Below are 67,492 nucleotides of genomic sequence, written 5' to 3'. Positions count from 1 at the left end.
TTTTACCAACAGATAGCTTACTTAGCAAGAGAAATCTTTTTTTTTTTTTTTTAACAAGAAATGAGAATTAGTTGTGCGACTCATTCTACGTTCATTTAAAACGATTTATACCATCTACTATTGTTTTCCATGAAAGAAATGGGTTTCTTATACTAGTTAACTACATATTACACATTTGATGATATTTTCCCTGCCTAAAACATCTAATAGGTTGAAGTTTATATTAGATGGTGTTACCCCCCCCCCCCCCCCCCATATCCGTTTTTCCCTTTCACACATTTCATGTTAATTTTCATCATTTGATCATTTTTAATTTATTCGATCAAATGGACAGAAATCGAGAGGAGTGTGTGGAAGGTAAAATTTGGTGTGTAAATAGTACCACCTATTAAAGGATGAGCTCTATTTTGGCCAAATGTTTGAGTGCAAATTGGTTTAGAAAAATATTATTGGAAGCGATTTGGATGTCCTAGTTTACGTACGATTGAAACTGAGAATTGATCCTATAATTACTCACTTATTTTTAAACTAGGAGACAATGTTAGGTTCCTACAACGGTTCTAATAAGAGAATCAAGGGGATTGTTTGTCAATATATATGTAGAAATAGCGAACCCTACTCTCACAGATAAAAAACACTCATTATTGGACCAAAGACCTATTGTTTGGTTAAGCATTCTGTATTTGATAGAGAGGATAAGCTTCCTATTGAAATCGGTCCCGACTTCATCTTTTTAAATTTCCTTCAGGTCAGATTTTGTTCTCTCATGTGGTATCAGAGCCTAAACTGGAAACTTCGGATCATACAAGTATTGTATTGATGATGACTTTAATGTTATGAATGTAAATGATATTCCAGTTTTGGTTAGACCAATTTTAATTAATTATGGTTATGGTTAAGGTATTGCATAGTTTCGAATTGAAACTTTATGGTGTGCAGTGCAGTTACGACTGTGCTGGCATGTTCCTAATTATCTAACACCATGTATGTTCGAATATTTGGGTTTCACTTACATGTTATTTGTTGCTAGTTGATACTTTTAGTATGAACTGTCATTCAAAAGAATGGCCATGAGTAGAACTTATTGTTGTTTATGATCCGTTTTATTATAGTTGTGAAAATTATAGAGTTTTAAGATACTTGGCTCGTGGATTGGGTTTTGTGACTTTACCTGATTTTTGTTACTATCGCACTAATATGACTGTTAGAACTTTAAAGAAATTAAATTTATTTTATGTCGAAATTTTCTTCCCCTTCTGGTATATTTATGATTTCAATTATGATTCATGCTTCCGATATTTAGATTGGAATCGTAAATTGAGAGGGATGATGTGTCCATTTGATTATCTCTTAGGATTTGTTGATGTATTTGAAATCTAGGTTTTTTTTTATTTAAAAAAAAAGCCAAATTTTAGTGATTTTCTATTTACTTGAACTCATTATAATTCATGTAGTTTTAGCATAATACATATTTGATTCATGCGCATTCAATCTTTTTGTAAAACTAACTTCTGCATGAAGATGAATTTTGAGTTCTGGAGAAGAAGTAATGGTCATGATTATCTCGTTTTAATCAAGATATATTATCGCGATATCCGACCATTATCAAAAGTTTGGTTGATCTTGTTCGATGGATAAGAGCCAATTAGAACCAAATTGAATGCAAAAATATTGTGATTGCTTTTGAAATTTTGGTCATTACAGGAATTGGTGACTTTAATTTATGTGAGATGAGTTGTTCTGAAAGGATTGAAACTATCTTTTAATACATAAACAGTTTGAACAATGGAGTATGATTTGATCAATTAGTTCAATCTTAGATTATGCAAGAACTATAAAAATAAATTCATCATGAACAATTGGTTCATGTCTTTGATTTCATTATCAGTTTGGTGATAGCTTCAACTTATGCTCAAGTAAAGGTGGGCAAACGGATACTAAACCTGCGGGGCAGGTTGGGTCCATGCGGTTCGGGGCGAGTTTGAAAATTTTAAAACACAAATGGGGCAGGACGGGTCCAAAAGGCCCAAGAAATAGGGCCCCACTGGACCCGTTTCTCCCAAGCCCACTCAGTTTCCCATTCCAATCCTCTCTCCAAAGTCCATCTCGACGACATTACCGTCTTCTCCTCCTCAACGACATTACCCATCTCGATTCTCTCCTCCTCGTCGGCACCACCCATCATTCTCCTCTTCTATCTTCTCCTCCTAAACGACATCACCCATCCTTTTCTCCTCCTTGATGATATCCCAAAGCACCGCCATCTCGATGGCATAAACCATCTCAATTCTCTCCTCCTCGTCGGCACGACCCATCTCGATTCTTAGACGACCGTCGTGATCATCATCACCCCATCACCGCCGTTGCCTGCTATAATTTTGGTAATTTTGAATTAGGCGTTTGTTATTTATGTGAATTTTTGGTTTAGGGATTTAGGGTTTTTGAATCAGGAATGGTCTAGATTCTGTTCTGGGTTCTAAATTTTTGGTTAGGGAATACAAGATTGTAGCTATCACAATGAAGGTTGTGGGGATGAAATTGTATTCATTTGATATATGTGTGTTTGTTCTTTAATTTTGGTTTCACTGTTTGGTGCAATAGGAAATATCCCTTTCATTTATTTTTCATATCGTTTTCATTCCACTGTTGGCTGTTTTGAATAATCCACTGACATATTTTTCGATTTGATGGAAACATTCCACCATGAGGATGATCCACTGGTGGCTGCAATCTCGTGGGTGCTTTTTGGATGATGATCCAGTCTTCTTTTCATCCACTTATGGGGCTATGATCAACTTGAATTCTGGTGGTTGTTGGAGGCTCGATATGTAGCGCTCTGGCGACGGTGGCGGATGCAGGCAATTAGGGTTTGTTTTGGGTTGCGCTCAAAACTTTGTTTTGGGCTTCTTTGCCGTTTGCTTTTGGGGTCCATTTTTGTTGTCTATAATTGGGCCTCAAGTTGTGTAATTATTGTTGTGTTGTTATTGAAGTTTCTTTGACCAAAAAAAAAAAAAGAGTTGTACCCGTGAACCTGTCCTGAACCGGCCCCTTTCAAACGGGTCGGGTTAGGTTCGGTTCTAAAACTCAAAATGCTTCTACCCGGTTCTCCCCCAACCGTTACATTTTAAAACGGGTAGGGCCAGTTCCTCCAAATTTAGGCCCAGCCTAGCTCGTGCCCATCCCTGTCATACCTCGATCCCGACATACATCCAGGATCGACACGTGACGTCACCAAATACTCGTAACTCTAACATACCTCGCCTTTGGGAAATGGCAAAACATAACTTAAGATCCAATTGGGCAATAATTCTTCGTAGACTTTATGGCTGCATCTAACATTCTCGTTAGACTACCTACGTACCCTAAATAGGGATCAAGTCATTCGTAGTTCATTCAAACATAATCCTCAACTTTTATCACAGTACTTTTAAGTGGAAAATCATAGCACTCACCAATCAATTATTAGAACTTGACATGCTTGAAATTACTAGGTTAAGGGTTACATATCAATCCCACATGACCATTAATATTTCCACTTCATCCATCATATAAACCATCATGTTTCTCCACATAAAATCACAATACATAGCATGTAACCAATTAAAGAATCAACAAAGCACAATATTATTTTCTAGCCACATCGATCAATTAAAATAATCATACTAATAACAATCATATCCATCGTCATTCCACGATCCCGTCAATTAATCAATTCATGAATCAAAGATGCAAGATCTTAGCATTTAATTACGTTAATCAATGAATGCAGTAACATATCATTTCACGAATTTAACCAAGGAACTCTATATAATTCCCTACTTGGATTATGAGTAATAACATGGTAATTCTAATTTGTATTCACAAGATCTATTGTGGGTAATTCTCATTCACTCGAATCTAGGATACTAAGAAAACCTTATGGAAATGAACAAGAGCAAGGATTCCGAACCACTCAACGGAATCCAACAACATTGGGTCCCGGACCACTTAACGGAACCAAAATACCAAATGGTTTCTTGTAATCTACCTAGACCTGTCATATGTAAAATCAATGCCTACATCAAGGGAATGGTGCACTGGTAAATCAGAACTCGGTTAAGCTATGAAGCTCGGGTGAGTGACAATAATACAAATATGTGATATTCAATAAAAACAGACCATCGATCACAATCTATAAACATCGAGTATAGAATCATGCTTTATGAAATCATAATCAAGTCATTGAAAAGTCCGAAGGAGTTACCCAGACATCCAATGACTTTTCCCATTCAAACCACCAAGATTCCCAAAAATCATCGTTCATATGTGCATTAAAAACTAGGGCTAGAGGGACGTAGTTCGGCCGAAACCTACATAAGTAACCAAATAGGAAGTGGCCCCCTATCACGGATTAACCAAGCAGAACCACCCCTGCAGTAACCAAGTAGGTAGTGACCCCCTATCACGGATGAACCAAGCAGAGTCACTCTTACGCATCTGTTAGGCAGTGATCACCTATTGCGGATTAACCAAGCATGATCACCCCTAAGTGTGTGTGTATGGCATACCAAAAATATAAGGATCACCTATTGCAAATTAACCAAGCACGATCCATAGAAAATATGGTCCCCTATCGTGGATTAACCAAGCAGGACCAAGAAAACTAAGTAGGTAGTGACCCCCTATCGCGGATTAACCAAGTAGAGTCACACCTACAGAACTATTAGGTAGTGATCACCTATCGCAAATTAACCAAGCATGATCACTCTTAAGTATATATAGCCATAAGGATCACCCATCGCGGATTAACCAAGCGCGATCCATAAATAATATGGTCCCCCATCACGGATTAACCGAGCAGGACCATCCATGTACCACTGCTACATGGTGCGGACTCGGTGTCACCTAACCCCGTGACACTAGGGTAGTGGTCCCCTACTAGCCCTCGCATTTCTCAACACTTCAAATGTATATTTATAAAACAATTCATAAACATTTCAATATGCACTTCAAATCACCTTTTCACAAATATTACCAATCCATGAATCAATTCACATTTAATAAAATAGATTGATGGCCAATTATAAAAGAATCACATTTTCATAGAAAACACATTTATAAAACCAAGTCACATTTTCATACTAGTAACCATACATATTATTTCTCATCTATGCAATCAACATTGTAAGGTTCTATGCCTATGCTTCCTAACCTTCTTTCTCTATCCTTTAATAAACCAACTTAAAGTTAATGGTTTTCAACTTAAAACACTACCTCTTCACTTCTGCCACTACCCCTTTTTGACATTTATATGCGGCAAATATATATATATATATATATATTAAGAGAAATTGGTTCGTTTACCATTGATTTGAATATAAATACTAGTAAACAGTCTAAACTCTCAAACCCCAACCAAACACACTCAAATAAGCACAAAATTAACAAGGATGTTATTTCAACTAGAATTTCCTTCTAGTTCTAGATGCTTGGTAACGAAAGAAGTATTTCATATAACGGAACTCTGAATCCAGAAGGTAATACCATTTGCTTGTTAGTTGATATAACAAAACGGTAGTTTGGTTTAACTCAATTTAATAACCTTATAAATAATAGAACTTAATAAAGATCCGCATTAACATTTGGTTGTTTACTAACAATTAAGTTTCAACATCCACATACAACAATTCATAGAACAAACAAAGCGTAAGTTCTCTTGGGTATTAAATCAAACACCTTGCAAGCATACATGAATTTATTTACTCAACCAAAAATATCCACATGTCAGCACCCACAGTTTCACACTCTTCAGCACCCAAAAATATCAACAACCACAATCATACAGATCAACATAATTCTAAATTTATAAAAAAAAACCTCACCACTTGCCAGCACCCTTTGTTGTTGTTGTTGCAATTGGATGACCACCGTTGCAAATTGAAGTGAGATTCTCCCTTTGCTGCTTTGCCTCAGAGCAAGAGTGAGAGTGTGGACTTCCCCCTCAATATTTTACAATTCTAGGGATTTAAGTTTTGAGAATCCTTTTCGTTCTTCCCACTTGGAGTTGATGAGATCATCTGGAAGTAGAAAACATAGAGAGTTCCAGAGAGTTCCTCCGAAGGAGAGTCGGGATTTTTTAGTAAAGAGTTTTAACGAAAAACCCATGGTACTATTCACTTTAACGACAAATCACATTTTTACACTAAAAAGTCAATCCTGATACTATTCACTTTACCCTTTATTTTGTCCTTATCATTAAAACTCAAAATTTTAAAGTCATTTTCATTAATTTTCTTTTTTTTTATTTTCTTCCCACTCCTCCCTGATTGGTTGCTGCCTTCCTCACCTTATTTTCTGATTGGTCCACAAATACACATGCCTAATTGACCTCCTGCCATTTGTCTAATTAGTCCACAATCACTAATCTGATTCATCTCCTTTCCCACAAGTGGGAGTTTAAATAACTTAAAATCTAAAGTTTAGAAAAACATTTTCAAATGTCCGTAACTATACCGTTATAATCAGAATTCACAAACAGTTTTTGCCTATGCGCTCATGGTTTCAAGATTTATTCGAAAACATTAATTGTGACCTCGAAAGGTCTACAGATTTTAAATTAATTAATTTTCAAACTTCAAACTTCGTAATTAGTTTAATTAAAATCTAAATTCAAATAAATTAATATAAATTCCCGAAAAATAACATAAAATTTCAATAATAACAATACGTAGATTATAACAGTGAAATCTATGAACGGGATTTTACAACCCCTATGCTCAAGTGGGAGAATGATATATTCGAATGTTAGCATAAAGTTTAAATGTTAGATTTATTAAGAGGACTATAACTTCAGTTTTTTCGTTTGTTAAAGGTCAGATTTATTTCTTAAATATAAGCATATTTAACACAGAGAGATTATATTCACACATCTCAAATTACTTCGAAAAATAATTAAAAAATTAAAAAAATGTGGGAGAAATAATTTGAAGTATGTTAATATAATCTCTCTTGATACATACTAAAACCCAAAACAAACTGTTTTACTGTTCATAACAACATTGTGCTTTCCATTTTGCCCCTATCAAGTTTGGGGTTTAATCTGCAACTTGATGTGTTTGGAAAGGCTCAGGACGCTTTGTACGCGTGTATGGAGAAAGAATCGAACAAAAAGCAGACCTAAATCGCGTTGAAGATCTGTGGTATCCAGTAGAATGCCAAGCTTCGAGGGAGGAGTTTGTCAAGTACTACCGTACTTCTTGGGTAAAATCTGAAATCCCTAATTCTCAAATTTCAATTTTTATTCACATTGATTTTGACTTTATACAAGGGTTTGACTTGCTTTCCAAGATCAGACGTTAGGATCCACTTTCAAGCAAGATTCGTTTTTGTTTTTTTAATTTTATTTAAAGTTTACTGTTCTCATATTTAGTTTTTTTTTTTTTTTTTTTTTCCATTCCCAGTTTAGAAAACAATCAAAGGTATATATATTTTGCATCATTATAATTATTCTACTTGGTTAGCTTATAAAAAGATATGACTAATTGCTTTTTTTTTTTTTTTTTTTATTGTGTAATAAATTATCAGCTTTTGATTTGATCTCGTAAGTTTTTACTTATTTGTACGCGAAGTATTTTAGTCACTAAATTGTTGGTTTTTGTAGAGACAATGCGTTGTTCACCAAATTGTTGGTTTCGTAGATCGAATTTTTGTAATGACAAAGTTGCTCCTCAATATCTTCCCATACAAAATCTAGTAGTGTGCATTTCATGCCTTCAAATGATGTCAATCAACGAAAATAAGAAATGATCGTTGTTTTCTTTGTAGATCTTCTGTTAATGCATTGTTGACAACTATTAGGATTCTTCGGTTGAAAAGATAAAATGCATTGGATGATAACTTTCATCATGGTTTAGTCCAGATACAGTTTAAGATTTCTACTTATACGACTAATTTAAACTAGATTCACATGTTATAGTATTCGGTAAGTTTAACCTCACTTTCGAATTCCTCAAGTCCTTGAGTAGATGTTTTCGAAAGTCTTTAATGCTATTTCCTTCTCTCTCCACAAGTTACCCTAAGAAAACCAACCACACAATTTATATGTGTATGTGTGTGTGTGTGTGTGTGTGTGTGTGTGTTACATATCAGTTATATACATTACCAATGTCGGTAGCTTGGAAACCCCATTGGATAGCCGCAACCTCCTAAACCCTCGTCCAACACATCGTGAAGGAGAAGACAATGAAGAGGGTTCAAAAAAGAAACAAAGTTGTCGACTCTATCTCTTTCTCGGTCTCGGTGGAGTCGGTTGAAAAATATAGAACAGTAAAAAATGGTGTGAAAGATGTGGTTCAGGCACAAGAGACCTAAACTTATCCTTTTAGAAGTTGTTGAGGGATGTTTTGTCCGATAACAAGATCCAACTCTACGCCACGTATATGAGCGTCCTACCACTTCACTTTGCATCCTGCATTTTAGTTGCTTCTCGTTGCAGTTTCTACCGTGCACTTTGGTGTTGGGCCTTTCTAGTTGTTGCCCAAAAACAGTACACCATCCCGACCTAAGGAGAAAACACCAAATGGTCACCTAAGAAGGCATAAATATGGCTGGAAATGATTTCTGCACTTCCTCGTTACACTCCCTTTTGTTTCGATATTCTGAGGGGAATATATTTTTTTTTTTGGGTCAAATCAAAGAAAATTATGAGATGAAAACAAGTGAAAGAATGCAAAAAGAGAAAATGAGAATGTAAAAAATCATTCCTTAATTTAACACGCATATCAAAATACTATAGTTTTTCCAATACTCACTTGTTACTAATCTCAAACCCCATTGCTTACATGTAAAGTATGTTTTGCGTGCAGATCAATGTTGCATAAGCTTTCCGTTCAGTCTTAAGGGACCTTTAGTAGCATATTTCTTAGTTTAATCCTAGTTTCTGCATTCCTTTATAATTCAAGGTCTTCAATTCCCTCGAAGGCCAATTAACACCAGCAACCACAACTACTGTATCTTAGGTACAATTAAACAACCATAATTCCCTTTTTCTTTTCTTTTTTAATTCATCTGCTGCCTTTTAAATACATAATCACACCATCCATGTTGATATGAACAACCCATGATGTGTTTTTTTCTGTTGAATGTAAATTTTTATTTTTTTGTTTAGTTTCTTTATTTTTTTTTTTTTTAGTCGGTTATTGTTTGTTTATGCCTAAGTGTTTGGTGAATTTGTATTGCTATTGAATATTTCAGTGTCGGGTATGAGATAAAAATGTAAGCTTTCACATAAGTAAAATACATTTTGCTTCCAGCTTGGTGCGATCATATGGGTGTTTTTTTATGATCATCACTTCCAGAAGATAGATTTAGGTAATGCATGTTCAATTTGGAGAATGGCCACTTACATAAAGTTTATGTTTCCATTGAAGTGATTTTGTTAGATGTTATACCAAGCAATCTTTTTATTTTATAGCCTACCTCTTTGTTGAGATGTATAGCTTACCTCTTTTTATGTAATTAGTTTCATATCTACCTAAAACTACATAGGAAGTGCACATGGATTTGATGACTTACATATTTTGTTAGAAAAATCAGAGGCCTCAAAAATCTATGATGAATTGGGTTTTTTATTTATTTATTTATTTATTTTTTATTTGTACTAAGGGAGAGTATTTAATATGTCTTAGAAGGCCGAACACCTTTACTTTAACTTTCAAATCATCAAATATTCTTTTGTAGAGAACTATGTTCAACCTGAATAGAACATTTTTTTTTATTTTTTTGAACAAACAATATTATGGGTTAAGCCTCACAATGGGTTAGCAATAATTTGATTCAAAATCATCTTTGGTAATAATCAAACTTAAGATCTCTCACTTACAAGTAAAGAAGAATGATATTAGACCGTAGTATTAAATGACAGAAGATCTTAATATTGATTGTAGTTTCATTCTTTTGTTTCATTTTCTTTTTATTTATTAGTATTTAACTCTTATCCTAATTCTTTTCTTTGACCCTTTTAATCTCTTTTATTTTTCGATTTTGATAATTACCCAAATGAAATTTGTGATTAAATTTTGTAACATTTGTTTATAAAATTGAAGATAAAGACTACATGTGACATCCCACATCGCCCAAGGGAGTGATCCTTAAATGTATATTCACATCTCTACCTAGCACGAGGCCTTTTGGGAGCTCACTGGCTTCGGGTTCCGTAGGAACTCCGAAGTTAAGCGAGAAGGGGGCTAGAGCAATCCCATGATGGGTGACCCACTGGGAAGTTGCTCGTGAGTTCCCAAAAACAAAACCGTGAGGGAATGGTAAGCCCAAAGCGGACAATATCGTGCTACGGTGGTGGAGCGGGCCCGGGAAGTGATCCGCCCCGGGCCAGGATGTGACAATTTGGTATCAGAGCCTAACCCTGATCGCGAGTGTGCCGACGAGGACGTCGGGCCCCTAAGGGGGGTGGATTGTGACATCCCACATCGCCCAGGGGAGTGATCCTTAAATGTATATTCTCATCTCTACCTAGCACGAGGCCTTTTGGGAGCTCACTGGCTTCGGGTTCCGTAGGAACTCCGAAGTTAAGCGAGAAGGGGGCTAGAGCAATCCCATGATGGGTGACCCACTGTGAAGTTGCTCGTGAGTTCCCAAAAACAAAAACCGTGAGGGAATGGTAAGCCCAAAGCGGACAATATCGTGCTACGGTGGTGGAGCGGGCCCGGGAAGTGGTCCCACCCGGGCCGGGATGTGACAAATTGGTATCAGAGCCTATCCCTGGCCAGAAATGTGCCGACGAGGATGTCGGGCCCCTAAGGGGGGTGGATTGTGACATCCCACATCGCCCAAGGGAGTGATCCTTAAATGTATATTCACATCTCTACCTAGCACGAGGCCTTTTGGGAGCTCACTGGCTTCGGGTTCCGTAGGAACTCCGAAGTTAAGCGAGAAGGGGGCTAGAGCAATCCCATGATGGGTGACCCACTGGGAAGTTGCTCGTGAGTTCCCAAAAACAAAACCGTGAGGGAATGGTAAGCCCAAAGCGGACAATATCGTGCTACGGTGGTGGAGCGGGCCCGGGAAGTGATCCGCCCCGGGCCGGGATGTGACAATTTGGTATCAGAGCCTAACCCTGGTCGCTAGTGTGCCGACGAGGACGTCGGGCCCCTAAGGGGGGTGGATTGTGACATCCCACATCGCCCAGGGGAGTGATCCTTAAATGTATATTCTCATCTCTACCTAGCACGAGGCCTTTTGGAAGCTCACTGGCTTCGGGTTCCGTAGGAACTCCGAAGTTAAGCGAGAAGGGGGCTAGAGCAATCCCATGATGGGTGACCTACTGGGAAGTTGCTCGTGAGTTCCCAAAAACAAAAACCGGGAGGGAATGGTAAGCCCAAAGCGGACAATATCGTGCTACGGTAGTGGAGTCGGGCCCGGGAAGTGGTCCCACCCGGGCCGGGATGTGACACTACACGTGTTGAAGATAAATAGCATCTATTTATTTAGAATATTTACAGAATATTTACAGAGCAAAGTTGAAGATAAAGACTACATGTGTTGGGTCATTGGAAGTGAGAATATGGAAGAAGAACAAGTTACAGAAATCATGCCATGGCTTCAATGGTGTAATTCTTTCAACAACAAAAATAATAATAAAGTGGGTTTTAACTTAGTATTTTTTATCCTTATTATATTCCATTTCAATCCCGTATACCAAGTTGTCTGCATTGCACAGTTACTTTTCATGAAAGAAATTTGTGCCATTGTTATCATTCTTTTGTTTCTCCAGTAGTTTTATTCGCGCAGCACAAGCTAACAACACAAGGGATACAAACAAAACCGCAGAAGAATAATGTTTAAGAATCCACTAGAGTTTGGGAGAAAACCGAAAAGTTTATTTAACTAATTCTTGAATGTGTATTACAATAGAAGCCAAAAGGCTTAAATAGATTTAAAACTCAACCTTCAAAAAGTTCAGCAAAAGAGACCTGCAGTTGCCGCACTATTACTTAATGATCAAATTGACGGTTTGACTTTGAATGTATGAAATTACGGCTCAAATACAAGTTTTTGTATGAGATTGAAATATTTTAAAAATGTTATATAAGGTTGCAATTACACCAAAACCTGAAAGATAAAATGTAATTTACGCGATAGAAATGAGAAGGGTTTGGGAGGCCGGTTTGATTTGAATTCACAGTTGAGATGGTTGTGCCATTTTTGTTCTCTATTTTTAAATATGGACGATTTAAAAATATTATAAATTTATATGGGTGTCCGAAAAAACATGTAAATTTAATTGAGGTGTCCAAAAATAAAAATTGGGTGTACAAAAAACCACTTTCTGTAATCAATTTGTGGCCCAACTTATTGACTCGATCCATATAGTACACCCAACATAACATGCGCTTGATCACTTTGAATTTTGGCTATGGAGCTCATCAAGTAAACGGTAAACATCTCATACAAACATTCAGTCCTCAACATAAACATCTCATACTTACATTATCAGTTCTCACCACACTAGAATAAGTAATTTACAAAGTAGTTTTTTCCTTTCGGCTCAAGTTTGAGGTATCCTGCACCCTGAATGGTACGATTAATCTCCAAAGGGCCCGAAAAGACAAAAGGAATTCAGTGCACTGCGACAACAGTCAAATAGTACACGTCCTTTCAAACCGGGGAATCATCCGTGTTTTTACCAGCATCATCCTTCAAACCCAAGACCGAGAGCATACTGCATACCTGACCTAAAATTCTACCGCATTTCCAATTGATCACTTGCCGTAGTTAATTTATAAAAGAAAACTAATGAAAAAGGCTTGAAAACTTTGAGTTTTAACGATAAGGACAAAATAAAGGGTAAAGTTAATAGTATCATAATTGACTTTTTTAGTGTGAAAATGTGGTTTTTCGTTAAAATGAACTGTACCGTAAATTTTTCGTTAAAACTCCCAATTTATAAACAAGTTAACTAGTATCACATATGCTAAAAAAAGCATGTTCCCCCCCCCCAAAATCAAAACGTTTCTGCCCACACGTTAACAAAAGATAAGTTTAAAAGTGTTTTTGGTTCCCATAACGCTTTTTAAAGAAGCTTAGGTGCTCCTTGCGAAAGCACTTCCAACTCTTTTACAAAAAGCACTTGGATTTTTAACAAAAGTTTCAATGTTTTTCTAATAAAAGTGCTTCTAGAAAAAGTGTTTAGGAGCATAAGTGTTTCTTACAGAAGCACAAAATCAGTCCTAGACGAGCCATCATTCATCTCATAAGCAATCTACAACCAGCAATGACAATTCGAGATTCTCACAGTAACGACATTTCATTACAAGTGACCATAAAAATACATGAAGATCATACACTTGATAAGCAGCAAGCAACAACGCTAAATTTTTCGTTACTCCTTTCGCTAAGGTTGATGCTTACTTCATAATCCGACAATACTTCCAGCAATAATCCGACTCTAAATCCTAATCAACCATTTTACCAATAACCGCTACTCTCTCCTAACACCATGATTTCACAAACTGACTCAACTACTATGTCACAAACCCCACAAGAAACAGATCATACACTCAAATCTACCATTTTTTAATACAAATTTGCCAACATGGGTTGGTTTTTTTACCTTTCCTAGCTGCTACAATCACTGTTGTTGTTGTTGTTGCTGCTACGATGGTTACTAGCATTCCCGACCCCCATTAACCCCACTTTTTCTTCCACTTCCGCTCTTTAGCTGAGAAATCTCCACCTGTGTCTTCATGAAAAACTGCAGCCTCTGCAACTCCAACTCCTTGGCAAACTTCATCCTCTGCTTTTCCATCTCCACCACCTGCTGCAGCTTCGCTGTCTCCGCGTGCTCATAAGCCTCCCCAAACTTCAATATCGCCCGAGTCAATTCCCTCATCGAGCTTCCCCACCCTCCGCCTCCTCCTTCTTTCTCTCTACCCACCGCACAAGGCTTTAATCCACCCCCTACCCCCTTCCCCACACTCGCATTGGCATTGGCAGTCCTCCTCCTCTTCCGCTCGAAAACCTCATTATCAATCGAAAAAGGCGACAGCTCCCGCGACTCATCTGAGTCCCATTCCACCAAATCCTTTTGTCTAATCTTTCCCTCCCGTTTCGCCCTATGCCCCAGACACTGGCTATGTCGAACCCCGACGGGCATTTTCTGGCTATGTCCCGAAAACTCACCACTACCACTACCACCACCACCAGACCCAGGACCCACCTTAGCACCACCAGAGGGACCAATCAAATGATCGAGCCTCTCATAAAAGGGCCACTTGCTGGGTCCTCCTCCAGCCCCAATCTTCGACTTTTCGAGCTTATACTTCTTCTTCACAGTATCAATCCTATTCTTACACTGTATGTCAGTCTTGGGAATCTTACCGTAGTCCTCCCTGCTACTCACGACGTCTGCCACCTCCTTCCAGTGCTTCTGCTTCAAATTCCCCCTGCTCAGCTCCAAGTACCTCTCCCCCCACGCCTCGATCAGCACCGCCGTCGCCTCCTCGCTCCAGCAATCTTCCCTTCCTCCGCCGCTGCTCCGCCCTTGCTGCTTACCCGACGACGGGAGAGCTAGGGTTAGGGTTTTGTTCTGAGACGGCGTCGGTGCCGGAATCTGCGCCGGCGGCACCGCCACCGTCACCGTAATCCGACCGTTCTGCCTCTGCGACGTCGGAGATCGGCTTCCTCCAGACGCCGGTGACAGGATCTCGTCGTCCTCTTCCATCGATGCAACTGCTATCCCGCGCCGATCTAGATCCAAGACTCGGTGGCAAACTGCGTAGAGGTGCGTCGAATATCACCGATCTGGGAGCTGGGACCGGTTCAGAGGGATTGAGAGTAAGGATTATGGTGGGTGCTACCGTGCGCCGGAGGTCGTACGATATGAGATATCGGCGATGTGAATTTTAGGATTTTGGGGGTTGGAATGCATTTAGTGCGCGAGACGGAAAAAAGGAGAGAGAGAAAGAGAGAGAAGGTGTTTTGGGTTGACCGGCTTTCCGCGTTTACGGAAAACGTTAATTGGGTGTTTTTTTGTTGGGTTGCATTTACTCGGTTGACGGAAAAAACTGAGGGTGGGGGAGAGAGAGGCGTTGGGTGTTTGACGGCGTCCGTCGAGGGGTACAGAAGGTGGGGACACGTGGCGAGGATGGGGGACGGGGCAGTGGGGATGTCGGGATTTGATTGGGTGAGAGGTAGAGTTCCCGTCACCGGCGTCACGGGAGAGCCAGCTTGATAGGTAGCGTGGGGAACTTGGGACCATTTATCCATACACTGCAATTACCGCCTGCGGTCATTCCCTACCTACCTGACCTCTATCTGGCTCGGATTCCCTGATCTGAATTCCGGTGTTCCGGAATTCCTAATAGAATATTCTTTTGATAAAAGTTAGGGTTATTAGTACATGAACTTGAACATACACAAGATCAATATTTGTTTGCTTTTTTCGCAGAATGAGAATCTTTTCCGAATCATTTTTGTGAGAATCTCGAAGATCCTTCAATTGTCATGTGTTTAATTTCTCTCAAGTCATTAATCTTATCTATTTGATTTAGGGAATTGTTATTAGTACTCCAAAAATCTCATTATACACTCCAAACTTTCTATATTAGGAAAGAAAAATGCACTTGTGAGAAGTGTAGAATGAGATTTTTGGAGTGACAATAATAATTCCCTTGATTTAATGATACGATTATATTTGATTAATGTCGTCACGCTATACAAATATAAGAGTTGTACCACATGCATTGAGAGCTATATATGCGTAAACTCGGATTACTCAAACACTGTGAAACAGTAGAGTCAGGATTTTCAAATAAAGCGGTCATAATATTAATATAAAAAGTTTTATTAGGCGATTTCGTCAAGCACCTAGTTAGCACATGTCAAGTCCGGTCAACATATGCCAACATATGTCGACAACTACTATTATATGTCGAGGTTTGGTGCAGGATATGGTGGAGTAATATTGAAGACTGCTAATGCTTGTCAACTAAGGTATTTCATCTAACACATGGTGCATACAATAAAGTCGCACACAAAAAGAGAGAAAAAGAAGACAAATATGGTAGAAAAAAAATAGAAGAACTAGGAGAATGAGAAATACATAAAAAAAATAATAAATACACATAAGATTTTTTACGTTACTAGTGTAAAGAACAACTAATGACCTGGTTAGAATATCATACTCAAATTTCTCTGTGAGAATGTCTGACTATTCACTTGGTTAGAATATCATACTCAAATTTCTTTACTCTCGTCATGCAACTGAGAATCTAAAGTCATATGGCATGTCTTCTCTTAACATTAACTCGTTTTCGCGTTAGTGAAAACAATTCAAATTTCATTAGCATCAAGAGTTGATACGAAGGAATCAAAGGTATCATTTGTCCAAACAATCCACACCAATTACAACCAAAAGATTAGATGACAAGAAAAAGAAAGAGGACAAAAAGTATCAATTTGTTGAGGGTAATAAAGTAATTTTAGTTGAGTAGATTAATTGTCAAGCGAGCAAAGCAAAAGGCTGGGCATTCTGGTTGGTTGGGAATTGGAATTGCATTCTTCATAATTTAGTCAGTCACCGCTTAATCGGACGGTAAACCGACACTTGCTAGTGACCGCGGGTGACGCCATGATAAGGGAACGGGCTCATGTAGGTCATAGGTAAGGCTCATTGGGAGCTTGGACGTTGTGAGGCTATCACAGGGTTGCACGGTCAAAGCAGGCTCTCCGAATCCCTTTTTCTTAATCCACTAAATTCGAAGATTCGAACAACTGAAATTTGATTCAACGGTTCCAGACAGAAGTCCACTTTAGAAGTCATAATAACTTTAGCTATTTGATCAAATTTTAATGGTTCGGATCCCCGAATTTGATGGATTATGAGGAAGGGATCCATTTCCCTTGTTTATGGGTTTTTGAAGAACACATAAACCCAGTTCACAGAAGGTGATAATGATAACTTGATTTTGTGGTTTGTTTGATAAGTTTATCGCTTTTCAATTTTGCATGTGGTTTAATATCCTAGTGTATGGGATGTTCAATTTTCACTTATGTTCCCCATGTTTTGAAACTCCACTATCCCCTAAATTATTGTAAGGGTAATGCTAGGGAGACTAAAATATTAACCCAAATTTACAAACCAAATGATATGTCACTCATAACAAATAAGCACCTTAATCAATTCAATTATCAATAACCATATCATTTGATTTAAAATTTTGATTTCTCTAACATTATTCTTATTATAAAGTTTTGAACCCTCCAAAGCTAGAATCAAGTCTTTGTAGAGCATGGAGACCCCAGTGCCAAAAGAGCAAAAACCACCATCACTCATTTTCATCCAGCATCGGAAGAAAAATAACAACTTAGGGTTTATATGCCTTGCCTTGAATGAAAAATTACTAAAAGTGTACTGCACATCAACGGTTGGAGCACCGAAGTCCACCAAACTACCACATTCATCCCCCTGAATTAGACGTACAATAGTCAGGTAGCTAAAATAATAATCCCACTGGAATGAACCAGGGTCAAATTTGGATCAAATGGATAATTGTGCCACTAAACATTTATGAATTCAAAGTCAGATTATTGACAGATTTCGAGTACAATTCATATCTTTGGTACATCCTTCTAGTCCATATAATTCCATATCAACTTGGAAGCAGTAAGAGTTATGGGTGATCCTAACAGCTTTATGTGCCACAAAAATAAATGGGTTTAGGTTGATTCGGGCGGGCAAATGATCAACCCAACCTAACCCAATCAATGAACGGGTTGAAATCAGGTTGGGTTCGGGCGGGTTATAACTATAAAAAAAAGCCCACTTGTTCGGGCTTAAAGTTGAGTTGGGTTCGAGCGGGTTCAGGTTGGCCTAACCAAAGTTGCACCCCTAATTTACACTAAAAATGATGGGTAGGCTTAGTCTCATAATAGACTAGTAATAATGTGGTTCAAATTCACATTTGGCGAGAATCGAACCTAAGACCTCTCACTTATAAGTAAAGAGGAATACCCTTAGCCGTAGTACTGAGTGGCATTTACACATCTATTTTTACCTTTCACATATATTTATTGGAGAATTAAAAAAGGATAAATTACATTTTACCCCCTCAGGTTTCGGTGCAATTGTAACCTCATACGATATTTTTAAAACATTTCAATTTTATACATTTACTATTATTTTATTTCAATTTCATACAATTTGTTACAAAGTCTGTTAAATTAACCGTTAAGTGATAATATGACAAATATAGAGTCTTCATTTGTGCTGGCGTGGCTGCCACATTTATGTCACGTGACTAAACACTTAATTAAAAATTTGGAATATTAAAATAAATAATTAAAGAAAAGTAAAATAAATAAAGAAATAAACAAACAAACAAACAAACACAAATCCCCTTCGTCTTCCCCACTTGAGCCTACCCCCTTCTCCCATCCCTCATCACCCACCCCTTTTCCCACATTAATTCTCAAACCCAAAATTTGCAAAAAATTACTCACACAATGAAGACTTTCTTCAATTTGCGCATGGGTTAGCAGCGGGTTCAGATAAAGGTGGAACTGAGTTCAGATTTGAGTTCTTAGAGTTGCAGGTCGTGTGACAGCCCGTCACGAATTAATTGTACCATAGGTGTGAAATGACGATAATGTCCTTGGTAGGTATTTGCCATTTTGGTGTGTTGTTTTGTTGTTTTTTGTGGTTGACTTTACAGAACACACATATACACCCATACTATACACTCCCGTGACTCTTTCTCTCTTATTTCTCTCGGATTTTCTTCCATTTCCTTTGCAAGTGTACGGACGAACTTCAAAACCAACCTTTTGCGCACTGATCAATGTCTAGAAGGTAAGATTCGAACTCCTTGCAAGCTCCTAAGTTCATCCATACCACTTTTAGAACTTGAAACCCTCGAAAACCCTAGAACCCGAGAACCCGATTTTCATGCACTGTTCCTTGCGAAGGTTTCAGTGGATTTTAAGATCTTAGGGAGCTTTAGAATACTCTCACGAAGCTCGGGGAATAAGTTTGAAGGATTTTGGATGTTGGGATAGCAAGTTCTAAGGTTGGCTGGATTTTGCGGAGTTTCTCCGGCGTGATTCCGTGAATTTCAGGGCTTGAAAGTGGTAAGGTTTTGTTCTACTTGTTGTAAGCTTCATTTTGGTACCAATTTCATAGAATTTGGTTAAGAAATGAAGAAGATATGAAGTTTTGAAAATTTTCCAGTTTCCGGCAAAAATTCGTGTTGCAGACAGCGGCGGTTGATAAGACTCACCAGAGAAGATAAGGAATATTCTGTCAACTTTGACGGAATATCAGGTATATTTAATGGTATATTCTATTTTTGGACGGAATATTCCCTAACACCGTTAGGGTTACCACACGTGTGTCAGGAATGTGCCCGCACATGGCCGGTGCGTGGCAGCGCATGGGAGGTCGAAAATTTTAAAAAAAAAAATGGGGTTATTCGTGAGGTTGAGTAGATCACGTTGATATATCCAAACACCCCATTTGAGCATTGTATGAGAAGTTATTACCTAGTTTTGGTTATGTGCTTTAAATTGACGTTTTTATAGTTGTTTCGCATATACGTGAGACCCATCCCGAGAACGAGTGCAGGCACTCGAGGCAAGGGGGTTACTACCCTTCCACATACCAGTGAGTGGGCTTTTGGTTTTCTGTATATACCTATATACTTGTGGTTTGTCCCAGAAAATGATATGGAATGTTTATATGTTTTAAATGCCATGCATAGCGTTTGCCTATTTATTTATGCATTAGTAGTTGCATATATGTATGTTTAGTGCTGCGGACGCACAGGTAAATGCCAGGTAAGTTTATCGTTTATGATTGTGAATTAGTGGTTATATGAGATGCATAGAGAGCTCATAACCTGCACCCCCGGTGTTAGTGCTTCTACCCAGAGTAGGGCACAGTCCTTCACGTGATGTTCACCTCCCGCACCACACGCTCATCTTGGATGCAAGTTAGGTGCACAGTCCTGTCATACAGACCACTATAGGTGGTTCCGACTCGTAGGTGACCCGCGATTATTCGCCCAGTCTTCACGTGATCATAGCACTTGAGCGTATTTATTTACACCCAGTCCTATCGTACAGACCACTTTATGTGGTTCCGACTCGTGTGCATGTATAGTTAGTGAGTTGGGGATTTGAGCTCTAGATTCAGCCGTACAGGTCACGTCAGGTGACTCCGGCTGACATCTTACTTGCATTGATTGACATTACCTGGGTTACTTACAGTTTATGTGGAGGCATTTGACATGGCATATTTCTGAACATGTTTTCGATACATGTGTATATTCTATTTTTTGGGAAATTATACAGGTTTTACGGCGAGGGGTTAGAACTTTTGATAACGAAATGATTTTGAAAAGCTTTGTTTTTGCCCACTCACACATTTTGTTTTGCGGCCCTCCAGGTTCTAGTTAGAAGCAGCTTTGGTGGTCACGAGGACTTGACGGTGGTTCTGACAGAACATCACAAATGTAGGAACACCTTTGGGTGTTATGTAATTAGTATTCGTTTTTCTGGACTGCACTTAGGCTTTCTGTGCTCTGATTATGTTTATTCCACTTAGTCTCACACTAGTGAGTTACTTTAACTAGTTTATCTAGTAGTTTGGTTTTTATTTATTCGTACTTTTATTATTTATCTTTTGCTTCCGCATTGTGCACATGGCTACATCACCCTCACATGACGGCCATCACATCTTGATTTCGGTTGGGGTGTGTCAGGTCGGGCGGGTCCAAATCAAGTAATGACGACATCAAGGTTCTATCGTGATGTCGGTGCGAGACTTCTGCGCTCTATCTCCATCAAATTTTGAAGGCAGCCAAGAGTTCTATGCACAATGGTGCTCTCGTCGGAGTCCTGATTTGTTTGACCGGTACACATTCATTCGTTGGGGTATCGTCGGGGTCCCGGTTCTTGTCGACAAGGGTGTCCAAGAGGAATTTGAATTCTGGGTTAGATAGAGGTGAAGAATTAATGGGGGAAGGGGGTGGGCTCGGGTGGGGAACACAAAGGTAAATTTGGAATTTTGGGTTAGATGGAGGTGTAGAATTCATGGGGGAAAGGGTGGGTGAGGGGGGATGGGAGAAGGGGGTGGGTGAGGGTGGGGAAGAAGAAGGGGATTTTTGGGTTTTTATTTTTATTTTTATTTTTTTAATAATTTTCTTTAATTAATTTTTTTAATATTCTAAATTTTTTATTAAGTGTTTAGCCACCTAACACAAATATGGCAGTCACGTCAGCACAAATGAGAACTATATATTTGCTATGTCATCACTTAACAGTTAATTTAACAAACTTTGTAACGGTTATAAGAAATTGAAATAAAATAATAATAAATGTATGAAATTAAAATGTTTCAAAAATATTGTATGAGGTTGTAATTTCATTGAAATTTGAGGGGATAAAATGTAATTTATCAATTAAAAAAGTTTGGCTTTAAATCATCCGTCAAGGGCAGGCTGGAATTGAGGTTTTTCTGTTTAGCGCGCTGGGCTTGTTTTCTAGCATGTTGGGCTTATGTGATGTGCCCTGTAGGGAGTAATTTTGGTCCTTATTATTAATAAATTGTTTATTTTATTAGTATTTTTTATTCTTTGAACAAACAATAATTTATGCACTAAAAGGGTGAGACACTGCGCTAAGTTTTATAATGAACTAGTAATTATGTGGTTTAAATTCGGCGAAAATCGAACCTAAGAGCTCTCACTTGTTTATTAGGTATTTTTTATTAACTTTTTTTTTTAATCTTAAGGGCTTTTCATTAAAACCCTCTAAAAAATCAAAGCTAAAAATTTCGATTGCATGAATATATGCTTTTAATTACTTGAGCTGCAAATTATCTTTTACTTTTAAGTGCTTTTAATCTAACTTTAATATGATAGCATGGACTTTAATTATGTTTGCCTGAGTAGAGTGACCACCGATGTTGGCTTTAAAACTCGAAAGTCGACAGCAATAAGGTAGCTCACAATTAGCGTGATTTGCTATTGAGTTAGAAACTCCTAGACTTTGATTCCTGAAGCAAAATGGCTTACCTACGATGGGATAAATTCTTTGGTCCCGTAAACCGCATGGATTGTCCGGCCAAAACACACTAGGTGGAAGTAAACGTGGAGAGGGTCTTTGGAACGACACCTGGATTTGGTATGGTGTAAGGGAAGTGTTTTATGTCTAGGTTCAGACGGATACGTGGTCTGGTTGTCGGATCTCATAATTTCTCCCAAATGTGGGGGTTGGTGGCGCCGGAATGCAGGGGCCGGAATGTACCAATTCCCATATTGTCTCACACATGACGAGATATAGAATATGACTTTACATAGCGTGCAAGAAAGAAAGATGACTTACTGAGCTTGAGCCTTGATGACTATATCCTCTTTTGTCTGAGGACTTCAATGTAACCCAGTCTTCTTGACGGGGGTGAAGCGATTTTCGTACTAACATTTTTCTCCCCATGCTTTTCGTTTAGGATTGAATAACTCAAATAGAATTCAAGAACAAAAACGAGGTAAGTAGTGCAAAAAAAATAAAATAAAACGGAAATGTGAAAGTCAATACCCATAAGATATTCAACCAAATTCCTGGCACAACCAAATTTCATCAAGTTGCTTCTTTAATTAGTTTCTGAAGCGTAAAACTAGCAATGTAGGACGTGCTACAAGAATGGCATAGCTCCATTTGCTTCCTCAGCAAAAATTGTCCTACTGTCTCCTTCCTATCAAAAGAATTCTATTCTATGTGGCCTTGGCATGCCTATCAACAGCAAAGTTGCGCGTTGCACTCGGCAGTTCAAGGCATATTCCGTCAAGTTCTGGTTTTGCAACCATTTGACAACCCAGACGAGACCTGCAAACGAATATCAACTTATATAGAATTCAGAATTCATATTTCAGCTACTACTTTGACATAATATTCCCTGCAGATTAATTCCAAGGTATAGGGGACTTACGTCTCTGTGAGCCCGAAAGCAAGATCCAGCATGTCATTTTCCTCATCAGTTGGATCTTCGAGTTTATTGTAGTATTCCATATCCTAACCAAGAGTTCCAGAAGTTAGCTCATATGAAAATTTTAGTGTGAGGAATGGAAGTTTTCAAGGCAACTTTCACCGGATACTAACGAAACAGAAATCGGTTCATTTTGCATGTCTCCTTGTATCCAGTGAATATTGCCTTCCTATTATGATTCTTCGCCTGCTAACATCAGGTTTCAAAGTACATACTCTCACAATCACATGACATGTCGAACAAGCACACGATCCTTCACATGCTCCTAAGATCACATTAAAACCAACTTGTTAGAGATAGACAAAAGAGATAGCCGCACTGTTCCATAGTTGATCAACTCGGTTCAATCCAGCCAAGCCTTGGTTTTAATCACATAAGTTCAATTTCCAAGTTCATCTTATCCATTCAATTCTAACAAGCACTTTAATAGTCTCATAATAAAACAATCTTGAAGGGCAAGCTCACTCATCAACACCACTAAAACAAAATTGCAAGGAGTTACCGGGGTCTATATTCTACATAGAGCTCAGAAAAGTTTTTAATAAAAGTTAGGATCCTACTAAAACAAGAGGAAACAAAGTGGAATGCACAAAACATCAAATGACATGCTAGAGAACCTTCAAGTTCTATGTCATTTTCATGAGCAGCTTCTAGCATGGACATTCCAACAGGAACCTTAATAGGCTTCTCCATCTCCCTTGTCAACAAATGTGACAGAAATTCTGTAGATTTAAACAGAAGGTTAAAGAAATCTACAAAAAGATGCAAGCGTTCCAATAACACAGATATTTAGTTGCAGGATAGGATGAGAGCTCATCTTTAATGAAATAAGCCAAATACGGGAATTCTCTCCAAATTGTTTGCTGATGATTGAACCAATATGTAAAGAGTTGTTGCTACAAGTTCAATTTTTATGTGAAAAAAAAAGCAACTTACTCTTCTACTTTTTTATCCCCCTCCTCATGAGCGGTTGTCGTAGAGAAAGTTTGATGCTTCTGAAAAAATAGAGTGAGATTTTGACGGGTTAGTCCAAAAATTGAAAATGAAACAAAGGCCCATTGAAGAAAGTTCATTAGGAAGCTAACCGGAGTACGGAAAATATCACTGTAAAGTCCACCGAAGTTTCCTGTCTTTGGTGAAGGCTTCAATGGACCTGGCAAATTCATATCAGTTAGTTCTGAATTGTTTTTAAAGATACCAACTTAAACTACAATTTAAAATCACAAGAGAACCTCCGCTACCTTACTGGAATCATAAGAGAACCTCCGCTTAAGCAGTAAACTAATTATACAGTTGTAACTTAGTTGATTTAAAAAGACACCAATAAACTAAAACTATATGTTATCATGTATAAAACTTGAAACATTGAACAACCCATCATTCATCCCAACGATCCAACATAGCAGACATCAGTCTCCTGTCACACATATCTAGCTACATGTCAAACAAGATCATTCCTTGTGCAGCATTACCTTAGCATTTACCACAACGATTTCACTCCCACCACCTTAGGGCATTACATATTATATATTAAGTGCAGTTTGGATATTTGGTAATAAACAACAGTTCAATAAAAGTTTCAATGTCAATGTAATTAACACGATATTAAGCTGAGAAATGAGCATGGAAGAAGTTAATGTTGAATTTTAATAAGGGGCTGAGACTATTGGAAAAGCAGAATAAAGATAGACCAAAAATGAAAAAAATTCACAGAACAAAAACCTTTTGTTACATGGTTGATCATCTGAGTTCTGACCGCGGATAGTCTAGAAACAAGCATGGTCGGCAGGAATCTCCCAGAAGCACCTGGGAAACATGAACAAATGAAGTATTACAACATGAACCACAACGAATAAAAACCGAAACAGTTTCGTACGTCTTTCATACAAAGTAACTCTGAAAAGTAGAGAACTTGGTTTGGTTTATGTCATTGGAAGAAAAAAAGAATTTAGTACGAATTTGGAGGAAATTCGGTATCAAGATTGAGAAGGAGACTTAAGCGGCATTAACACAAACAGATGGTTAGCGCCCGAAAGGAGAATGTGAAACCATATATATACACACACACACACACATATACGAAACGTAAATTTTAAAAAGTCTCGAGACAGAATCAACCATAATCTGCATGAATCATTCAAACACAAAGCTTATTCATTTTTGGAAAGAAACGGAAGCATGGTGCATGGACGACGGACCTCCGTGATCTTTTTGTCAGCGGCAGAAGTCGAGCGTCTGTGGGGCACAAGAAAGTCACCAAAGCAGATGTATGTCGTTATCGAACCCAAGACACCTCGCTATTAGCTGAGATTTTACAATTTTGGTCTTTCGAGATTTTTATTTTTATTGCAAATTATATTTTATGCTACTTTAAATAAAAGAAAACTAATGAAAACGATTTGAAAATTTTGAGTTTTAACGACAAGAAAAAAAAAAAATGGTAAAGTGAATAGTATCATGATTGACTTTTTAATGTAAAAATATGGTTTTTCGTTAAAGTGAACAGTACCGAGATCTTTTCGTTAAAGTTCTCTTAAATAAATAGCAGGGATAATGCTTTGTAGTGGTGTTTTTTTTTTTGTTTTTTTTCTTTTCTTTTTCCTGAAAAGGGGGAACAATTGATGGTAAGCAACATTTATCCATTCATTTCTGGTCCAAAGAGGCTATGAGAAATTTCACCCTGTGGCCACAGTAAAGCAGACTCATCAGCTCGGAGCATTGAACCCAAGACCTCCCATATTTTTTTTGTTTATTGGAGAGTTGTAATCCGTACATTTACCACTAAGCCACTTAAATTAGAGGTGGACACAGTTTAGACCTCAAACCGCTACTAAACTAGTACATCACTATTTGATTTGACCTTTTTTTTTTTTTTTTTTTTTTGAACTGAAACTGGGATTAACCAGGGCACAACGGCCAGCAAGAACAACGAAAGCCGACAAAGGCTGACAAAGAGAAAGAACAAGTAGCGACAACACGGGATTACAAACAGACGCAGCCACAAATGGCAGAAGCGTCATCTCACAAAACAAGACAAAAGCTACACAGCCGGGAGGCAAGGAAGACCATCCTTGTTCAGAATTCTCACAAGAGAAGATGGGGGTCTTTTGACCCAAGCCAAGTCATGCATCTCCGGTTGAAGTTTGAAGCAACGAAGTCCGCCCCAACATTTGCTGATCTTGAAGCCCAAGACCAGGAGCAGGATTGGAAAGTTTTCCCCACCACATGAATTATACTAAGGATTGGGAAGATTTCCTAAGCACAGCTCATCGAACAATCTTTCAAACATGTGATGACATTCTTCAAATTCGACTCAATCACCACCTGAGCAAGATTCAACTATTTTGCCAAGCAGCACCCGTACAAAATTGCCAAGGATTCAGCAATAGTCACATCAGAAGCCAAAACCATCGCCCTTTTTATTGCTATACACCTGGAACCAAAGTCCCGCACAACCAAACCCACCCAAGCCACAGACGAACCAATCTTCCAGCTCACATCTACATTGATCTTTGTCACAGGATTGGGAGAAGGAGACCACGGGGTCATCCTATCAGGTATGGAAGGGCTCGGAAGGCTGCCTTTTCCATCCACCAATGTAGTAGCAGAAAATGCTTCCCACGCACAAGTCAAAGCATGTATGGTTTGAGAAAGGGTGTGATCCCTACATTTAAACACAACATCATATTTAGCCTTCCAAATAAACCAACAAGAGAAGGCCACCAATGATAGAAACCGGGTTTTACACTCCTTCAAACCCAAGTTTAGCTTGAAGAGGGAAAACAGCCATAAATCCAAGATTGTAACAGATTCTTGGTCTATACGAAGACTGAGAGGCCCACCAAACCAAATCAGCTAAACCCATGGGCAGAGAAGAAGAAGATGTTTGACGGTAGTGAGAGGAAACAACACATCTCCTTCTAAACAAATGAGCTTTTGTTGCAATAGCCCCCTTTAAACATCTCTAAACAAAATTCTTAATTTTGGGGGAAACCTTTAAACTCCACAGTCCACTCCACACCACATTCTCAACAGTACGAGAGGAGGATGGATGACCAAACCGCCCCTTTAGGGATGGCCTATAAACCCATGTGTACCCAGATTTTACTGAATATATGCCATTTTTTGCTGCGAGCCAAATAAGCCGATTCGGGGCTTATGAGTCCTTTACTTGAAGCATGGCAATGACATTCCCCTTAACCGCAGAGACGATATCTATGATGTCATCTAACCTCCACAACCTTGAAACCAGATTAATAATCTTGGCCACCACCTGCGATCTATCCACCTCCGCCTCCCCTATAGGGTTTGGATATCAATTCATCACACCCGAGACCCAATTATCATCCCAAATCCTAATTGAGTTTCCACTCATAACCTGCCATCTAGTCCCCCGGATAATAAGGTCCCTTCCTTCCAGCAAGCTTGACTATGCCCATGACGCCCGCCCCCCTCTGCTTAGAATTAAGGACTGAGTCATGAGGGAAATAATAGTCCTTCAACACTCTTGCCCATAAAGAATTCAGTTCAAGGATTAGACGCCAACACTGCTTGGCGAGAAGTCCAGTGTTAAAGTCCATCAGGTTTTGAAAGCGCATCCCACCATCACCTTTGGCACAACCCATTTCTTCCCAATTCACCCAATGAATGCCCCTCTCTTTATTTCTATTCCCCCACCAAAACTTCGCAAGGATAATGTCAATCTCTCTACAAGGATGAGTTGGTAGCCGGAAAACATTCATCGAATATGTTGGAATCGCCCGAGCAACTGCCTTGATAAGCACTTTGCGGCCAGCCTGAGAAAGAAATTGTTGCTCCACCCCATTACTTTTGCTAAAACCCTCTCCTTTATGTATGCAAGAGCATCGCGCTTTGACCGACCCTAGATCGTAGAAATGCCCAAATATACCCCTGGATCATCAACCTGTGGCATATCAAGAATATCACACAAAGCATGAGTAAGTATCGCAGGAGTATTTGCATTAAAATAAACAGTAGACTTTTGCAAGCTGACTTGATACCTAGAGGCATGTCAGTAAGCCCTTAGCAGGTTCGAAATATTCCGATAGTTGTTTGGAGTAGCATTTAGGAACACAAGTGTGTCATCGGCAAATAACAAATGGGTAAGCTTAGGCCCGTTCATACTCATTTGAATGCCATCTAGGAACCCAAGATCAGCAGCCCTCTTAATCATCCGAGAAATCACCTTAGGTTATAAACTTAACTATGAGTGTAACATAATCAAACGAATTCATAGTTATCGAACCATGCTCATCCTTTTAGTTAAGACTTCTACTCTTCTTATACCAAGTCAATAAGGCTTCGTTTGGAATATAGGATGAATTGGAGTGGATAACTGTAAATTAAAGGTATCGTGAGAGGAGAAATGAAATAATTATGTCCAATTAGGATTACTCAGGAATAAAACTTATCTATTTCAATCCTCTCCAAAATGATAGGATTACAAGGGATGAGTTTTCTTCATGCCTAGTCCTCTTCTAATTCCCTCCAAATGAAATATCGTTCACTTCTACACTTCAATAAGTTATTCATTCTAATCCAACATCCCAAACCAGCCTAAACTATCAAATTATGTTCGTCTCTTGCCCAAAACATAAACCCAATTAGTTTAGAATCAAAAGTTGATGCAAAGGCAGATTGAATATGAATTATAACATGGGTAGAGCTATATACACATCCCTTTTTACCTTCTACATATTCATCTCAATTTTTGATCGTTGGATCGAATGAATTGAAGAAGATCAAATGATAGAAATTAACAAAAGGTGTGTGGGAGGTAAAAATAGGTGTGTGGATAGCACAACCCTTGTAACAAAGTTTAGCTTAAGCTTATATGCTGTCTTTGACGAAGGGCTCTACTGAGTCCACCTAAAGCCAGCTTTACAAGCACAAGAGACACAGTTTATGGTATTATCCGCCAATTACATGGTCATTACCATATGATTTATTGTAATTATCGACAAAACCCCTAGACATTTTTCATGTATCTCTGCATTATATATGAAGCAAATTACAAAACCTATATGCCTATACGCATTGTAAGAACAAGCTGTTATCGTTATTATTCTTCTTGTTTTACATAATTATTCAAGCTTCCAACTCTTGATCATGGCTTCTTTTGGTTCAATTTCGCCAATCTCTGTTGCCACTCTACCTTACACCGCCAAGGGCAGAAGCACAACTTGCCAACTCAATGGATTCTCTAGAATTGTAAGTGCCACGAATTTTGCAAGAATCATAGATTATTGGGTACAGGCTGTCGTATGTCACACTATGTGGGAAACTCACATGCATGGATCTGTTCATTGTGAGCAGTTGCGACAAGCCGTGCATTCCACAGTTTATGAGTGAGAATAGATAATAGAGAGACCGGATTTTTCACTAATTGTATGATTTGATTATTTTCAATGCAGGAAGGGCCAGTGGCTAAGGGGCTAAGACTTGTACCAAAGATCGCGATCACTAAGGCAGCAGGAAGATCATTTGCACTCCCTAGTTGCACTAAGACTACAATCTCATGCGCCATTGTAAATATATTTACATATATTTCTGCAAATATCTATTTTAACTTGGCTATCTATAGTAATTTTACACTTGCTTTCTCTTGCATCTTATTTTTTCTCCTTTTCTTTTTTTTTTTTGTAATTTCTCATGTGATAACTTCCATTAACACATGAATCAGAGTTATTAGTTATAAGCTCTACCGAATGCCATCAGAAATGTATGTAGTTACTTGAAACATTTTTTGCGGTACACTTTATCCGTGCTTATTCTATGTATGTTCTTTTTATCATATCTCTAATCGGTGCTTAACTAGAATAAGCACTTATCTAGTTTGATTACCTTGTGCAGGCTCAACCAGAGACCCTGCTGACTGTGCAAAGCACAATTGCCAAGCAACTTTCCATTGATGAAAGCACTGTGCTTCCCGAAACAAAATTTGTCGATTTGGGGGCGGATTCTCTCGACACAGTATGATGCTCGATCTTCATGCTTTCTCTAATTACTCTATAGTTTTCTTTTTCTTTTTCTTTAGCTTTAATTGGTGATGAGTGATGTTTTGGCAGTTTTGCATAATATATCATAACATGTTAAATCGATTAGCTATGAGTTGTAAAAAAGTACTAATAATTGTAGTGTTCTTCATATAATTTCCACACAAAATATAAGTAATTTGTTTCAGTCCGCTATATCGTAACATTCAAAAAAAATTGTACCACTTAATTATTAATTATGACTTTTATCATGTAACTTATCGTTAATCCTATATATATAATGAGTGAAAATGAGGCCCTTGGGTTTAGGATTAGCCAAGTGGTGAGATTGTGAGAGAAAATGATCGAAATTGAGTTAATTAAGAATAATATAATTTATTGATTCGAACGCTTCTAATGTAACCAAGTCTTATGCTCATTAAGTCATATAACTAATTCAGAGATAATTAGGTATTGACTTAAGTTGGAACCCTCTCTAATTGATGGTATAGTGAATAGATTAATCACCCATTAATTTGACGTCAAAGACCAAATATTCATATGCTTGATTAATGTCACCGATCTGTTCAATATTTTACTTTTTGTTCAATTATTTATTTCACTCTCTGAACATAAATATCTGATCAATGGAAAGAAAATGAAACAGGTTGAAATCCTGATGGCTTTGGAGGAGAAGTTCGGTGTGTCCGTTGGAGAAGGAGGAGCTGAGAACATCGCAACCGTTCAAGACGCTGCTGATCTGATTGAGAAAGTGAAATCTGGTTCAACCTAGGGACCTCCAGAGTTGATATAAAGAAAAACCAATACCTTGTTTCTCAGTCAAGTTTTGTTTCTTTTTTCCCCCTTCATTTTCCATTTAGATTAAGTTAAACTCGAATGGGGTATAGGGTTCGAACAGCAACACTCTTGAATATTCAAGATGTCAATTTTCATAACTATTGTGTGTAATCCACATAAGAAGTTTTTACTCAAAGCCAGAATATTTAATCCTGAATGTTTGAATATTATGTTTGGTTTACAATATTATACAATAAACACAGCAGGAAAAACATTGCACTTTGAAAATAGCTAATTATTAATCCCACACTTCTATATGCATGATGCGTTCCCACACTTTTATATGTATGTTGCGTTAAATTGTATGGGTTCATTTGATAACCATTTGTTCTTTATTTTTTTTGCTGGAAATATGAGGAAACTAACTACCATGCTAACAAACAATGATGAAAATCAAAATTTAAGAGTAAACCTTAAGTTAATTATTAAGCTCCAAATTTAGGAGTTTCATGAAGGGGAGGATTCAATACACAAATCCATATGTACAAAGATCAGATAAAAATACAACATAAAACTTGAAGATCACATGAAAACATGAAAATATATAGGTGAAATAGCAAACCCTACTTCAACTCCTCCATAATCTCCAAGGAGCATCGGTTCCTCTGCTGTTCCTCGTCAGTTGAACCATCTTATTATATGTAGTTCGTACTTAGATAATTACATCTATACACTTGTATATGCATCAAGTTCCCATAAAGGTAAGGTTCTCTATGTACAATGGTGTGGAGCCGCCGGCCGATACTTTAGCAAAATCTTCTTCACTTCCTCTCTCAACGATCCAAAGCAGTAATTACCATCCTGTAATGCACATAAATAAGAAATAATAAGGGGGGGGTTAAAGTATAACTAGTATTTGTTAAACAATCTTCTCCTCGGATATTAATGCATCGATTATCTACAAAAGAACCTTGGTATTTTGTGAGACCTATATAAGGAAGACTGTCAAGTCTGCACGTTATATTATCAGACTCAATCTACATGTATTTTGAATGCATGGTGAGGTTTGACAATCTGACAATATAACATATCAGATTATTTAACTACCCTATGCATATCTAGTCCAAGGGTAAGAGTACCAAATTCTTTTCCTAGATGGTCCCAAATTCCTAATCTTGTCTTCAATTGGCATTGACTTGATCAGCTCTTAATCTAGTGAGAATTATCTAAACCAAATGATATATGCATGCTTCTTCAAGTTGACTCTGATATCTACTGGGGGTTAGCTAGAGAAGCAAGGATATATATATGCATGCTTCTTTTGATTCACTATCATTCTAAACATAGCTACCACTTACCAATCGTAACCAGTCGGACTTCTAGGTTCGGCGCGTGTCAAAGCATCAGCAGACGATTTCCTCCTTGTTAATTTCTTGAAATTCCTTGCACCTGGTGTTCCAGCTGCACATAAAATCAAAAGAATACATAGACATAAACAAAATTAAACATATAAATATCTCAAAAAAAAGAGAGTTATACATTTAAGAATATGATATCTATATCCAAGCAAGTTGGTCGCAACAGGAGTGTAGTATATTTACACTCGTTGTATCCAACAATTTTTCCATGCTAGACAAATATATCGATATTTCCACAAATTTGCATATCGATATCTACCGATACGATATTTTAAACATTAGAATTACTAGTAGCACACCAACTAATTCTGTTATGTCTTTTAAGGCATATCAAATTTATCACGGTGTCAATTCATGTTATTTGTAGTTAATTTAGAGACTATAAAATAGATAACTTACGGGTTCTTGGAGTTCCTGGTGTGGTTGGGGACTCTGAGGGGGAGCCGGAATCAGGTGAAAGGTTTCCAAGGGTGGACGAACTAGTCCTAAGAATAGTAATGCTCCGAGTGACCGGAACCTCATTCGCAGCCATTGGCGAAGAGGAAGGGATAGACATGGAGTTGTACTTTCGGAGCTTACCAAGGCCGGATTCAGGTGCCGGTCCGGCGAGTGTTTCATCCCAAAGCTTGTGAAGAAAACCCATGATGACTTATTTTTTTATTTATTCTAAAACTAATTGTCTCTCTGTAACAACCGACGAAGCTGGCCGTGTGATGTACCAATGAACGTTGTTAGTGTAGGTTCGTGACCCAAGCTATACGACTGTTACAAAGAGATTGGGAAAACAAAGCAAATGAGAGAGAAGATGTGAAAATTAATACGTAGAAAGGAAGGTCTTTCTATGAACACAAGGTGTTTCAGGGTTCTTATAAGAAGACAAAGGCTTTGAGACTTGAGAGAGAGAGAGAGAGAGAGAGAAAGAGAGAGAGAGAGAGTCGGAGTTGAGGTGGTGATGGCTTAAGCTAAATTCAGTAAAAGAGCAACCGGCTAGAATTGAGGTGGTGGTGGCTTAAGCTAAATTCAGTAAAAGCAACCGGCTAAAATGGCCTCATTACTTTGGAGCCATCCAATTTGCTTCTGTTTTTTTTAGAACTTATTTGAGTAACTACTATATTGTTTGGGGTTAAGGGGGCAATACATGTAAGGATATCCAGTAATTTTGAGCGATGCTATTTTCACCTCATCTCACTCTCACAGTCTCACTCACCTGTTTTTTCTCGTTCTTTCAATGTCTTTATTGTAAGGATAATTTCCTTACTCACTAACTCACTACTTAACTCTTATCTATTTTTAATTATATTTACATATATTTGTTAATTTTGTCTTACAATAGCCAAACAGGATTCACTTCGATCTAGACTTACACCGCTCCATCCAATACTTGTTCTTCCATTTACAATAAGAGGTATTTGTTGATTTATCCCGTGAACTTGTATGCAGCTATCAATTTTTCTCTTGAACTTTAATTTTAGTCGATTACCCCCTTGAACTTTTTCAATTAGCAAATTTCTCCCTTGAACTTGAAGTTTAGCCGATTACCTCCTTGAACTTTTATAAATAGTTAATTCCCAATGGCGTTAGATTTTAACAAACTTTCATTCAATTTTTGATCCTTTATACCCTTATACAGTTGTCATGTGTTGTTTTCATGATTAAAATGGATGGAAAATTGAATGAAAATCTAACACCAGAAAGGAAATTGGCTATTTATAAAAGTTCAAGGGGGTAATCGGGTAAAATTATAATTCAAGGGGAAATTAGCTAATTATAAAAGTTCAAATGAGTAATCGGCTAAAATTAATGTTCAGAGGGAAATTGGGAGTTCCACACAAGTTCAGATAGTAAATAAACAAATATGCCTTGTAATAATGTATCTTAATCATACAAACGTATAATATATGCCTTTTATTTGCTTTATTATTATCTAAAGATTTACAAAAAATATAAAAATAAAACATTCAATAAAAATAATTTAATCATATTCATATGAATCAAACAAATGAACAGATTTTTTATTTTTTTTATTTTTATTTTTTATAATAAAAGTAGCATTCTCAAAACAATGAAAAGTAAGCTTAAAAAAAATGAAGACAATATAGTTAACCCACGTAGAATGAGAAAGATGACAAACTCATGCAGCGAGCCAAATTCTGGGAAGCCAAGCAGAATCAAGCCACGGATAGAAAAGATTGGAGATCGTAAACTGGAAACAGGATGACTAGGTCAAGTGGTTCGACAAGTGTCCCATCCTTTTTAAAGATAGCTTTTACACGTCACTGGATAAGCTTGAAGACGATCCAGATCCACCAAACACTGAAATGTTAAGGTGTTTTGTGGGTCCACCCTGTGTCACGTTACAAGGATGGTACATCGCCCTCCCTGAGCTCCTGCAAGCTTGAAGACAACAATCTAGGTCACGTTAAACCCTAAATCAAATTTTCCAGAAAGAGACCCTGAATTCTGTCTACGATTGGATTAGACTCAACAACTCATTAGATTCAAAATATATTAAGTAACAAAAGATAATTATATTATCTCCATTACACTCAAGTTTAAAACTCCTTCAGCATAATTTAAAATTAATTTAGTGTATGGTACCCCGCCTACATAAAAAAGAAGAGTGTATAATTTAATGGAAGGGTCATGTTTAATAATTGTGTTTATTGTCTTTTAGGTAAGAAATTAAGAATAATGTTTCTTTTTAACTTGTAGAACTGAGGACATATTAGACTCGTATTGAAACATTTTGAAGTAAAAAAGACTACAATGGTGGAAATGAGTTATGTTATTGCATCTCAGCATGAGTTTGAGCCTCATCGGCTTTCTAATCTAACATTTAACCACTAAGCTATTGTCTTTTCCCCAAAAAAAAAAAAAAAAAAAAAAGGTTTAAACCGCTGAAAAACAAGCCAATTACAACTCTAGCTAAATATCAAACGGTTAAAGGTTAAGAACTCATAATATGCATCTGCCTCCAAATCTTCGACCAACCAACTCTAATAGGACAGTGCTCCAATGTAAAACCCACTTGATAATCCAATATTGCAGAGTCTTTGTACACCACCTCAACCAACAGCTTCTGAATTTTTACATGGTAAGGTTCTCGATTGCACTGATGAAATGACCTTTAAATGAAACAACCCAGTATTTTTGTTTTCTTTTTAAACAACTACAATTAATCTTTGATATGTCAGTAAATTTTGGCCGTTGATACATTTCCTACATCCATCAACATTCAGGAATTGCCCACGCATTTACGGGTGACTCATCTTAGAACACTCTAATTATTCGTTTTATCTATTATATATAAAGCCGGAAGGCTCTTTTGGTGTCACGGCTTCGACAAAAATATTATGACCAAATTGCCCCTTAGCCAAAAAAATTCAAAAGCAACTTAATATAATGTATCAAATCATGCAAGGGTAATTTGGTAATTTGGTCATCATAAAATATAATATAAATATAAATGGGAAGAGAGAAAAGAATAAAAAAAATGAAAGGAAACAGAGAAAAGAATAAACAAATGACAAAGTTGATGGTACCCACGTGATAGGGAAGAAAAATATAATAAAAAATAAGAAAAATCATGAATGTTGTGTTCAAAACATCTTACGAAGTGCGTAGCGTCGGTGATAAAAAAGAAAATAATGAAATAAAAAAATATTGAAGCAATTCACACATATAAATACATTTAAAATGTCTAAGTCGCACGTAGTGCGCTGTGATTCAAAAAATGTCTTTTGCACGTGGTTGTTTATTAAATATTATTTCTCAATTTTTAACACTTAAGAGGTGCGTAATGCTAGTTATGAAAAAGTCTCTCGCGCTCGCATAATAATATGATTCAATTAGTTGTCAAATGATCTTTTTTTTTTTTTGAACAAACGGTGTTATCTACACTAAAAGAAGAGAGTGGGCTTAACCTCACAATGGGCTAGCAATCAGTTATTTATTAAATATTATTTTTTCTAATCTTAATGTAAATTCAGTAAAATGTAGATGGAAATTGAAATACCGTTTTTATTAATATGGATTCAGCTGTTTTGATTAGTTAAAAGACAGCTTTTATTCAATGTATTTATTATTCATTTCCATCTACATTAATAAATACATTTAAAACATTTAAATCGCGCGTAGCATGCCGTAATGCAAAAAATATTTTGTGTATGCCCGTGAGTGCGTGCATAGAGGCTAGTTGGTCTAAAGTCAATTGATGATTCGAATACTTAATCACCCAGATAAGGCTCTTCCAGTAAATAAACTAATTAAAACGTCTTGTTCCTTTCTTCTGGGAGAGAAAAATGGACCTGTCTTGTGATTCCACCATAGGTAATATCATTGAAAAAATGGTCCCAGTGACTTCGATCCCTCTTAACTTTTTTCATAGCCTTCAATCAGAAAATTAGATGCTGGCCCCTACACAAAGACTCGAAGACAATTAGATCATTGTTTTCAATAATTCAGTAGGGTTTGGTTGGGCAGTGCTATCAATCTATGATTGTGAAAGGAAACACATCATAATGTTTTTAAAATTGGACAAATTGAGTACAATAATTTATCAGTACTAACATCAACTTTCACTTATTTTTTCTTATTGGAAACGCAAGCCAATTAAGATATTATCTCCTAGTCTTCTCGTCCCTTATGATACGTTAAGATGTTAATATTCAACCACATTCGATCGACATCATCTAAGATATCCTAGTTCTGATCATAGCCATCTTCTCTTTTGAGTACTTATCATGATCAATATTCTCATGACATGAACATTAATGAATTATGAGTCTTCCATGCACATCAACGATTATAAATCAACACATGCGACTATAGTTGTATCTCATATCAAAATACATACCACAAAAGCATTTTGATTCAACATTCATAATAGTGGTGACTACAAAAAGAGGAAACATAGTTTTTTTTTTATTTTTTACCCCAAATCCCTTCTCCCTTGACTTTCTTGTATTGAAGATCTTTTCTCTCATCTAATACTCTCCACTAGCGCTGGTATGCTTTGAACTGAATACCGTAATCAAACTTAACATATTTATTATACAATTTAAATTTTGAAGTTACATAAAAATTTGGCACTCAAATTCAAACCCTCAAACTCACATAAAATTTACATCATAATTTGGCAATCAAAGTCACTTAAATAAAAATAAATAAGAACTCGAAAAAAAAAAAGTCACTTAAACATGAGCCAGAATTGAGAGAGCCCAAAAAATTAGGCCTAACAATCAATGCCCAATCCAATTTTCTGTTTACCAAACCAAATTGAAACCCATCTAACTTTAGGTTTATCGAATTTTGGTTTACCTCTGCACGATCAAAAAATGTTTTTACCAATAAGATTTGTTTGGCAAGCATCCCAATGTGGCTGATCTGAAAACCCATCACAACGTTGGATTAGGCACCCATTGGAGGCCTGCTGTAAAAGCCCATCATAATGTTTTTTGATTGCAGGCACAATGAATTCCTTTGTAAAGCCCAAGAAAACAGTTGAGAATGCACCAAAACTAACCTTTACAAATATTAAGAACCCTAATATGTTCATACTCACTTCATTCACTCCCTAAATGTTCTCATTTATTTTTCGTTCTCTAATTTATTATATATTGGGCGCTTATTTATTCATAAACGCTCAAATAAAATACAGAAGTAGGGAAAGGAGATCGCATGAGCAAATTCTATACCTAAACCCATCGAAAAATGTGGTAGAAAATTTCTAGAAACCTCGCGGACACCGATGAATGTGAATTTTTTTTAGAGATTATGTGTAGCAAAAATAGTGAGCAGGGAAATATCATTCACTTGCCCTTATGTGAATATGCCGGTGAATGTTAAATTTGATCGAAGCTCCACAATCAGAGGATACCATTCTTGCTAGCTAGTTGCTTATTTGCTATAAGGGTACATAATATGCTACTGTAGAGAGAGTGGGGTTTAGTCTACATTATATAACGGGATAATCATAATTATGTATGTGTTTGGGCCTAAATTCACATTTTCGGCCGAGTTGAAGTCATCCCAGAAAGGGGGCCATGAGATTCGGCCCAATGACGTGGTGCTAAGGGAGTAGCCGAGTCCCGGATAAGCTAGGATTGTTAAGTATTGAGATGTTTTCTGATGAGGACCAGAATTTTCCAAGAATTGAAGATTGTGGCGGATGGGATAATGAATTAATTGAACACATAAGGGGGCTAGGTTTAGAATCCTAGTAAGGAAAAGGCTGAGAAAGATGGTGATAGACTTTTGGCTAAGAACATTTGAGTATATTAAGAGAATATGCAAAGGAATTGGAATATTATTAGAATTTTACAACTGTAAATACCTGATCATCACGAAATATACCCCATATAAAATATGGGGTTTTGGTAACATAAAAAGGACCTTCAACTCAACACACAAACGTCCTGTGAAAATCTTGTTCTACGCCAACCCCTTTCATTTTTTGAGAACTCACTCACTCTCCTAACTTCATCAACACATCTTCAGTTTGGATTAACAGCTCTGTGTTGACAATTGGCGACATCTTCAATTTAGATTAACAGCACTGGAGTTAGGCGACCGATAAGCATCTTCAAAGAGTAACAACATTGCTTCAAATTCGGCTAGTTATCTATCCAAGCCTCTACAAGTGAGGAGCCCTTGGTTTTCTCATTGAAAGATGTCATCTCATTAGCCTTCTCGGTAAAGTAAGGTGTTACTAGGTTATTTCTAGTTCGGCTCATTGAAAGCTAAACCTTATTTGAACTTCACTAGCAACCTTGTCATCATGTTCTAGTACCCAGAAGCCTAGACGTGTTCCTTCCTCGGTCATGATCAGTTGGATATACAGAAGTCAGCAGCGTGTTCAACACCATCACCACATTCATTGAGTTCGGTGGCGAGTTGGCGCGCCCGCATTCACCAGAAGGGTGTAGTTAGCTCTTATTTACTCAGCTTGCACGTCACGTAGACTTGGTAGTTTTTAAGGTCAACAGTATGTAACTCAACACAAATAGTAGACCTCATGGTCATCTATAAGAGCCGAACATGAGTAACCTCTCACTTATTAGTTACACAAGTTTCTTTGATTTAGACACGCAAATCAACCCTTGTTGATACGCCCTCTGATACATGTGAGTCCCATATGTACAACATTTATTAAATAGCATTTAGCAAATCAATTTTGTTCTTCTAAGTACAATGTCCATAAGAATTGGGAACTTTAACGAAAAGCTTCCGATACTGTTCATTTTAACGAAAAACCACATTTTTACACTAAAAAGTCAATTATGATACTATTCACTTTACCCTTTATTTTGTCCTTATTGTTAAAACTCAAAGTTTTCAAGCTCTTTTCATTAGTTTTCCTATAATTCTAATCTTGTTAAGGTGTGTTTGTTTTCCTTCACTAGCCCTCATTGGACTGGACTAGCCCTCATAGTCTAGTCCAGTTCTATGTTTGTTACTTCACAAGATTAGTTTTAGTGGGAGTAAGCCGGGCTTGCCTCGACTAAGAATCGTGCTAGACAGGCTTAGCGAGAGACGTCGCGAACCATGAGACTAGCTAATCCCTTCGATCACTCTCTGCTCGCGTCCTTTACTCTCCTCTCTGCTCGCATTCTCCCTCTCTCCTCGTCCCTAACCCTGAATCATGAACAAAGACCTCGATTCGAGATGGGAACCTGAATCAGAATCAAAATCGGACTTTTGATGTGATTTGCCACACTTTTTAGTCCCCAAAGGGTTTAGTTTGCGATCTCCCTTGAGTTTTGATCGAGGAGTTTGTAATGGGTAGGTAGATTTGGGGTTTTACAATCAGCTCATGTATATTAGGGATTTGTTCTAATTCATTGCTATGAAATGTAGGGTTTTAGGGTTTTGCAGTTGCAGGAGGAGAAGATGAAAGGTAACATCTTGCGTATCCTTCTCACTGTGTTTATGTTATTCTGTCCTTTCTTTCAAACTACTCTAGTTTATATACCATTTGCAACTAGCTCATGTAACTTTCTGTACTTTTTATTCCAAGATATTAACTTTGTTGCATTTAATCATATGGTAGACTGAATTTTGGCTTGATAGTTTCGAATTCCTATGATTTTAATTTTGTTCTTTCTTTCAAATTCACTGGTTTATACCATTTAGAAATAGCTTTTGTAGTGCTCTTTTCTTTCCCGTCTTCAAACTGTTGCATCGAATCGTGGTGGAATGAATTTCAGCTTGACGGTATTGAATTTCTATGATTTTTCATCCTCTGGAACTATGAATAGTTAATGAGCTGTAGAGTTTTACTACCTTAATTGTAGTCCAATGTTACGAATGGCGATCACAATTCTAGGGGTGCTACTCTGTTCCAATCACCAGGAGAACCGTTGCGATATGTACGATGGTGGAAGAATTGGTTATGGAAGAGAACATTGCAAAATGTTGCTGGGCAAATGGGGAGTTGTGGATGTAAATGATTGTTGCAGTTGCGCTATGTATTTGGTGGATTCCGGGATGGTAGATGGCAAACACTTATGCATTACTACGAACTCTTAGGTGGTAAGCTTGAGCATTATGCCTTCTAGGAGGCCTGTGATCCTTGCAGACAAGACCTATGCCACCAAGACTGATGCACTGGAAGCTGTTATGCATGCACCTGTCCATTTTCAAGGATTTCTGACCTTTGTGTGAAATCGGTATCAATTGCTCGTATTGGCTGTAATGTATGTTGATGAGGATTTTGAGTCTATAACCAATGTTCAATAAATCTTACACAAGGCTCGTTCATCTTCTAAATTGCAAATTTGGATCTATTTGCCTATCAATTTGAGTCGTTGAAAGTTTTTTTGTAATATTGGTTTAATTCTTGTTAATCGTACAATATTAGTTCGTGGTTGAAGGAAATTAAAATTGAACAATAATTTGCAAACACCATGCTGTGGACAGTACTATTTTCATTATCCTGCTTCTTAGTCTGACACTGCACCACGCTTCACTAAATCAGTCCAGCTTAGTCTAGTCTAAGCTAGTCCAGGTTAGTTTTTGAAGCTAGTCCAGTCCGAAATAATTCGGTGTAACAAACGCACCCTTAGTTTCCTAATTCCTGCTCAAGGATCCAACGTTGACCATAGTACTTTCCAAAGAACAAGTATAATATGAAAATGATTTCCGCACACATTTTTTCTTTCCTACACACTTTTATTTATTTATTTAGCATAAATTGAGCAGAAGGAGAATCAATGGACGATAATATCGCAAACGCAAATGCAGCTAACATGAGTGAAGGAGCAAATCTATTTAGACATTCTCCAAAGTTATGAATTCTAACATACAAAATGTGCCACTTGATTTATAAACAAATGAAAAAAGTAGTTGTTGGCCTCGAAAACAACTAATACTATAATTATGGTCAAGCAAATTGCGATTATGGAGGTAATTAAATAAAATTAAAGATCGATCATCTTCTAGGCAAACGAAGATTTTGATATATTATTCTATATGTGCCAACTAGTTGCCACCCATGCATATACGAGAATACCTGGACTCTTCTGTCCCGGAACATCGTTTTGACGTATTTTTTCTTCACATTCCTTCTACTTTTTGCATACCAACTTCCCCATTCAACACGCTTTGCCCAACTTGTGCATTAACATTTGCCTAGTGCCATGGAAATTTGTTGAAAATGATACACCATTTGTCGATGGACGACCCACAATAACGATCTGCATTATCATTTTGGCAACTTGCATGGGACTTTGAGGTCCTACGAATATTTTTAAAGAACTTCAACGAAAAGATTCTGATACTATTTACTTTAATAAAAAATTACATTTTTAGACTAAAAAGTCAATTATGATATTCTTCACGTTACTCTTTATTTTATTCTTGTCATTAAAATTCAAAACTTTCAAATCATTTTTATTAGTTTTCTATATTTTTAATACGCTTGCCCTTTTTAACATTTTAAGCATTTCTATTTAATTTTAACAGTTACTTTTATTTGATTTATTCATTTTGACAACGACTGACTAACGCAAATATAATAATGTGCGAGAACTGGCAGATAAGTCTAAAGGTGAACGGGACTAGCGGGCCAATTCGCCGTTCTTTCACCATCCGAAAGCGAAAGGCATAACGGCAGTAGATGTATGCGTGTTTTCCTAGGCATGGAAGAGGGGTCACTAGCAACACACGTGGGGTCTTCACCCACGTGCCCTGTAGGGCTCCACTCTCTATACCTTGCCCATGATTAACAACCAAACTACAACTTTGCCACCTTCATTTTCATTCCTGCCTTCTTTTTTAAGACGGACAAATCACAGTTATGGTCGGTAATCACAATGTAACATATAAATTATTTTAAGTGAAACAAAAGGAAACCTTCTGCACAAGTCAAACTTACTTGTCCATATGAGAAAAACTACGTCCTAAAACTACGTCCTACATGTAACGAGTCAAGTATTTTTCCGATTTGAAATAATAAAGAAAGGGGAACTACTGAAATCCCAACATCAATGGGTAACTGAGATTACAATTGAAGACTTTGAAACAATGCCATTACCACTAACAGTATGGCATGGCAGGAATTGCAACAATGAAAGCTTAAACCCTAAATCCATTCCACCCTCTGCTAAACCTACACAAAGCTGCCTAGAAGTAACGAGTAAATTCCTCATGGTGGTGGTGTTACACTTCTGCACTCTCCAGGGTGATTTAAAATTTTGCCAATTAAGTTCCCAAATAAGTCCATAAGTAAAAGGATCAACAACTTCATCTAGCTGATATACCAGAGTAGTCGTTTGAAGAAACATCATTACCAGACGTAACCTTTTGTTTCCTGCCCTGCCTTCGATTACCGATGGCTTCTGCGCGAATCACTTCTCTTGCTGCCGTCCCCTCCCCGATGTCTTGAAGGCTTTCCACCTGTCTTCATAGCACCAATCACAAATACATTACAACAAGTGACAAAAAGAAGGGGAAAAAAGGCACCATCGTCTATAGGTCACAAATACATTACAACAAGTGACAAATACATTACAAGAAGTAATCCTCCACACTGGATTTCATTAGCATATCAAAAGAACCATCGTCTATAGGTCTCATATTAAAAGCACGATAAGATAAAATCAGGTTACTTAGCATAAAGAGGAGGGTACTGACCCCTAAACAAAAGCTCTGAAAATGAGTGTCGAAGCCAGAAGGATCGTCCAAGGTCGCCTTCTCATAGTTCATTTCGGAGCAATTCCGCTTAGTACTGGAACTTGATCTTTCACAATAGGACACATACGAAGACGTAGAACAGGAACTAGGAGGGTGAGAGACTGACCCATAACTCCCAGTATCCCCTTCAAACATTTCATCAAAAAGATTTTGCAATTCTTCAAAGGTCTCCTGCCCATTTTCCTGTCAATTACGCATTCTTCATATGTCAGTAGGTACTCGGAAACAATATCATTATCGGCATCATCAAAGGATTAGTCAAGATGAAATTTCTCTAGAAACTTCCAATCATATAGAAACTAAAAAAGACTGGAAGTTCCTAAAGTTTCTCACTGCATTACCAGATAGATTTATGATTAGTCACAATGTTCAGCTCACAAATTTTATTAAACGTGGTAAAAGATGAAGAACAAAATATGATATTTTAGACAAAACACGCTCTCAATCATTCAGCATAGCTGATACGACTAGCGCATACCCCTTCAAAAATGTTAGATCCCATGTTTTTGGGTGTCCTTAATATTTTGGAAAATACGAATTAATATAACCTTTTCAAATCTTGAAAAAAAAAAAATCATTTCTCACTGAACGAGCACTAAACAGGCTATAGAACACATTTTAGTGCCCCTAAATTGTCTGTTTAGTCTCTTTTTAGTGTAAAAAGTTGAACTTACGTATACTTCCTTAATGTTTTTGCGATTATTACTGGCCGATGCCCTTTGCCGGAAATGAAATGAATACAGCTAACAGAGATCTCATACAAATCAACAGCTTATACTTGACCACACACGGGTTGGTAACTACAACTAACAAACCTCTAATTACAAATATTTTTTAGTCACTCATGAAAATATAGGCATTTGAACACAGAACAAGTCTAGTGCACTTCTGTCACATGCCAGGTGACACCTGATGAATTTCTTCTCATAACTATAAATTTATCACTAAGTGGTGGGCCAGTGGCACCTCAATGCCTTCCCTTCGTCTTGGGCTTCCCTAGATCGCAATTAAACAAATAAAATTGCATCATGGGATTGGTGGGTCCACAATGACTAAATTTTTATATTTGAGCGGTATTTTAATCTGTACTAAAAGAAGATAGATTCGAACTAGAGCACAGAAGGGTGAGCGACTAGGCTACACCCTCCCGCGGTCAAGGCCCTAACTAATGGGCCCTTCAGGAATAGACTTCACCAGGATGTTACTGCAATTGTAGTTGGACCTATCCATTTAAACAGGACTAAATGGCCCTTCAACACGCTTTTCTAGAATGTCTTGGCAAAAGTGAGGGCTCAAGGGAAAGCAAAAGTAAACCAAAAACGTAGGTTTTCCCAAAAAGCGAAAAGCTTTTTATTTTTTTTGCATCCCATTTTTTCCCTAATCTATTTCAACGTGTTTAAAACATATATATATATATATATTAAACACAGGGAAGTCGAAAATTAAAAAGGAAGAAAGATGAATTTGTACATACATTAGGCTTCGTTTGGCGCATCATCACTGCCATCTCGTCCAAAAACTCACCCATCCCCTGCACCAATAACAAATTTTAAATCGGTCATCTGGTGGGCGGCTACATTTGACGGATTTCATAAAAGTTATACATAAACATTGGCGAATGTCATCGGATTGGAACAGTTTATAAACTACCAAATTTGATACAACTGAATATACAGGGATGAATGTAAAACTTGATAATAACCGCAGGGACTAAGCAAGTGCTTTTATAGGGATACGATTTCCGCTCACCCCAATTAAATGCATTGAGTGTAACGGGGAGTGCGGAAATCATCACCTCTAAATAGAGTCCTACTGTGATTGGTTAAATGGTCAAAAGTGAGCAGTAAAAGTGCAGATAAAGCTGTAAATTCAATAGTATAGGGTCCGCTAATTGAAATGAACAAGTGTTTTAACAGTTAAATTTTTAATTTTGTATTTTTAAACAAAGATCTAAGGGTTAAAATATTTTGAGTGCCGAACCTAAACAAATCCCAAGAAAAAAAAAACTTACATTGTTTTCGTCATCATCACTGCCATAGGCCCCAACATCGTACAGAAACCTCTTATTCGCGTCAGATAAAACTGTTCAACAAAAAACAGACCACACGCTTCCCTCGTGACCAATTCACTAAAAAAATAATTAATAATTAATAATTAAATGAGAATCGGAGGTTGAAATTACCAGAATAGGCTTCTTGGATGTCCTGGAATTTCTTCTTGGCTTCTTCCACGAACTTAGAATTTCCGGAGGCCGAACACCGATCCGGGTGCCATCTCTACAGGCAGCAAGCATAGAAAAAAATCAACAAAAATATTCAATAAATTAAAAAAAAATACACAATTCCCCGAATTTCCCAAGAATCCCAGAAAAGTTTCAAACTTTTTCGATCTTTCTAACCTGTTTTGATCATGCAGTGAAAACCCATTTCCGGGATTTGCATTCTGAAAACCCAATTTCCCAGAAGTTTTGAAGGAACCCAATGATGTTCAACCCCAGCAAATAGTAGAAAGGTCCCATTTTTCAACGATTTGCCAAAGACCCAGAAATTCAATTCAGGAAAAGATTACTAATTTACCTCTAAATTTCAATTCTAAAAGGACCCAAATGAAAGAATTGTCAAAAAAGGGGTTTAAATTCAATTGTGCAAAAATGGTGATGAAATTTAGTTTTAAAAAAAAAATATTCTAACCAGTGCAAGTTTCTTATAGGCATTTCTGAGCTCCGAGTCTGTGCATTCCTTTTCCAACCCCAAAACTGCATAGAAGTCACTGCCTTTCTCTTCCCCATCCGCCATTTCTCCTCCCTCCTTCCACCTCCTTCAATTCAAACCAAATCCAAAAAATACCCAACAAAAAAAACCTTAATTTCCTCGTACGTTTCTTGTCGACAAATTATAGGACCCAAAATCCCAGAACAAAACACAAAACACAAAACACAAAGATTTTATGTCGTACGAAAACTACATCTTTGTCATACGGAACATGGAACTTCTAATCGAAGGGGGAAGGAGGAAGGAAAAGGAAAACATGAGCAGCCTCCACCCCTTTTGCAAATAGACACCGAGGCCCAATTGAAGGAACACTCCAGAAACCAGTCCCATTTAAATAGTTTTTTTATTTTATTTTATTTTAATTTAATCGATTTCGAGGATCTTTCGTGATGGACGGTTGAGAGTGCGCGAGAGGAGGTAGATATTTATGCAGATTGTGAATCCAGAAGGTTCTCTTTCTCACTGTTTCTGAAGCCCTTTTTGACGTCAACTAAAACAGACCAGGATCCTCTACGGGTTTCTTATTATGAGACCCTGGGATCAATTGATCTTGACCGTTTATTAAATATCATACTGTGAATGTTTTTACTTTACCATCCCTTGAAGCTTTGAAGTTCAAGCTTTTAACGAAAACACAAAAATCGAGTTGAGAGTTTTCAGTGAATTAAAATAACTTGGGCTTGAAGTGGCTGCAAATTTTAAATTGAAATAAATACCCTTCTCTCACTATTTTTCAACTAAAAGAAATATGAAGCATGAACTGGTTTTTCGAATCTTTCAATTTTCAACATAAAGTTCCTTAGTTTCATTTTTTTCTCTCTAAAAAAAGAAAATTGATAAAAGATAGCAACATTTTGGAATCTGATGTAGAAATAGTTGTTTTTTTTTTTTTTGTCCAATGATAGATTTTGTTAAATTAATCACCGACTGAGTTTAAACCCACATCGTCTTGTAAGAGCTCAATATATTTCCACCATTATGGTAAATGGTCACTTGCTTGATAGAAATGTTTGTTGAAAGAATTGTAATGCTGCCTCAAAATTAGGGATGCAACTCGGGCGGGTTGGACGAGTTGGAAGGTCAATCCAATCCCAACTCAACTTTTACAATTCGGGCTCAGGTTCATATTGGGTTTTATTCGGGTTCATTTGGGCTCAAGTTTAATTGGGTTAGGGTTTACTTGGATTGAGTTAGGGTTGCCCAACATTTTCAAGTTTAATCTTGTAACAACATAGTTTCCAAGAATTCCTAAAAAAATTAAGCCAAGTTACATCAAAGCTAACTAACTTTAATTTCATAAATCAATCTACTATAAAGCTCTAGAATTTAGAGATTACGAATATGGGCTGACTAATCAAAGTCTCTTATTCCCTAAAAGCTTAGTAATTATTAAGGGTAGTTTATTAAAAAAATATTAGAAAGGGCGATGGTTTTTGGACTTGGCTATCTTGGGTGTAGTGTAAGCATTAATTAATATGAGTTACAATTTGGTTAAATTGGGTTTGGTTAGTCGGGTTGGGTGTCACATCCCCGCCCGGGGCGGACCACTTCTCGAGCCCGCTCCACCACCGTAGCACGATATTGTCCGCTTTGGGCTTACCATTCCCTCACGGTTTTGTTTTTGGGAACTCACGAGCAACTTCCCAGTGGGTCACCCATCATGGGATTGCTCTAGCCCCCTTCTCGCTTAACTTCAGAGTTCTTACGGAACCCGAAGCCAGTGAGCTCCCAAAAGGCCTCGTGCTAGGTAGGGATGAGAATATACATATAAGGATCACTCCCCTGGGCAATGTGGGATGTCACAATCCACCCCCCTTAGGGGCCCGACGTCCTCGTCGGCACACACGCGGCCAGGGTTAGGCTCTGATACCAATTTGTCACATCCCGGCCCGGGGCGGACCACTTCTCGGGCCCGCTCCACCACCGTAGCACGATATTGTCCGCTTTGGGCTTACCATTCCCTCACGGTTTTGTTTTTGGGAACTCACGAGCAACTTCCCCAGTGGGTCACCCATCATGGGATTGCTTTAGCCCCCTTCTCGCTTAACTTCGGAGTTCCTACGGAACCCGAAGCCAGTGAGCTCCCAAAAGGCCTCGTACTAGGTAGGGATGGGAATATACATATAAGGATCACTCCCCTGGGCAATGTGGGATGTCACATTGGGGATAGACGAGCAAATGATCAACCCAACTCAACCCAATCAATGAACGAGTTGAAATTAGATTGGGTTCAGGCGGGTTATAGCCAAAAAAAAAAAAAAATTTATTCGGGTTTAAAATCAAGTTGGACATGAACGAGTTCGGATTGGACCAACTCAAATTGCACCCCTACTCAAAATTAAGAGTCTGAATTGGTTTCTAACACAACTTCCAATAATCGTCAAATACTCTACCTTCAGTGTTTGTAACCTTATCCAGTTGCAGAAGCTTGCAATTCAGCGTAGCCATTAAATAAAGTTGGTTGAATGCTTTTAGTTAAGATTTAAAATTTTAAATCTATTTCTATTAATTTTTCTTTAAATTTAGGTTTTAATGTTATTCTTATGAAGTTATTGTTTAACTAAACTTGTGATATTGCATGTAGTTGAATATCTTAGTGAATAACGCATTGAATTTTTACCTATGCGTCTTAGGTTTAAAATTTCTGTTTTTAAATTAATGTGATAGCTACGTATCCTTGTCTCTAACCTTTAATAGTAGTAAAATTAAAGAAAAAAAAATGAACACTTTTGTCACTGAATCAAGCATACCATGTGTTTGATGGCCTTGTTAGTAGTATGGAGTACGCACACGCTAAAATGCCTCCTCCAATTTGGATAACAGGTTGATACAAATGACACCAGAAAGTAAAAAGGCATACGTCTTGTAGCTTCCAGAGAATTTTGTACGAGCTGTCATGTGCGATGAGATTGAATTTGAATGAGACCACTGTGAGGATCTTGGGAATTCTTAAATCGTTTTCATTTATCGTATATCGTGCGGTTATAAATTATTTTAAACATTTTTATTTAAAATTAAATATAAATAGTATGTAACAAAAACTGATCTTACAATATACAATAAACAGACACAATTTGAAGATTTCTAAAATTCTCGCAAAAATAAGATTCCGAGTGGATTCAATTCACATGTACGATGATCGTGGTGAGGTCTATTCACCTTTTCGTTTTGGGTCCACCAAAGCTGGTAGTTCAATCACTTGTAGAAAACACTTCCATCTCCTCTTCTCGAACTTGGAATTTTGACCCAAAAAATAGAAAGAATTCGGCATGTCCATAAGTTAGTGTTGATTTAGTATTTAATCATTGAAATTTTTGACCTGTAAGAACTCAAGTTTGTGCTTTGTCGGTTGCTAGGATATGAGATATGGGGAGAAAGAGGAGGAAAACAGAGGTGCATTGCCCCTGGTTTTGCTTCAAGTATGTTTTAAAAAGTAAATTTAATATTAGGCCGCACGATTTTAAACTAAATGACCAGGATGATGTGGTCCTCCGGATCCCTCAACAAAAAATTCGAAAAGGATCCTGTTTTTAAATTGAGACTGTTCATAGTTTCTGTAACTTCATGCTTTTGCCATAATATTTTATAGTGCTGGCATAAGAATTAACGTTAAACTGTGAGGTGTGAGGTAGGCCATAAAGAGTTTCACTTTTGAAAGTATTCGTAGCATTTCTTAACATGAAATTAGTGGTACTCAATCCATTCTAGCAATAATTTTATGGGAATTATGTCCGTCTTCATGGTTTTTTTTTTTTGGTTCAAACTTACTACAAATTATTAAATAAAATAGAAAGTTCAAAGACAGTCCAAATACAAGCATAACTTAAAAGAAAATATAACAAAAATACCCAAACAAAATAAGTCTACAACAACAAAAATCCTAAATCTAGAAGGCTGCTGCCTCCATCATTGTTATAAATTAGATTATGTCTCTGCGTGTCAATTACTACTCAGTCATGTTCTTACTCAAAACGTTTCTATTAAAGTTTGTGTTTGTTTTGTGATTCAAATTTAATGAGACTAAATCCACGCTATTTTCTTAATATAGATAATAACGTTTGTTTAAAAATAAAAATAAAATTTAATAGGACAACTCGATAAAACAGAATGAAGTCTACTGGGCTAAAAGAAAATAAAGGCCTATGACCTAAAGGCCACATAAAATGGAGAGTCGAATTTTCGGGTATTGGGCTAGAACAAGAAATGGGTTCTGTAACTGCAAAGACGTATATGAAACGAGTTCATTACTATAATATCATTGCTCTAATAATGAAAAGTTTCGTTCTTTGATAGTGTATTATTGAATCGAAATTAAAAGTTTCGTTCTCTGATGATGGTGTATTATTGAACCGAAACGCTGTGTGGCTGTAAATCCGTTCTAAGCAAGTTGCTTTCCATATATACAAAAATAGTTTGCTTTAATCCACATTGAACAAAACAAGAAAACATTGCAATTCCAACTACCATCTTTTGCTTACATTACCAGAAGGCAGAAGATTTAACCTTGAATCCATAACCCAAGATTAGTATTTTCTTTCTGCTTGTAATGACAATTAAAATTTAACCCAAAAGATTTCCTCAGATCTAGTTCTAATCACCAAAACAAAAAGGGTTCACCACCAACTCCAAGTGAAGTAGAACTTGTTCTAATCAGTTAGTTGGTCTCCAAGCCCCAAAGCATCCCCCAAATTCATTGTCCTTGTCATTGTTCTCCTCCCAATCCCTCCCCCATTCCCCTTCCTCATCATTGCAGCAAACTCCCCATAATCTATCTGCCCATCATCATCCTGATCAATCTCCTTGATCATGTCTTCCAGATGCAGCTCCCCCAATCCAAACTCCCTGCAGGCTTGACTCAGCTCATCAATGGTGATGAACCCGCTTCCGTCCTTGTCGAAAAACGAAAACGCCGACAGCAGATTCTCCTCCCTCTCCAGCTTGTTTAAGTGCACCGTCGCCGCCAGAAACTCGCCGTAGTCAATCGTCCCGCTGTTGTCAATGTCAGCCGCCTCCATGAGATCCTTGATCTCTGACTCCATTAGCTCAGACCCCACTTTCCTCAGCCCCTCTTTTAGCTCATCGAACGTGATGCTTCCGCTCCCATCTGCATCAATCATCTTAAAAAGCTCCCTCAGCCCGCCAATCTCCTCCTCCGACAGCCGCTCCGCGATCACTCTCAGTGCCATTTTCTTGAGCTTGTTCATGGCGGAGAACTTCTTCAACCTCGACAGAACAGCTGAGTCCAGCGGCTTATCGGGCGCAATCGTGTCATCTACGATCCAAGGATGGCAAAGCACATCATGGGCAGTGATCCTTTTCCTTGGGTTTCTCTCTAGCATTTTACTGAGTAGGTCACGTGCACTATCAGAAATCCCAGGCCACGGCTCGGACTCAAAATCCAACTTCCCCTGCAAAATCTGCCGGAAGATCCCAATCTCCGTCTCCGCCCAGAACGGCGGAACCCCACTTAGCAAAATGTACAGAATCACCCCTGCACTCCACACATCCGATTCCGGTCCGTAGTGCTTCCGCAGCACCTCAGGGGCAACGTAATACGGACTTCCAACAACGTCACAAAAAGTCTCGCCGGGCTTGTAGAATACAGAGAGACCGAAGTCCGTCGCCTTCAGCGCCGCGTCTTCTTCCTCGCTGTCGAACAAGAAGTTCTCCGGCTTCAAATCCCGATGCATAACCCCGAGCGAATGACAAGCCTCCACAACCCCAACAATGGTCTTGATCAGCTTCGCCGCCTCCCGCTCGCTGTACTGCCCCTTCTTCACGATCCTATCGAAAAGCTCGCCGCCGCGGCAGAGCTCCATGACCAAATGAACGGCGGCGGCGTCCTCATAGGTGCCGCGGATTCTGACGACGTGGGGGTGCTCGGAGAGGTGGTGCATGATCTGAATCTCTCGCCAGACATCCTCGTAGTCCTCCCGGCAGAGGAGCTTGCGCTTGGGGATGGACTTGCAGGCGTAGGGGTGTCCGGAGGAGATTTCGGTGCAGAGGTAGGTGGTGCCGAACTGGCCCTGTCCAAGGACCCTCCCCAAAGAGTAGAGGTCAGTGAGGTTCTGGGTCTTGTAGGGTAGGACCCAAGTCGTCGCCTTTGATGATGCTTTGGCAGCTGAGCTTGATTTGCTGCTCATTGCAGTGAGATCCGAGAGCTCTGCTACTTTGAGGAAAAAATGGAAGATGATGACTGATGACCCAACAATTCTCAAGGCCTAGAACTTTCTCTCTCTCTCTCCTGCCACAATTTCAAACTTTTTTCCTTTTTTCTTCTGAGAGAGAGAGAGGTTGCATCTGACCCAATTTTGTATTGACAATTAGTGCAGCAAGATATTTTACTATTTCTGGATTGGAATTTATCATATCTGTTTCACAAATTCAATCTCTTGCTTTTTGCACTTTTAGTGTCACTAGTTTCAAACTTTTCTCTCTTTTTTTTTATATTAGGAATCTAATCTGGTCTATATACTTTATTGAAGGTGAATTCAATTAAGCGTACGAGCAAGGATAATGACTTTTGCGGTGCAAATATGTTGTTATCATCACAATTACATAATTTTAGATGACGACGACACAAAAATAAAACGATAATGTACTCGTATTTGTTTTCTCTCACATCTTGTTATTTGGTATGATGTTTGCTTTTGTACAAGGAATTGAGATCCAACATATCAGTAGAAAAAAAAAAATCTAACCCTAGTAGCAGTGTTGGTGTATATCAAATTAATGAGCTTGTTTGATTGGCTTAAAACCTTAAACTACAATTATTTAAGAGTGTTTGTTTGAGCTCTCTAAGTTTTATTAGACTATACGAGATTAATTATTAGTGTAGTCCCATATTTAGTAGTGGATTAATTAATGGGATTGCACCAAACTCACTTCGACTAACTCCTTTTCTAGGAGTTCTTAGCGTGGGCCTTTGAGAAGTATGGGATTGCTAAAACCATTGCTCCGCTTTGTCTTGGTTTTACTTAGCTCGCTTTCTCAGCTCTTTGAAGATAGTTTAGTTCAAAATAATCCGATGCAACGAACGTACTATACCAGAGTTAGATTGGCTCTACAATCATGTCAAAGTTTGTGAAGCAGATCTAATATATACATATATCATATATATATATATATATTTATATTCTTTGAGGCCATCGTGCAAATTGTGGTTGGACAATGAATCATGGTGCGCGCGCGCGCACACACACACAAGTTCTTTGAGGCCATCATGCAAATTGTGGTTGGACAATGAATCATGGGCTTCACCATAAGCAGATATTCTTACAAGCACATGTGGTCCCAAAAGGCAAGGTCTTGGAAAAATTAAATAATTTGGAATTTTTTGGTCATCAGTTCATGTATCAAGATTCGATAAATTCTAAATAATTGGAATATAAGAAAGTGAGTGTGATGAAGTGAAATAAAGAACCAATTTAATTAATCATACATGTTAGAAAATCATTGTGGAGTCAAAAATAATTGAGAAAAATATAGAGGCGATACGTGGATTCTTGGGTGAAAAAGACAAAATCACCCTTGAGGTACACCTGAACTCTTACGCGCAAGCAGCGAACAATCACGATTCAATCAAGGTCAAATGTGATCAAAATAAGTATTTATTCAAAACCAATTTCATCCATCCTCATCAAATCCTCCCTACAAGGTAACCTTCAATTATCCATTCAAAATAGGATTAATTACCTAAATTAATTGATTAATTTCCTAATTAATTAATTTTCTAATTAATTTCCTAATTGATTGCAATATATTATTTTGACATAATATCTTGCAATTACATCCTAAAAACACCATAAGTGGCCGGACCCCTTTTCTCCAAATAAGGGCCGGCCACATCTCTATAAATAGCTCTCATTTCTCCCAAAAACCTAATTCCGACTCTCTTGCTAAATTCTCCAATTTTTTCTAAACACTTTTCCCTCAAATTCTAACTTTGGCATCAGAGGTTCTTCAGCCAAAGTCCCTCCCCCCCATTCATCTTGGGCACGTGAGGCTCTTGACCTTGACCTAAGGTGTTAATTGTTTTGCAGGTACATTTTCGTCCAAGAAGAAGGAAATTTTGCATCTACAAATTGGTGTTTTCATTGAGAGTTTGAGTCACACGCTTGTAGAAGACTCTCTCATTCAAGGTTTTTCGTTTTCTTGTTCATTTGTAAATTTTTCGTACGTTCTTATTCTTCGAATTTTTATTTATAAAAATTCTTCGATAAAACATGAAAGAAAAGTACAATGACAAGAGATTCGAAAAGCTCGACAAAAGAAAATTCCAACGTTCAAGAATTAGGACCACTGCGATCCACAAGGCTCAACACGATGATGAGTGGAGCGGTACCACCCCAACGGGGCACCATTGTAGTAACCACCACGATGGCCACCATGGCAACCACCCTCGGCAAAGCCCACAGTGCCAAGACCACGACCCAAGCCCAAGGTGAGCCAAAGCATTCAGAAATTAGCTTCACACCGAACACCATTTATTCGAAAAATTGATCGTGGGAGAAAAACTGACCTTGGCAGTTTTGTATGCTTTGGCGGAGAAGCACGCATTATGGGACGAGGCCAAGCAGTCTAACAAAAACGAGTCGGAAAAGAAGCGCATGGAATGTTCCCCGACGAGAGAAGACTCAGCGCCCGAAACATTCACCAAGTTCATAGTTTCAGTTGACCAAATTCTCTGTAAGCTCAAGAATGAACCTTGGTTCGAACTGTCGCCACCCATGAAGGGTGATCTTAATAGGCTGGATCAGACAAAGTATTGCGCATTCCATCAAGGACTAGGCCATATTACCAACAGCTGCCAGAAGTGGAAACAGTACCTTGAGAAGCTGATAAAAGAGGGCCAGAGCGACGAGTATCTTGATAGGTCAACGACACGGCCTATGCAAGTAGGGGAAATCTCCATCACCCCCTGAACCCCGTTAGGGCTTTTCCAAATAAGTTCGAAGTCTCAGGCTGCTAGACGAACAAGACCTTGCAAGCCGAGTACTATCCAGTTTGTTATGCAGTTTCTACCTTGCAGCACAATTAATTTATTTCTTTATTTGTAATGAAGATTCAAGAAGTTATTCATAAGCCAGACTCAACTGCTGTCTACAACAATTGCTCAAACCTCCATCTGGGTAAACTCTCAAGTGTGAAAGGATAAACTAATTTCTCTCTAGTGCGAGAAGGTAAACTAATTCCCCGACACCCATCTGGGTAAGCTCTCCAATGCTAAAGGATAAACTAATTGCTCTCTAGTGCGAAAGGGTAAACCAATTACGCGACACCCGTATGGGTATGTTCTCCAATGTGAGAGTTTAAACTATTGCTCTTTAGTGCGAGAGGGTAAACCAATTCCCCGACACCCATAAGGGTTTGCTCTCTAGTGCGAGAGGTTAAACTAATTGTTTTCCAGTGCGAGAGGGTAAACTAATTCCCCGACACCCATATGTGTCTTCTTTCTAGTGCTAAAGGTTAAACTAATTGCTCTCCATTGTGAGAGGGCAAACTAATTCCCCGACACCCATATGGGTAAGCTCTCTAGTGCGAGAGGGTAAACCAATTCCCCAACACCCAGCTGGGCAAGCTTTCCAATGTGAGAAGGCCATATAGCTCAAAAGATCAAATGCTTGAAGACTAACTAGGTAGCAAATGATCAGGGGGCAGCAACCACTTTGCACCCAACAGTTCACTCGTCCGACATTTCATCTTTAACAATTCCAATCTTGGCAGCTCCATCCTTGACTACTCTATCTACGACTGCTGATAAATCAAACTTAAGCAATTTCCTCCTTTTTGGCAAGCAGCCTAGAAGAGGCAGCCCAAACCGTGGCCTATGCCATGCCACTTCCTCAGCCCACGTCGAGCCAGTCTTTGGTTTTAGTCAAGCCGAGCAACACAAGGAATGGCTTTGCGACACCACCTCCTTGGCCCATGCCAAGTCGACTCCTAGCCCTTACCAGCCGACGTGTCACACCACCTCGATGGCTGCCTCGTGGCAGCACCACCCAAGAAGAAGATAAGAAGAATTAAGTTTTTCTTACATTGGTGCGGCGCGGGGAAGTCAAAGAAATTAACGGAAGACGGTTCTTTGCACGGGCAAGCAAAGAATAGTGCAAGAGGAGGGGGAACAAATATCTTCTAATTTTCTCTCTTTCTTGTAGGGATAAATAATTACCCTCTGAAGTTGATTTAATCCCCTCCTTAAGATAGGCTTAAATAGGCTTTGGAGGCGATTTATTTCCCTTTCCTAGAAGAATCTAATTCCAAGTCCAAGTGAGAATTGGCATCAAAGTTGGAGATTTTTACACTTGCTGCCCTTTCCTGTGAGTAGCCTAGTAGGTGTGGGGGCATTTGTGGAGCAAAAAATAATCAAGAAAAATATGGAGGCAACACATGGATTCTTGGGTGAAAAAGATAAAATCACCCTCGAGACACTGGAACTCTTACGAGCAAGCAACGGACAATCACGACTCAATCAAGGTCAAAAGTGATCAAAATAGGTATTTATTCAAAAACCTATTTCATCCATCCTCATCAAATCTTCCCCACAAGGCAACCTTCGATTATTCATTCAAAATAGGATTAATTTCTTAATTAATTAAATTTCTAATTAATTTCTTAATTGATTATAAGATACTATTTTGACATAATATGTCACATCCTGACCTGGGCTCAACTCTACCGTAGCACGATATTGTTAGCTTTAGGCCTCGGCCACGCCTTCACGGTTTTGTTTCCGGGAACTCACATGAGAACTAGTGGGTCACCCATCTTGGGAATGCTCTCGCCTGGACTCTCTTAACTTGGGAGTTCCGATGGAACTCGAAGCCAATGAGTTCCCAAAAGGCCTTATGCTATATGGAGGTGGGCATGTACATATAAGGCATAGAAGATCCTCTCCCCTGGGCGATGTGGGATCTAACAATCCACCTCCCTTAGGGGCCCGATGTCCTCGTCGGCATACTTCCGACTAGGAATTGGCTTTGATACCAAATTGTCAAATCCAGCCCCGGGCTCTACCATATCCCAGGCCTTGCCTTTACCATAGCATAATATTATCCGCTTTGGACCCTAAACACACCGTCACGGTTTTGTTTTTGGGAACTCACACGAGAACTTCCTAGTGGGTCATCCATCCTCGGATTGCTCTTGTGCAAACTCGCTTAACTTCGGAGTTCTGATGGAACTGAAGCCAATATGCTCCTAAAACGCTTCATGCTATATGGAGGTGAGCATGTATATATAAGGCATAGAAGATCCACTCCCCTGGGTGATGTGGGATCTAACATAATATTTTACATCCAAAAAACACCTTAAGTGGCCGAACCCCTTTTCTCCAATTAGGGGCCGGCCACACCCCTATAAAATAGCTCATATTTCTCCCAAAAACCTAATTCCAACTCTCTTGTTAAATTCTCCAAATTTCTCTACTTTTCCCTTAAATTCTAACTTTGGCATCGGAGTTTCTTCGCCCAAAGCTCCCCTCCATTCATCATGGGCACGTGAGTCTCTTGGCCTTGACCCAAGGTGTTAATTATTTTGCAGGTGCATTTTTGTCCAAGAAGAAGAAGACGAAAATTTGCATCCACAATCATGTTTAAATTAAAGACACTCATTAATCAATTCAGATAAAAGAACATTACAAAAGAAAATAGAATTAAAAGTAACACTCGAACAATTATTTATATAATATAGTATAGTGATATTTCTCTTAAATTAAAATATTTGTTAATAGTTGAATGTCATGATAAATAAGATATTCATTTTCAACCCACTACATTTTAAATTTAAACACTATCTCATCTTCTTAATATCCACGCGAAATAACAAATAAATCTCCATATATTATACTAACCAATAGTATATAAAAGAAAAAGCATGCCTTGAAGGAAAAAACAAAGATTTTTATATTTGTGTCGGATATACTGTCTCCAAATTCCCCCAAAAGAAAACAAGAAAGGCCTGTCATGCATTTTCCAGATGTGAATTATGACTGCTTTACTTATCTTTACAACAATCAAAGTAGATCTTGAATGAAAGGCTGGCCATGCATTTTCAATAAGTTAATTATCACCGACTTTATATCTAATTTAAGGATACTTTTATATTTAAATGATTTTGAGTCAAAATGATGAATAGAGTTTGGATAACTCATCATTTTGATCATTGAAATTTAAAATCGGTAGAATTGATCATTGAGATTGTCCATCATCAATCATTTTGGTCTTTCATGAAAAATCTCTATTAAATAAGACTAAAATAATAAAAATATTCTTAAATTTTGTCAAATCATTTGTCCTATTATTTATTAAATTAAGAGTATTTTTGTCATTTTGATCATTATTTAACATAATGTTTTACAAAAGGACCAAAATGATTGATGGTAGACAATTTCACGGACCATTCTATTGATTTCAAATATTCGATGCCAAAGTGATGAGTTATATAAATCTCAAAAAATCATTTAAAATATTGTACTTTTCTTTAAAAGAAATCATATAAAAAGTTAGCTTTTTTTTTTTTGTAGATCTTTTAGCAAAATGAAATTAATCTCTAAAGTTTAACCGTAGTTTGGATTTATTTTTTGAACTAATAATTCATTATTTGAGATCAATGAACTTGGCCAAACCCTCTCCTCGACCGCTTCTTGATATCTTTTCGTCCTTTTGATTACATGGAAAAACATAGAACTCACGGTTGGTCACTGAAATTTCCGTGTCACAAAAAGACTCGGAAATTTGCATCCAAGTGGAAATTAATACACAAGACCTTATAGAGAAAACAGATCATCTAATATTCCAAAAAGTTTAAATATGCTATCAGTGTAACAACCTGCAAACTGCAAAAATTTTCAATTGTGTATAGCAAGATAGCATCAGGATTCAGGAGCATTCCTTTTCTGGGTATGTCAAACCTTTGAATACTTAGTTACCATCAACACAAAACTTGGATACAACCTAACTTCGTTACTCCGAAATATTTTACAAGGTTACTATGTTCGTAACGCCTTGATCCAATCAATTTCGAGCTTGAAATCACCCGCTCCAGTTCTAGCACCTGGGAGACCGCCTTCTGCATTGACTGATAGAGACATGCCAACAACGCGAGAAGGGTTCATTTCCATTTCTGCGTTGATAACATTTCCTCTCCATGTTGGTAGATATAGAGCAAGAGGAATCTGAAAGATCATACATAATCAGTACAATGCAATTCTATTATGTCTGTCATTTAAACAAATTTATAGATGCATTCCGACAAATGGAAAACTAGTTCAGTGTTTTCGGAGTCTCCTAGTACCCTATGATAAGATAGGCAAAAAGAAAAAAGATAATGCATTCAATTATAAACTGCACAAAAATGACATCATGGACTCAAATCATCAATACGGAGTTGACAAATTCAAAGACATTCCATTAAATTTAATTTCATGTTTTTCGGGTTTGAATTCCATGTAACCCAAGAAACATGAAATTCTTGGCTCCCTGTGATGGCCAGGTCCATCATATCACGTTTCTAATCACCAAAGGTTGAGGCAAGTAGAACTTGCCTTTGCTATGTACCAGTTACCTTTCGGTACAAAAACAAAAGCCTGCCACGAATTATCTTCTTCTTGACCAGGTGAATTTACCCAATTTTCTGTATAGATCTGCACATGCAAAAACCACATCAATTAGAAATTAACAGACAAAGAAGTTTGGATTACATGCCTTGCATTCCAACTCCTCTCCTTGCTTGATCATAAACAAAAATAGTTACCGTAGAAATGTAGCATCTTCCATCTCCTTTAACTTTCAGTGCTATGGTATCATATGGATCCAAATCAATGTAGCCATCAAACTGCAGAAGAAACAAATAAATATTGAAATGATGCCCACGAAATGGTCTTTGGTGGAATAGGGTACTTATATGATGTAAGCATGAATCCAAATTTGGCAGTACGGTCATCACACATGTGTAACAATTTTCCATGTCCATTTGGAGTCAGAAAAACTGGAAACCAGAAGATCTTCATTGATCGGAAATGGGAAAAACTATAACAAAACACATGCACGCACAGAATTGAAATAAACAAACAACAAAAATTACTGTGAATTAGCAATAATTTGACACCAGAACATCTTAAGATGTTAAGATTCTCAGAATATAATAAAATATTCAAATATCATTAACAAAACTTTTCTGTCTTCATTTCAAACTCTTCATCTACATTCCTAAAATGTTCACAGCTCACCTTTTTGGAACGCATTCCACAAAAGCCACTCCTGTTTATCTTCAGCTTTGCACCCTCAATGAAATCCAACGAAAGGTTTCCCAAGAAAATTCCTAAAATTTAAAGGAGAATGGTTTCAGAAGGTAAGTGCGTAGTATATCAACTACTGGTAACAGCGATATACAATGAAAGCTCGTAGGCTAGCAGCATAATGTGGATTCACAAACTTTGCAATTTCATAAGCTAAGATAAAGATTAGTGATTACTCTACTCATCTGAATTTAACATTCAAATGAAAGATACTATCCTACAACTCTGCCACCAAGGCAATCGCATGCCTTATCAGTGAGCAGTAACTCTCCATTTCACTTTATTAGCATCAAAACATGAATTTGTAACTTTTATCACAAAAAAGCATATATTCAAAAAAAAAGTTTCTAATTTCAGTTTCTTGCCCTTATTTCTTGAAAGATCCTGATTAACTTTCTGTGCATCAAATTTGCGTTCAGAGCAAAAATAGCTTAAAGCAATAACTATAAAATATATTTATTGCAACATTTAAAGGTATTTACGGTCAATTACCAGTGGGTCCATTTTCATTATCTGGAACTTCTAAAGATGCTGAGGACAACCCTGCAAAGAAATAGGCATGGATATGTATATTCGAATCTTGGCATGTTGACATACAAAATGAAAGGGCAAAAAATAGTGAAATCAATAAAACAATTTCAGGAAAGAAAGTTGCAATTCCATCATCTGATACAGATCAAAGTTCATACAGGGAAAAACTGCATTGGAAATCATAACTGCATTCATATACAAGGAGACTAAAAAGCTAGGCATTAGTCCCAACTGCTTTTAGTTTTTTCTTATATATTAATAAAAGGAGATATCAAAGTTATGCACATCAATACCTCCGTATTCAGAGTCAGAATATAGATGCCACTTCTTGAGCTCATCCTTCGAATTGAAATTGAAAATAAATCTCTCAGTTGGAGGCACCAGGTCTTCAACATTCCATGTAAGTGCTAAATTTGGCATTTGATACAAAAAACAGCAGAATGTTGATACAAATAAATTGTTTCAATATTGATAACTTCACACAAGTTTCATAACTTCATCTATCAATGTGGAAAAAGCAAACATCTGTACTCACTTACTGATAGGAAACCAAGAAGTGGACTTTAAAGTCCGATTCCCATATAACAGGAAGAACACAAATGCAGTAATGCTTGGCCATCATAATTCTTTTGGTGCTAAGTGTTAACGTACTATTCAGGCATTAAACATGCCCTTAAATATATTCATACATGGTACGTGAAATCTTTTACATTCATCAAATCTAGAAATATATGAAAGTATAAACAAACATGAAAGATTTTGATTCCCCTAGTCAAAATGAAAAGTAAATAGAAGGACAAATTTATAGAATGTAAGGTAGTTACGCAAATTTTATATGCATGAGATTCTGTATTATATCATGTAAAGATATGTAGAACAAATAAAAGTGGCGATACTACCTTTCTTGGTTGCATTTAGGGAAGCTTGCAACATTCCTCGAAACCTGGACATTTCTCTTCCCACAAACTTCCTACATTAACAAAAAAAAATCCAAATGCTGTCCAGATTTCAGCATGTGTGCTTGGATTAAGTACTTTGAAGTACCAAAGAACTTCAAGATGACGGGAGTTTCAGTGTGAAGATTTTTAAAGTGATTTGTTCGGCTAAAAGCTTAAAAATGATGAGATTTATTGTGGGGGCTTCAATACTTGAGATGTATATTTATATACATGTTCCAAATATTCAAAAGCATATCCACATGTATTAAACAACTCATCTCAAGACTAAGAACTGAACTCATTACAAGAAAAATAGGATATAAAGGGTCTCAATACTTAAGTGGGACATTATCTCAAACACCATATAGGCAAGTTGGGATACCCAATTGAAACTCACTGAGTCGAACACAAGGTTCCAGGATCTACACGCAGCAGATAGCTTACCAAATTTCATTTACATGTGTAAAGCGAATCGATATCCCACCTAAACCCAAATCCCGTAATGAAGTACTACATCCGAACTGAGGGTAGACGCACATTTGGAGTTCCACTGCATATCAATTGAACCTATATTTATAGACATTTTTGAATAATATACTAATAACTGACATCTCAAATGTAACTAATGAAATCGAAAACCTATCAGTTCAGAAACACTAATTCTCCAACGTTGCCTAAAACTTGCAAACACCGCTTATATATGCCAAAAACCTTCCTTGTCATATGAAATGCTTGCTTAGTAGCATTAAGCAGCTGTATAATTGTACCGATTCGAAGTCTAGTTTCTGATCAATTTCAAATAAAATAGAAATCCCCTTAATCTGTGCAGCTCAACACAACAAAATTATACTTGAGCTAAAATATTTTCAACCGATGCCCATTAAATAAATAAAAAAAATACAGCAACCCATTTACATAATTTACCCAATAAACAAAACCCATGAACTTGCAACCCCATTTTCCATCTGCTGGGTTTTTCCTGAGAAAAACCCATCCAGCATAAACCCACAAGTTTGAACTATGAGAAATAAAAACGATAAGGATAAATAAAACGCATTTCTGATAAATTTGAATGGAATTAGAATCAGCAGTCTAAAATTGTAGGGAAGAGAGAGCTTACCAAAGCTAGTTAGATTGCTGCACCGAATTGAGTCACCAAATTCAGCCCCTTGTTGGAGTGGAGCCGTTTTAATTTGTAAGATTCAAAGAGTTTCCAAACATGGATACGATGTCGTTTTGGAGTTCCAAATCTTAGAGCATCTCCAATGAAACCTTAAATGGAATCCCTACTACAATCGTATAGTCCCTAAATATAGGGACAAATGAGTTATATTGGAAGAATCATTGCTTCAATTGAGTTAAAGTTGATGGACCATTACTCCAGTTGGATTAAAGTTGAGAGACCAATAGTAATGAATTTTTAGTTGAGGGACCATAATTGCATATTTTGATAAGTTGATGAACCATTACTCCAACACAAGACCTTCCACTTACAATAGGAATAATGTTAGACGGCTTCCCACTTACAAGAGGAATAATATTAGACATACGTGGTACTAAGGGAAACATGTTTACTTATTGGAATGAGGAAAGTAATGACTAGAGGATGGAAAAACAATGGAAATAAGATTTACTAGTTCTCACATATGATCGGATTTCTTATTTTGGAGGTATTAGATTATGTAGGTGGAACCTGTAGTTAATCTCTTTGGGCCACTTTTTTGGATTCCATATATGTTAAGAAACAACTGAAAGTTAAGAATTAGAATAAGAATGGTTTCAATTCTTACTTCTGCATGGCTAACAACTGGGTTAAACGTTTAACACATAAAAATTACAATAGGGCATCGCCAATGTATATCATATTCTACTATAGCATTAAGTTCTCCAAAAATTGTTAATAACATCAACACGTGAAAGATATAGCTATGAGAAAATGTGCTCCTTGTATGCAAGAATTTTCATAAATCGAATAAATGGAAAGACTGAAAAAGATATATGGGCTAGTTTGGAGTTGTACTTTTTTTTTTTTTTTTTTTCAAAACAGCTTTTGTTGTGCTATGAGAATAAATAGCTGTAAAAAAATTAGGAAAGTGTTTAGTAAACTATAGTTTTAAAAGTGCTTTTAGAAAAGAAGAAAAACAGTGTTAGAATGTTTGGTAAACTTCTATATAAAGTTGTTGACTATGTAAAATGACCAAGCATGACGTGTTGCTGGATGTATTATTAATTTAATTAAGTAGTTAAATGACGTGTTGTTGGATGTAAAATGACCAAGCATGACGTGTTGTTGACTATGTTTGGTCAACTGTTCCCTTGATCGGGTTCCACCCTAGGCCAGTTTATTTCCCAACTAGTTATTTCCACAACTTTGAATTCATTTTAAGTCCATCACACTTATTCTTCAATCACACTTTACTATAATTCCGCATATTAGTGGACAACTTGTCTATTGCAATTGCACCTCTAATTCCGCATTAAAAAAGATTACTCATCAGATAACAGAAAAACAAAAACTGCTACTACCCTAATAGAAAATTCATCTCCTGCCACTTATTTACAAAAGTGCTATTGTTTCCTTCTGTCTAAACAAACTAATGTTGCAAAAGCATAGCACCAAAATGTGGCAACCTTCTTCGCATTAACCCCTAAAGAACCTGCGAACATGGAATAACAATCTCGAAGTACCCCCAATATGAACCACATGAAACCTTTGAGCTAAATAACGATGCAGAAAGACATGATGAAAGCTTTTATCAGGGCCCCCAAAATCTCAAGGCCGGCCCTAGGTGGATCCCTCTTGTTCCTGTTTAGACAACATTCGTACTCTTCCTTGATTGCACACAATAGATTTAGTTTGGCTAGTCCATATTAAATAGGGGTGTATATTACATTCATAAGAGCTTAATCCAACCCTAGCTACATTTACATTATCACCAATATAAATAAACTCATACTAATTACTCAATCGTAATCAGGAGGAGTACTGATGATGAGGAACTTTATATCAATCAACTTCCTACATATTACAAAAACTGTCATCATAGGAAAATACTAGCAAAAGATGTGTATTATCAATGTCTCTATCTTGCAATAACTCCTTGCACATAACCAACCTGTGAGGGATGATTATAAGATCAGTGTGAACAATCTCATAAATCTCACAAGCAAAAAGATACAAAAACTAAATATATCCATATTTATTATTTGAGTTAAAGGGAAAAGAACAACTAAGCATCCCAAACCTCATACTGAACACGTCCAGTATGCATACATAATGAAGTTAGAGAAAATAACAAACCACACACAGACACATGTGTGTGTGTCTATATATATATATATATAACAGAAGAAGTAGTAGTATTCTTGCAGAGAAAAGAAGTATAGTTGTAGAGAGAGAAAGTGTATCTTGTATTAATGAATTGAGAAGCTTACAAATTACACTTATACAATGTGATATATCTAGTTAATTACATTGCTTATCTATTAAGCTAATACAAAGCTCATAAGATGTTGACACTTGTCACAATCTCAACATATAGAATCCTAACCAACTTAACTACCTCACACACATACACATATTATAGTGTGTTTGGAACAAAGGAGTAGACAAACCATTTGTAAGAATATCAGCAAATTGCTCATTAGAGAAAACAAAATGCACTTGCAGAAACTTCTTTGCAACTCTCTCACAGACAAAATTTACATCAACCTCAATACGTTTTGTTCACTGATGCATGACTGGATTGTAAGCAAGGGCTATGGCAGATAGATTATCACAAAACAGTGTTGTAGGACAAGGAACATCAATTTGCATAAACTGAATAAGCTGTCTGATCCAATCAATTTATGCTGAAGTATGTGAGAGTGCTCGGTATTCAGCCTCTGTAGATGATCTAGAGATTGTATTTTGTTTCTTAGAGGACCAAGAAATAGGATTTGGCCCTAAATACACAATTAAACCTATGTTAAACCTTCTTTCATTAGGATCTCCAGCTCAGTCAGCATCAGCATCACTAAATGCATGGAGATCCAACTCTCATTTGCTAAACTGAATACCAAACACAACAGTTCCTTGTAAATAACTAAGAATCCTCTTCACAACAGCATAATGAGAATCTATAGGACATTGCATGAACCAACAAACCTGATGAACTGAGAAAGAGATATCAGGTCTGGTAAAAATTAGGTATTGAAGAGCACCCATAATACTTCTATAGAGAAAGATTATTGAAAGGATGTCTATCATTTTTTTAATAACCTGTTATAAGGTAAGCAAGGTGTGGAACAAGGTTTGGAATGAACCATGTTCGCCTTAACTAACAAATCTGCAATATATGGATTGAGTGATAAACATTCCACTTGCATTCTGTTTGATTTGGATCCTAAGAAAATAATGGAGAGAACCTAAATCTTTAATATCAAATTCCTTTGTCAAAGCCCTAATCACTGAAGCAATAGTCTCAGAATCACTCCCTGTGATTATAATGTCATCCACATAAATGAGAAGGATGACCACAGAATGTCCAACATTCTTGAAAAAAAAAATGAAGGATCAAAATATGTTGAAAAAAACCTCATAGAAGGAAGAATGATGTAAATCTTTATTCCATGCCCTTGGGGCTTGTTTTAAGCCATACAAGGACTTATGCAACCTGTAAACATGTGTGGAATGTTGATGATCACTAAAACCAGGTGGCTGTGACATATATACTTCCTTATGAAGAATGCCATGAAGAAAAGCATTCTTCACATCAAGTTGACGCAATGACCACCCAAAATTAGCTGCTAAAGGTAGGACCAACCTTATAGTTGTAGGTTTAACTACTAGGCTAAAAGTTTCTCCATAGTCAATGCCTTCTTCTTGGTTGAAACCTTTGGCAACAAGCCTTGCTTTATACATGGAAATAGACCCATCAGGATGTTTCTTAATCTTAAACACCCACTTGCAGCCTACCAAGTTCTTGTTTCAAGGCAATGGCACCAGAGACCAAGTGTGTTAAGTTTTAAGAGTTGTCAATTCTTTTTCCATAGCAGAAAACCATAATGGAGACTTTAGAGAAGACTTGTAAGTAGCAGGTTCAATTTGAGAGAGATCAACATATTCAACATCTTGAACCACATAAAGAAAAGCCTTCTTCTTTGAAATACCATTCTTAGCTCTTGTTTGCATAGAGTGAGTGGTCATAGGAGGAATAGGAAGAATAACCTGCAAACTGTCAGGTTGAAACTCATTCTACATTGAAACTTATTCTACATTACAACACCATTGTCACTAGGAATCTCAGAAGAAGACTTAGTAGAATGGTCAACACATGACCTATTTGGAATCTCAGGAGCCACAAGGAATGAAGATGAGGATTGTTGATTTGTTGATGTAATAATGGATTGTAAAGGACTGTGAGTACCACTTTGTTGAATAGAATGTGGTGATGGCATAATATCGGGCATAGTAGTTGTCCTAGAGGATGAAAGAGACACTATATGATTGTCACTAGTAACTAAAATGGATGGAGA

General features: G+C 37.5%; 5 protein-coding genes, 1 long non-coding RNA gene, 1 other non-coding gene and 1 pseudogene across 11 annotated transcripts; 2 read left to right on the top strand and 6 right to left on the bottom strand.

The window, feature by feature from the left end:
* Positions 1-13,281: 13,281 nt before the first annotated feature.
* On the bottom strand, positions 13,282-15,368 carry LOC137739757 (trihelix transcription factor ASIL2-like; annotated as a pseudogene).
* Positions 15,369-22,572: 7,204 nt separating this feature from the next.
* On the bottom strand, positions 22,573-25,312 carry LOC137740915 (uncharacterized). The gene is made up of 8 exons (XR_015966256.1): positions 25,154-25,312; positions 24,758-24,841; positions 24,121-24,188; positions 23,972-24,030; positions 23,653-23,757; positions 23,251-23,300; positions 22,979-23,061; positions 22,573-22,875 (listed from the first exon to the last, which is right to left on the bottom strand). It is a non-coding gene; the product is annotated as an uncharacterized LOC137740915 (transcript).
* A 3,852-nt stretch (positions 25,313-29,164) lies between these two features.
* On the top strand, positions 29,165-31,045 carry LOC137739455 (acyl carrier protein 1, chloroplastic-like). Its single transcript, XM_068479026.2, has 4 exons — positions 29,165-29,266; positions 29,470-29,583; positions 29,909-30,028; positions 30,698-31,045. Exons 1-4 carry the CDS (start codon positions 29,165-29,167, stop codon positions 30,821-30,823), a joined length of 462 nt encoding a protein of 153 aa, XP_068335127.2. The 3' UTR covers positions 30,824-31,045.
* Positions 31,046-31,287: 242 nt separating this feature from the next.
* On the bottom strand, positions 31,288-33,358 carry LOC137739456 (dormancy-associated protein homolog 4). The gene is made up of 3 exons (XM_068479028.2): positions 32,646-33,358; positions 32,187-32,289; positions 31,288-31,689 (listed from the first exon to the last, which is right to left on the bottom strand). Exons 1-3 carry the CDS (start codon positions 32,887-32,889, stop codon positions 31,662-31,664), a joined length of 375 nt encoding a protein of 124 aa, XP_068335129.1. The 5' UTR covers positions 32,890-33,358; the 3' UTR covers positions 31,288-31,661.
* Positions 33,359-39,758: 6,400 nt separating this feature from the next.
* On the top strand, positions 39,759-40,323 carry LOC148694260 (uncharacterized). Its single transcript, XR_015966405.1, has 2 exons — positions 39,759-40,028; positions 40,104-40,323. It is a non-coding gene; the product is annotated as an uncharacterized LOC148694260 (long non-coding RNA).
* A 2,343-nt stretch (positions 40,324-42,666) lies between these two features.
* LOC137740029 (uncharacterized) lies at positions 42,667-46,538 on the bottom strand. Of its 2 annotated transcripts, none has more exons than XM_068479815.2 (6): positions 46,130-46,538; positions 45,622-45,715; positions 45,451-45,521; positions 44,914-44,970; positions 43,380-43,622; positions 42,667-43,142 (listed from the first exon to the last, which is right to left on the bottom strand). In XM_068479815.2, exons 1-6 carry the CDS (start codon positions 46,232-46,234, stop codon positions 42,990-42,992), a joined length of 723 nt encoding a protein of 240 aa, XP_068335916.2. In that variant the 5' UTR covers positions 46,235-46,538; the 3' UTR covers positions 42,667-42,989. The 2 variants fall into 2 exon arrangements, with proteins under 2 accessions (XP_068335916.2, XP_068335917.2); XM_068479816.2 differs by having other exon boundaries at positions 42,667-43,146; positions 46,130-46,513.
* A 4,100-nt stretch (positions 46,539-50,638) lies between these two features.
* Positions 50,639-52,687, bottom strand: LOC137739092 (calcium-dependent protein kinase SK5). Its single transcript, XM_068478579.2, has one exon. It carries the CDS (start codon positions 52,351-52,353, stop codon positions 50,857-50,859), a length of 1,497 nt encoding a protein of 498 aa, XP_068334680.1. The 5' UTR covers positions 52,354-52,687; the 3' UTR covers positions 50,639-50,856.
* Positions 52,688-59,031: 6,344 nt separating this feature from the next.
* Positions 59,032-63,450, bottom strand: LOC137739926 (putative complex I intermediate-associated protein 30). Of its 4 annotated transcripts, XM_088700610.1 has the most exons (9): positions 63,096-63,299; positions 62,420-62,525; positions 61,937-62,007; positions 61,331-61,444; positions 60,999-61,049; positions 60,438-60,529; positions 59,963-60,043; positions 59,754-59,852; positions 59,032-59,384 (listed from the first exon to the last, which is right to left on the bottom strand). In XM_088700610.1, the coding sequence occupies exons 2-9, from the start codon at positions 62,512-62,514 to the stop codon at positions 59,199-59,201; spliced, it is 789 nt and encodes a 262-aa protein (XP_088556736.1). In that variant the 5' UTR covers positions 62,515-62,525; positions 63,096-63,299; the 3' UTR covers positions 59,032-59,198. The 4 variants fall into 4 exon arrangements, with proteins under 4 accessions (XP_088556736.1, XP_068335778.2, XP_088556737.1 ...); XM_068479677.2 differs by lacking the exon at positions 62,420-62,525 and having other exon boundaries at positions 63,096-63,450; XM_088700611.1 differs by lacking the exon at positions 60,999-61,049 and having other exon boundaries at positions 63,096-63,309.
* Positions 63,451-67,492: the final 4,042 nt, after the last annotated feature.

The sequence above is a fragment of the Pyrus communis genome, chromosome 9 (assembly GCF_041283825.1).
Source record: "Pyrus communis isolate YQ-2024b chromosome 9, ASM4128382v1, whole genome shotgun sequence".
NCBI lineage: Eukaryota > Viridiplantae > Streptophyta > Magnoliopsida > Rosales > Rosaceae > Pyrus > Pyrus communis.
This window is presented reverse-complemented; position numbering and strand designations above follow the sequence as displayed.

Coding starts and splice junctions, on each gene's coding strand:
- LOC137739926 (XM_088700610.1), bottom strand. CDS start 62,514: ATGTGCGTCTACCCTCAGTTCGGATGTAGTACTTCATTACGGGATTTG. Junction 61,445..61,936: donor CCTAAATGCAACCAAGAAAG/GTAGTATCGCCA, acceptor TGCCAAATTTAG/CACTTACATGGAATGTTGAA. Junction 60,530..60,998: donor TAATGAAAATGGACCCACTG/GTAATTGACCGT, acceptor TTTAAATTTTAG/GAATTTTCTTGGGAAACCTT.
- LOC137739455 (XM_068479026.2), top strand. CDS start 29,165: ATGGCTTCTTTTGGTTCAATTTCGCCAATCTCTGTTGCCACTCTACCT. Junction 29,267..29,469: donor TCAATGGATTCTCTAGAATT/GTAAGTGCCACG, acceptor TTTTCAATGCAG/GAAGGGCCAGTGGCTAAGGG. Junction 30,029..30,697: donor GGGCGGATTCTCTCGACACA/GTATGATGCTCG, acceptor AAAATGAAACAG/GTTGAAATCCTGATGGCTTT.
- LOC137739456 (XM_068479028.2), bottom strand. CDS start 32,889: ATGGGTTTTCTTCACAAGCTTTGGGATGAAACACTCGCCGGACCGGCA. Junction 32,290..32,645: donor ACCAGGAACTCCAAGAACCC/GTAAGTTATCTA, acceptor TTTTATGTGCAG/CTGGAACACCAGGTGCAAGG. Junction 31,690..32,186: donor AGTCCGACTGGTTACGATTG/GTAAGTGGTAGC, acceptor TGTGCATTACAG/GATGGTAATTACTGCTTTGG.
- LOC137739092 (XM_068478579.2), bottom strand. CDS start 52,353: ATGAGCAGCAAATCAAGCTCAGCTGCCAAAGCATCATCAAAGGCGACG.
- LOC137740029 (XM_068479815.2), bottom strand. CDS start 46,234: ATGGCGGATGGGGAAGAGAAAGGCAGTGACTTCTATGCAGTTTTGGGG. Junction 43,623..44,913: donor TGCGCCAAACGAAGCCTAAT/GTATGTACAAAT, acceptor CGTAATTGACAG/GAAAATGGGCAGGAGACCTT. Junction 43,143..43,379: donor TTCAGAGCTTTTGTTTAGGG/GTCAGTACCCTC, acceptor CTATGAAGACAG/GTGGAAAGCCTTCAAGACAT.